Below are 60,417 nucleotides of genomic sequence, written 5' to 3' on the forward strand. Positions count from 1 at the left end.
CCCTAAATGCTAAGAAAGTGGCGTGGATCATGTCGAGGCTACAGTACTGTTCCTTCAAGTCATTATGGAGGGTCCTATAAAGATTTTACAAAAAATTAACCTAAAGTCATACCACCAAAAAATGAATAGACAAACACACACGAAAAAATGTGAAAATCGCTTAATTCCCTTTAAGTGGCCCCTAAATGCTAAGAAAATGGTGTGGATCATGCCAAAGCTATACGTATTGTTCCCCAGGTCATTATTGAGAGTCATACAAAAGTTTTAAAAAAAATTGACCAAAAGTTATACTACTAAAAAATTCATAGGCGTCACACATAAAAAAATTAGAAAATCACTTAATTTTTATTGAGTAGCCCCTAAATGCTAAGAAAGTAAAGTGGATCATGTTGAGGCTACAAGTAATGTTCCCCAGGTCATTACGGATAGTCTTATAAAGATTTTGTAAAAATATTAACCGAAAGTCATACCACAAAAAAATTAATGGGCTGACAGACACGATAAACTTAAAAAATTACTTAATTCTTGTTGAGTGACCCCTAAATGCTAAGAAAGTGGCGTGTGTTGACACCCAATTTTGACCGACCTATAATTACTTTTTGGATTGCTATCTTAATAAATAAACATTTTTTAAAATTTTATTTCTTGATTAAATAAATAAATTTATATTTAATTTTACCCAATAAATCGTATATTTTGGCGTTCATATCTTATAATATTTTTTGCTATTTATTAATATTATTACTATTATTCTTTTTTATTATTATTAAAACAACAAACTTCATACTTTCAAATATTTTTTACATGTCAATTTTAGTATAAAGTAGGTTTCCTATAAATAGAACTTTTAACCTAAATAATACGTTATTTAAAGAAACTTTCAATAGTGATACAATATTTTAAAGATTTTATATATAAGTTACTTATCAATGTTAGCTATGACACGTAATTTTTTCAATTTTTTATGTTGAGTTAGTTAGAACTATCATAAATTATGTAAAGAAATTACTTATTTAACTTTATAATGGGGACCCACCACATTAATTTTAAACAATACATGTTTCGGTCACAATTTATATATATATATATAAAAGGTTATTACTTAACTAAGTTTATTTTATAGTTTTACTTATTCATATTAATATATATATATATATATATATATATATATATATATATATATATTACACATCTATTTTAACATGTTTTATATACATATGCATATAAGAAGTCATTACTTAATTAAGTTTATTATATTTTTATTTAATTATGTTAATATATATTATACATCTATTTCGGTATGTATAATTCTGATCGCCCTTCCCTTAAGCCCTTGAGCGCAAATGTACTAGTTCGAGTCTTGATTATTATTTTTTATTTTTTTATGACGTTTAACTCATTCTTTAAGATAATAATATCTTCGTCGTGTTCAAATCGCAAGCCGCCTCTAGACTTAAGCATGTGTAGTACTTTTTGTTTTGCTTAAAGTATTCCTATAAAGGGGGGAGTTGTCCTGACTTTAAGTAATTTAATGCCATTTGTAAATAGGAGACATAATAATGAAATCAAAGAATTAGTTTGAATGTAAAGCATTGAAAATGTCATCGGATGCCATTTCAAATTTTTAATAAAGGGAAGAAGGATGCAATTGGATATACCCTACTATATGATTTTGAAAAATGCACCACTAATGCATCAATTATGATTAAATTTAACACTCTTTAATCATTTAAACATCTTGATACGTATAATTATATGCATACGTACGTTATATATACATATATACATATATTTACCTGAGTATATATATATAAGTAGTTATCTTTGTTATCGAAATTATGTTTTAGCTTGAATCTCTTAGCTCAAACTCGATGTTCATCCTTGGCATGCTAATTGTGTTAATTAAAACCCCTTTTCTTAGAATTGCTTTTAAAAAAAAATTGATTAAGAGTTGTTATTACTTTGGTTATTTGGCTTAATTTGTACAAGTTGATTGACTAATGGGTAAGTATATTCCGAAATTAAATTTAGTAGAGAATAATATTCTATGATTGATTTTGCTGACAGATCCTTACTTGTTTTATCATGGTAAATCTCAATATATGTTAGTGAATATTAATTTTAGGTTTATTTCTGCTTATGATTTGATTATTTCTTTAATTAAGGTTGAATGATTTTTTTTTATAATTATTGATAGTGGGTCTCTTTGGCATGACCTTTTTGACTTTTGAAACATCTTTTTGAATGAATTTTGGATCAAATTTTGAAAAAAAAAACAGATCTTGTTTGAAAATGTTGCCCTCTCACTAACTTATCTGGCTGAAGTTTTGAATTAATGATCTTGACAGTTGTCTATGTTGATTTTTACTATCTTTTATTATCCACTGATTTATCAATATAAGTACACACATAGACAGACAGAGGGAGGAGATACAAAAGAATAGAGAAACAACTGCGAAGAAAATAATTTTCTACTTTTTATTTTTACATCTAATATTCATTAGAACACAAAAAGATTTTAACAAAAAAAAATAGTCATTGCTCTTAAGTTCTTTTCTTTTTTTTAGTTTTGCTACTCCGTTACTTATTTGGATATGAGATATTACTACTGTCTTTCTTTCGCATATTGATAAAAATCCTATTAATCGGTTAGTATTTATTTTTCTTATTCTATTAATAGTCTTTACTTTAAGTTCTTGCATAATATAGCTTGTTAAATAAAATATGGAAAGCATCCTCTTTGTGTATACTTGTTCATTTTACAGATTCGTTTGCCAGTAAATATCATAATATCGTGTGTGTGATATCGTATATTACTTGTTCATGTCCTTTAAGCGCAGGTTTTTGAATTCTAAAGGTTCAAGATAAGAAGAGTTGCCGGGAGGAGACTTTCGGATGTATTTAGTTTAAGTTTTTGACAAGCTTATGTATTTTATTGTATGTATTATTTTGGTTCTACAATAATCCTCATGTAAAACAAAACTGCTCATGTGATAATAATAAATATTTGGGGACTATTTAAGGGGGATGGGGACTTATGTGCTACTTGCGTTTATTTTATTCTATCATAATTTGTGCATGTGTGCTAGATAAATACGCCTAATAGAATTAAATAATTATTATTAGTCTTACAGTTGTCACTAATTTTAGTTGATTTAAAAGAGATCAATCTTTTGTTTGAATAATGATAATGTAATCTGGACATCACCCATATGTCTACCATCAATTATCTAATTTTAAATTATTTTAACCACTTTAAATAATTATCAAGTAATATGCTAGTTCCCTTTGTTGTTTCATTTAATTTGAACCGCCAACTATTAGGTTAATAAAGTCATAAATAATTTTAGCTTTGTATACGTTTCCGTTTAGAAAAATGCCAATAGGATTTAATTCTATTTTTAACATGTTAAAATTATATGAAAATCATCTCCATTTAATTCAATTATAATTTGAGCATATTATATATAAAAATCATGTCTATTTAATTCAATTATGTTTTTGAGTATATTATGTCATAGAAATCATGCCTATAGGGTCTCATATGTCTTTTAGCATATCAATTCGTATAGAAATCATGCCTATAAGATCTTCATAAATATTTTCAACATGTCACAATTACTTAGAAATAATGTTTTTATATGGTTTATTTAACATTTTTTTTTTGCATACTAAAATTATCTAGAAACCATGTCTATAGGACTTGAGGAACATTTCTATATTTTAGAAGTCATGTCCATAGGTTTTAAAACTAATTTCAGCATATCATTTAGATGTAAAATATTTTAAGAATGTCGTTTTTATGTAGAAATTATGCCCATAGATTAAAATTGACTTTGCCAGTTAAATCAGATCCCCTATAATGTGACGTTATATATTTTTTTTTATGTAGAAACCATGCCTATAAGATCCTAACAAATATTTATGATGTTATTCTATTTTGAAACCATGTCTACAATATTTTAATAAATATTTCAGCATATAATTGTATTAGAAAGCATGCTTACTTCTTTTTTTTCCATAAATTTTCAATATATTATTAGAAATCATGCTTATAGGGTTTTAAATAAATTTTCATAATATTATTTTATAAAGAGATTATACCTGTGACATTTTAATAAATTTTCAACACAATATTTAGAAACCACATCTATAGTATTTTAATAAATGTTCAGCATGCTATTAACTAAAATCATGTTAATAAGATTTTATAAGTATTTTTAGTTAACTAAAATTATCATGCATGCTTTCTTTTATTACAGTCGCCTGAGTAATTAACATTGTCTTCACATGTCTAAATAATGAAATTTGCCGTTCATGTTATTCAAGTTTTTATATTTGCAATACCTACGTTTGATTGTATGCACACACATAATTATCATGACATTCACAACTTATCTGTGCTTTCAAACATGCTAATTAATTAATCTAGAGGCTTACTTGAGATTTTATGTGCTAACTGTTTGTCCTATCTGTTTTGTTTGACGATGTGTCTAATTAGGACGTCTATATTTTCTTTGGTCTAAAACCTACCCTAATAGTATATTCAATGCCTCTTGGATATTAAGTTGGGTCGATAAGCACGCTTTAGGACGTTAGTTCTTATTTCTCTTAGATCGCTCTAGGATTATAATAACAAATAAACATAGGAGGGGTAGGGGTAGTTAGGCCCTTCAGAAATGATGGAAGTCGACCCGAGCAGAAAAATGATAAAAACTTTATATATTTTGTCTTCCGATTAATAAGTCGGTGTTGATCCGAAGAAGATAAGAATGTAGATATTTTTATTTCCTGTCAACTTTTAAATATTTTCGTTTGTATATATTTGGGGTAGTTTAATATTTTTAAAACTTAATGATTTTTAGGCATCACTAATCTTATTAGAAGTTTCACCCAAATTATATTTATGACATATTATATATCCATATATCTACACTTATCTATTATCTTATTTACTTCTTTATTTATTATCTTCTATATCGTGTCTACAAATAAAGTAACCAGTTTTAATACTCGACATTCATATTCGTTACCATAAATTTAGGTAAGCTTATTTATTCATATGATTTTAAACATACATCTGTATTCCAATACATAAAATTTTCATACGTTTCAAGTATATTATTTTTTTACTATATAAATAAATATATTATTATTAAATTTTCTCCATTCATATTATAGACGTATATATGACATACTTTGTATTTTCATCGTTTTCTCAAAATTAATAAAAACTTTCTTGTTAATATTTTCTAAAGCGAACAAATAAATAAACATCCCTAATCATTTTTCTAAAACTAAGTTTAAGGACTATCTTCAGATAGGCTCTAAGGGATGCTTAACAACTTCCCCTCAAGTAACTAAAATCCTTACTTAGAATCTCACCGGTTTCGCAGATCAAAACAAAGTTTACATTTACATTTTTTAAAAATAATTTTCCTAATATTTTTCTTAAAATTAGGTGGCGACTCTAAACATTTTCAGAATCAGAGGCATAGTCATTTTTATGTTGTGAACTATTTCGACCAGTTCGAAAATGGGGTGCGACAGCGTGGATCATATTTACTCCTACAACGTTACATCCTCATGTGATCAATACATTTGTTCTTGTACTCTCAAAAAAGGTCATATTTGTCCTTGTATTCTCAAATAGGTTCATATTCACCCCTACGACATTAAATTTGCATTTCTTCAACATAATTTTCCTCTTTATCCAACTTTGGGATCATATTTACTCTTGTACTCTAGAAAAAATTATATATATTCCTATTGCGCTAATTCCTCATGTCTCACCTTAATTTTTCTATGTGGATCCTTTCGAAAATATTTTTCTCAATTAATTTATTAACTTGTTTAATAAATAGGCCAAGTAAAACATTCAAAATTGAGTTGACTTTTTAAGTAAAATATTCATAGTTGAGTGACTTTTGAGTAAAAAATCAAAGGTGAGTGACTTTGTTACAAAAGAGTCCATAGTTGAGTGGCCATCTGTGATATTATCTCCAATATATTTACTATTAATTGCTGGATTCAGTTGAACCCATAGTCAATAGATTCCATTTGTCACCAAAAAGGGTTGTGGTAAGTACTTCTTCATTTTTAACTAGAGGTCTCGAGTTCTAGTCTCTTAGGGTATGGAGTCGCCTTTATTAGGAAGCGCTTTATCCCCCAACGTGGGACTTTCCGGCGCGAATGCGAATTTAATCGGGCTCCAATATGGATACCGGACACTGGGTGGAAAACCAAAAAAATACATTCCAACTGTCTCTGCTTTTAACGTTCTCTGTATAAAGCAACTTCAACCTTCCTCCACACACATAATAAACATTTCATTCACCTTGTAGCAAGGTCTTTATTAATATGGAAAGAACCATGCCTGAGGCACCAAACAGCTCAATGAAGACCACTGGTGGTAGTATCGCTGTTGCGGAGTTAAACAAGAAGTTTCTTCAGTTTATTGAAGAGGTTACGACCTACGTTGATGAGGTCCAAAAGAGAGTTCTTGCTGGAATCCTCTCTTGAAATGCAAACATTGAATACTTGCAGCTCTATGATCTCAATGGTCACACCGATAGAGAGACATTCAAGAAAGTGATCCCAATCATCACCTATGAAGATATTCAGCCTGATAACAACCGTATAGCAAATGGTGATAAGTCTCCAATCCTCAGCTCCCAACCCATCTCTGAATTCTTGACAAGGTTTGTCTACATTTCCATCTCCACTGTGTACTATTATAAAGTACACAGTTCACATTCTCTGTATCTCACTAAGATGTTCTCGTTCTTGTGTGTGTATCCTTTGTCTAATTTCTGCTGAAGAGCAATCTTTATGTGCAGTTCTGGGACGTCCGGAGGGAAGAGAAAATTGATGCCAACAATTCAAGAAGAGATTGGGAAGAGATTTCAGCTTAGTGGCCTTATCATGTCTGTGATAAGCCAATATGTTCCAGATTTGGAAAAGGGCAAAGGAATGTATTTCTGGTCAGTAAAGTCCGAAGCCAAGACCCCAGGAGGATTACTAGCTCACCCTGTTCTAACAAGTATGCACAAGAGTCCTTATTTCAACAACCACCGTCTCAGCCCCTATGCAAACTACACTAGTCCCACTGCTTTGTGGTCTCTACCAAAGCAAAGAAGTCCTCAGGGTTGGCTAGTACTTCGCATCCAGCTTCATCCGGTTCCTAGAAAAATACTGGTCTCTACTTTGTAACGATATTCGAATGATTAACACCCAAATTACAGATGTGTCAGTGATGAAAATCCTCAAACCTGACCCAGAATTAGCTGATATCATCGAGGCTAAATGCAGTAAAGATTCATGGAAAAGGATCATCGCTCGGTTGTGGCCTAACACCAAGTATGTGCTAACTATTGTAACCGGAAACATGTCACATTATATGCCTACCCTTGATTATTACGGCAATGGCATCCCTCTTGTCTCTACCACATATGCTTCCTCGGAATGCCACTTTGGAATCAACTTGAACCCCTTTTGTAAGCCCAGCGAAATCTCTTGCACCCTTATTCCCACCATGTGCTATTTTGAGTTCGCACCAATTCACAGAGACAATGGAGTCATCAATTCTATCTCCAAGTCCAAATCGCTTAATAAGAAAGAAGAAAACCATTTGGTTGACCTGGTTGATGTCAAGATTGGCCAGGAGTACGAGCCAGTTATTACTACATATTCAGGTACTTTCAAATGCCAAACAAAATTGTCGACTTGTTTCTTTTTTACAATTGTCTGTCCAACAGGTCTGTTAATGCTTAGCTTTGCTTGGACTTGTGTCATTTCAGGACTCTATAGATACAGGGTGGGTGAAGTGCTTCGAGTTACTGGATACAAGAACGTACCTCAATTCTACTTTGTACGTCGGGAAAACGTAATCTTGAGTATTGATTATGACAAGACTGATGAAGTGAACTCCAAAATGCAGTGCACAATCTGATACCATATGATGCAAATGTAACTGAGTACACCAGTTATGCCGATACTGACTGATGAAGTGAACTCCAAAATGCAGTGCACAATCTGATACCATATGATGCAAATGTAACTGAGTACACCAGTTATGCCGATACTGCCACCGTTCCAGGCTACTATGTCCTATTATGGGAGCTCAGTGTGAATGGCTCTACCCAAATTCCTCCTCCAGTCTTTGAAGATTGTTGTCTCACCATTGAAGAATCTCTAAATAGTGTCTACTGTGAGGGGCGTGCCACTGACAAATGCATTGGGCCTCTGGAAATCAGGATAGTGGAAATTGGGACTTTTGACAAGCTCATGGACTGCTGTGTTAGCTAAGGTGCTTCCATAGAGCACTACAAGACGACCCCCGATGCATGAAATTCGCACCCTTTGTTGAGCTATTGAATTAATATGGTTTAATAATTCATCTTTAATAGTCAATCAAATGACAAAAGTTAGTATGGTTTTCACTATGTCATCAGGATCCAATGTAGCATCGACCTTAAATATTCGTTCTGCTTCATCAATCTGAAGCAAATCCAGTTGGGTCTGCAAGAGCTTTGCAGAAAGGCTTTCCCTCGGCTTCTCTTTTCCAGCCGAGCAGCAAGCACTTCGTCCCTAACATCCAGTAACACAAATTTAACTACATTTGCATAAGAACTTGATTCATAATTTGGGTCTACAGATCTAAGGATTTCCCGGTACCGCTTTTGCAGTGCTGAGCAAGCAAGAATCAGTGTTTCATTGTCAATTAAGCTTCTTCTTAACACATTTTGTAGTGTTTCAAGCCATGGAACACGATCTTTGTCAGAAAGAGGGATCCCATTCCGCTAATAATTGAAATATGAAATTAAACCACAGCAATATCTATCAAATTGGAATAATATATGTTTAAATAAGCTTCAAGTTCTTTGAGAAAAGATCTCTTAGGAAGAGTAAGCCATTGAATATCATGTATTACATTAAACTGATCCTGTTCAATTTTTCCTTTCAATTGATCTGAGAGACTGAAAAACCAGATATATTCAAAGTTATGAGATATTCTAATTCTACAATCTGAGGTTCTTTGTTAAGGACAACTTGAATCCTCAAGCAGATAGAAACTGACCAATGACCTCTACATGTTTTGGTTCAACAGATATGCAATGACAGGAAGAAGCAATAAACTGATTCAATAAATAAACTGAAAGCTTACGATTTTCAAGATCCGCTGTCACCCATAAGCACAATGTCTTTTCCTGTGATGCAAGACATTACACGCAAGAGGAAAAATATCTATCACACCATCCATAGCAAATACCCTTCTCCACACAAAAAATTTCATGCATTTTAAGCCTATATAATTTACAAACACCTTCTTGATGGAGGTTGGAAGTTGAAACAAGAAATATGCAACAAATGGTTATCTTAGTTAGAAACAAGAATCATATATAGTAGGAGTGGTTTGGGAAGTCACTTTTCAGTACCACTGATAATAATAATTTGATTTTCGACTTGAGGCAGTTCAAAGCTTTTAGCTTGGCTTAAATTTGCAGTTTCTCAACATGAATGAAAAATGTAATTATGAATATTCCATCTTTATGCATGAGAGTAAACATAAACAAAAACAAAAACAAAAATGATGTAGTAATATTTAATGTTAATATTAATCAGCACGTCCAAATCACAGTATAGAACATTTTGAGTCCTATCTTTTCAAGAAACAAAAGGAGAATAACTATAACAGGTTGAATTTTCAACATATAGAAGATAGTCGCAAAGAGATTTTATAAATTTTTAACTGGTGCATTTTAGCTTAGCTATAACAGGTTGACAAGTTCATGGACTACTGTGTTAGCTTAGGTGCTTCCCTTGACCAATACAATACACCCCGATGCGTGAAATTTGCACCCCTTGTTGAGCTATTGAATTCGAGAGTTATGTCCAGACACTTCAGCCCCACGTGTCCAAACTGGGTTCCTGGCCACAAGCAATGGAACAACATGAATTGAATGGCTAGTTTCGTGTTCCTGACCACAAGAATTATGACAAAGACTTAGCTTCTCTATATTTGATCTTCCCCGTACCTAAGTCCATCAAAGCTTCCATATCATCGTCTCTTTGCTTTTGCTATAGTCACAACACTCTTGAATGAGAAACATCCTTGCTTTGTGTCATCTAATTTATTTAGCTTTGTTGTTCAGATGTATATCTTACTATAAAATGCAATGAAAAATATGTATAACAATAAGAATTCTGTTTATCACGGACTTTTCTTTAAAATAATTCATCTTTAATTGAATCCATCCCTTATGGACTTGTGATCAGATGACAAAAGTTTGTATGGTTTTCAATATGGTGTCAGGATCCATAGTAGCATCAACCTTAAGTATCCCTTCTGCTTCATCAATCTGAAGCAAATCCAGTTGGTCCTGCAAGAGCGTTGCAGGCATGAAATGCTTTCCCTCAGCTGCTCTCTTGACCAGACGATCGGCAAGAACTTCAGCCCCAACATCCAACAACACGAATTTAACAATACTTGCATAAGAACCTGGTTCATAATTTGGGTCTGCAGATCTAAGGATTTCCCTGTACCGCTTTTGCAGAGCTGAGCAAGCAAGAATCAGTGTTTCATTGTCAACTAAGCCTCTTCTCAGCGTATTCCGCAATGCTTCAAGCCATGGAACACGATCTTCCTCGGAAAGAGGTATCCCATTCTTCATCTTCTCTGTTTTGATCATGCAAATCATCAATAAATGCACCCCTTGGGAATATGCTCTCATCGATCAACTATGATATGATTTAATCACTCATGATCATAGTCCTTACCTTTGTTAGACTCTGAGTGATAATCATCGGCATCGAGAAAGCGACCATGAACAGCTCTTCCAAGCATCTGACCAATTGTTCTGAGCCAGCATGCATAAGAATTACTTAAAAGTTTGGGACTTGATCCGAAAGACTGAAAAAACAGATAAATGCCAAGTAACAAGATATTTTGGCCTCTACAATCTGAAGTTCTTTGTTAATGTCTAGCTCAACTCCACAAGCAGTTAGAAACCGATTAATAATCAATACAATTTTTTCATTAACTAAGGGATATGCAATGACAGGAAGCAGAAATAAACCAAATTAGTAAGTAACTTGAAACCTTACGATTTTCCAGCTCCGCTGACTCCCATAAGTACAATAGCTTTTCCTGTGAGGTAAGACATTACATGCAAGAGGAAAAAAATTTCATCATATCATCCATAACAAATGAAAGAAGAAAGAAGAACAAGATGGAAGGTGAATACAAACCTTTGTAGTCAGATGCCATTTTCGGGAAACTTGTGACACAACTGCAAGTGCTTGATGTCAAAAGCATTAGATGATTAACCCTTTCAGATATTACAAGGTTCTGTGCACCTCTCTGATCCTAAAACACAGGAAATATCAGCAGTACATCAAGAATTAAGATCCAGTTAAGCCCTAACTTTCTCAAAATTGCCACGAAAATGATGTACTAATATCAGCAAGTCGAAATCAAAGTTCTCGAGAACATTTTGAATCTGATATTTTTAGGAAACAAAAGTAAAATAAAAGTAGCATGCTTCCAAGTCAATAGGTTGAGATAGTAGAAACAAACTCGGAAAAATGATAAAAAAAACTTCTCCACACTAAGGATTTGATCCATGCATTGTACTCCCACTATATACAAATGTTTATCTTAGTTATAAACACCTTCTCACATGTTTGTTTTGTTTCAATAACTGAGGCGTCCGGACCAACTTGCCCGCACCTCAGACATATCGATTAAATGAATCCTGAGACCTCCTAGTTCTAAACCCACTTTATTGATCACCAGATTCAGTACCCATACTTTGATTTTCAACTTGGTGTCATTCAAAGCTTCTAGCAACAACAACATATCCAGTATAGTCCACAAAGTGGGGTCTGAGAGGGTAAAGTGTATAACTCCAATAGACCCTCGGCTAAAGAAAAAACATTGCAAAGCAGAAGTAACACAGAAGTACAAGAAACAATAAATAATAAGAAAAACAACACATAATAACAAAAAAAACGATTATCGAGCTACAAGGAATCAACAAATAGTAGCAGAAATCGAAGGACAAAGAAACTAAAGTTCAAAGATTCTAGGTTTGTCAAAATTTGCACTGTTTCAACTTCAATGATAAATGAAATTATGAAAGTTCCATCTTTTTATGATCTTATTTTTTTTCTATCAGAAAACTTTTTAAGATTGATAAACCGATAATGATGCATTTTAACTCGTTAAAATCATAAATTAATCATTAAAAAAATTGGATTTAATGGTTTATTTATGCAGGAAATTAAGCAAAAAAGAGCTGAAACAAAATTCATAAAATGGTATAAAGGAACTTACAAACTGAATTTCACCGGAGAAATGAACAGAGATTGGTTAGCCGGAAAAAGGAGAAGGAGAAAAGCAAAATCGTTATTTCGCCGGCGAATATATATGAAATCAATTTGTATTTTTGGGTCCTCGTTTGGTGGGCCAACTACTTAAATCCAATTGAAGCCACCAACGTCCTAAGGGTGTTTACTATTCGATCAATTTCTTTTGTCAAATTTCACAAAAAAAGCTTAATATTTTCTCCGTTTCAATTTAAGTATATTAACTTGATTGAATATAAAGTTTAAGAGAAATATTGGCATACTTTTAAATTTTATGATATTAAATTAAAGATGTCTATAGTTTTATAAAAAAATAATACATAAATATGTTTTTTAACTTGATTTCGATTGTCATATGTGTCTTTCAACTTTGTGTATGCACAAGTAGATACTTAATCTTGTGTAAAGTTGAACAGGTGCACACATGTGTTATACGTGTATTATGTCATGTAGGATGTGTATGTCTACTTGTGCAATTTTATACAAGTTTAAGTGTCTATTTGTGCAATTTTATATAAATTTAAATGTCTATTTATGTACACCCAATGTTGAAAGACATGGATGTGAGATGAAATCAAGTTAAAAAACTATGGTTAGTACTAAAAACACCCTTACACTTGGATAAGTGAATTTAAAAACGCCCCCGACATCATAGAATTTAATGATGTGTATTCACGCGCTATCCAATTGAACTTTTTATCCGATGTGTCATCTACTTCCCTACTTCTCTCCTTACTAAATATAGAAAGACACACTATTTTTGGGACAAATCAAAAAAAAAGTAAACACTTAAATTGGAACGGAATGAGTACATTTTACGAGTATGCATTAGATTTAATAAGTCGTAAAACATCAGGTGTGTTGCAATTGAGGCTAAACATATATAATTAAATGAGATGATATTTTTTATGTGATTAAGTAGGCGCTTGAAAACACATGAATACTTTATCAGGTAATTATCTACTTAACTAATTAAAACATATCATAATTTGAATTTCTAAATAAAATTTACTCGGAAATTTAAGAAAATATTGATGTATTCATTCTTTTATTTTGGTAAATATGATAGATATCCATATATAGTTAGTCAAACACATGAAAAAGAATTGAGTAATAATATTTAACTTCATAGAAGATATCAAAACCAAAAAATACAAAACACTTTCTCTCTCTCTCTCTCTCTGTGTGTTTCTCTCTCATCATTTCCTTCATTCATGGCTTTTCTTCAATATTATCATCAATTTCCACTTCTTTTACTCTTTTTCTTCTTGTTGTTCATCTCTTTATCACATTCTTCACCTATGTCCATTCATGATCTCCTAAAATCCAAAGGCTTACCATATGGTCTTCTCCCAAAAGAAGTAAAATCTTATAATTACTCATCAAATAATGGGCTTCTTGAAGTTTATTTGGATGGGCCTTGTTTGACTAAGTTTGATACAATAGCCTTTTATGAGAGTTATTTGAAAGCTAATCTTACTTATGGTAGCCTTAATGGTGTTCATGGACTTTTACAAGAAGAGTTATTTGTGTGGCTACCAGTTAAAGGAATTATTGTTGATGATATAAATTCTGGGATTATACTTTTTGATATTGGATTGGCTCATAAACAACTTTCACTTTCACTTTTTGAAGATCCACCACATTGTAATCCAAATGGTAAAATTCTTGGCTCCTCCCTTTTAATCTGTTTTTTGTGGCTATTATTAGCTATTTTATCTAGTAAATAGTTTGAGTCCGACCTGTTTGGAACCGAGACGTAGTTATTATTGTTGTTAATCTAGCCATTTCTCCTAAGAAAATAGTTGAGTCTGACATGTTCGAGACTGAGACGTGTTTATCTATTTTACCTTTAAAATAAGGTAGATACTGAATCAAGTTATGATGATAGTTAAAAATCGATACAATCTTATGTTCTATGAATTTAATTGAACCTTCAAATGCCCTCAATTGACTTTCTCCTTTATGAGTCTGAATTTTTTGCGTAATTTCAATCGTGGTTAGGCTAGAATTTTGAACCCAAATTTATATGGTAAATTCACAAATAATCACTTCTATAATTAAAAAATAATCATTATTATGAAATATCAATTTCATATGTGAAACTCCAACATAGTATCGGTGGGCACTATTTATACAATTTTTCAATTATAATGAGTTTACCGTTAAAAAATGTTAAACGCATCAAGTTTAAATCCTGATTCGCGCTATAGTGTAAAATAATTTCTTACATTATTAAACTTGTTCCATTTTAAATATGCTTTTGACAAGTAGATACTGATTTTATCTCATGTGAACTATTGTTCATTCACGTGAAAAATAGTATCACTTATTTCGAGTTTTTTCTTTTAAAAAAGTTTCTAGTTCAATTGGCTAGTCAAATTTGGTATTGTCCTTTTATTCTGACTTTTGGGTGCTACACACTGAACATTACACTGCATGGTTGAATATGCAGGAATTCTGAAAAAGAATACTGGAACAAGACAGAGATTTGAAGCACAAAGAAAGAAAATGTTGTCTTGTGACTAAAATATTTACTTATAATAATAGTTGTTGTGTTTTTAATCCGAGGTTCGGTATCTATTTTGGAGTCTGACTAATTCAGACTTCATATCATGACTAATACTTGAAACTTCTGATTAAGAATAACGGAATGTTTACTTGTGGTAGTGTACTAGCACATATTAGTTTCTTGAAATTGTAGGATAAGAGTCTCTATTTAAATGGAGGGCTGTAGAGATATCTTTTGTTTATTTGTTTGTTTGGATCTATTATAGATAGATTAGATAATTCCAAAGCAAAGGGTCTCATTATAAGATCCTAACTCCCTTAACAATCTTTCCTATGCATAGTACATTTGAGATTTTTCGATCCGATTAATTTGAATTTATATCTAATGAATTGATTGACCAAGGGGGTAAAGTGCTTTCACTAATAAATTTTTTATTCTCAAAATTCAAACTCGAGATATTTGATTAAGAGTAGAAAAATTTCGACCACTCCATCATGCTCCTAAATGCAACCACTAGATTGTTAATGATTATTAACCTAAGGCACTAAAATCCATGGAGGTGAAATTATTGTTATTCCTTATTTTGAATTTGAGATTTTGAATTTGAATTCTGGAAATATTTCAATAAGGATTTTACCTCTACCTCTTTAACTGATTTATTGGACATAAACTCAATTAGTCAAGTCAATAAATTTCAATCAGCAGATGATTAAATTAAAAAAATAATAATAAAAAACTAAGCCATTAGTAATTGTATTGTGTGCAAACACAATTATCAAAACAGTGCAAGAGTGTAATTAGTTGAACAAATTTCATAGGATGCTTTGTACTAAACATTGGAGAGTATTACATGGGATCATTTGGACCTACATTCACATATATGGTTGTTTTTTATTGAAGTAGTTGATGAATACATTCAATATATTGGACCAACTTATTATAGGGCGGACCCTCTCACCTTGTATTGTTTTTATTCTTATCTTTGAACTAAGGCACCACAACAACATCATCAACAATAATTACCTAGTTTGATTTTATAAGTGAGAGTTAAAAAGATAGATAGAGTGTACGTAAATTTTACCTGTATCTTAAATAAAATAGAGAAGTTGTTTTGAATTAGATTCTCATTTCGAGAAAACATTTTCGAAATAGATTTAAGAAATACTAGAGTAAAAATAATATGTTGAAAAAACAAAAGAGAAAAAAAATATTGACATCAAAATAATAGGGATAACCAAGTAAAAGGAACAACAATATAAAAATTGAGGAATACGATAATACTAGCACAATAATAGTGGATTGATAGAGGGAAAGAATAAAGTGTATGCAGATCTTACCACTATCTAGTGAAGATAGAGATGACGTTTTCGAACGACCCTTGGTTCAAGTGTATCAAATCCAAGAAAAAGAAGAAAAAAACAATGGTAAAAGCATAAGAGAGAAAACAGTAGAGTAGCAACAACAGAATAATATGATAATCAAAGTGCAATAAACAAAGTAAACATTTTAAGAATCACATAGTCCAAGGAGCTAATTACTATTTGTCCCTACCCTTTTTAATATTACAGAAATCCTTTCAAAAATAGTACATCCGAATACATCTTGTGGTATTCGGATACATTAATTAATAAATCAGTTGAGCTAAAAAAGGAAAAGAGAGTAGCAATTATTCGGATACATTAATTCAAAAAAATATTTCAACGGATACATCCTGTGGTATCCGAATACATTAATTCAGATACATAAATTAACAAATCAGTTGAGCTAACCAAGGAAAAGAGAGTAGTAATTATGTATCCGGAAAAATGGGTTCAGGGTGTAAAAGGAGGAATTTTTGAAATAATTGAAAATGATAGGGAATATTTGAAGATATGGGAAGACAAGATACGGGAAATGCGACTAAGATGGTTTGAGCATGTGAAAAGGAGAGACACAGATGCCCTAGTGCGGAGGTGTGAGAGGTTGGCCATTGATGGTTTCAGAAGAGGTAGGGGTAGGCCGAAGAAATATTGGGGAGAGGTGATTAGACAGGACATGACGCAATTACAGCTTACTGAGGACATGACCTTAGATAGGAGGGTGTGGTGAACCCACATTAAGGTAGAAGGCTAGTACATAGTCTCGTTACTCTTCCTTATTAGTAGGCGTATTAGCGCACTATAATTTCTTGTGCTCTGATTTCTGTTATTATCTATTATTATCTATTACTTTCTGTACTTTGATTACTCTATTTTATCTGTGTAGCTTTCGCTATTTGTTTTCCCATAACGCTTTGAAATTCTTAGCCTTATCTAACCTCTTTTATACTTTTATTGAGCCGAGGGTCTTTCGGAAACAGCCATACCTTGATAGGAGTAAGGTCTGCGTACACTTTACCCTCCCAGACCCCACGTTGTGGGATTTCACTAGGTGGTTGTTGTTGTCGTATGGGAGAAAATAGCCAAATCCTCCCCTTTCAATCTATTATCGGATTTTCAACTACACACGTATACTTCACGGAGGTCTTATTACCCCTTGAACTATTTAAAATCATAATTATAACCTCCCTAAAAAATCACAACCACATTTATGTTGATCAGTAAAATCCACGCGTTTGACAAATATAATTTTTATTTTTTTTATTCTTTTTCCTTTTTGATTTATTATTTTATTCCGTTTTTCTTTCTTTTTCTTTTATTTTGTTTCTCTTCCTCTTCTTCCTTTCAGATCTAGAACTAACAGTGCTTTTTTTTTCTTTTTTCTCTTCCTCTTCTATCCTTCAATTTAAGAATATACCAACATACCAAGATATTCTTTTTATTTTTCTTTCCTTTCGTTTTCTCTTCTTTTTTTTTAAATTCCTGAACACACTCGTATGCCAATTTTTATTTATTTATTATTATTATTTTTCATTAAATCTAATATTATTATTGAGTTTATGGTTATGCAAAAAGAATAAATGCATAAATGATAAAGATTTATTGTCAATTTGATTCATCTGAAAAATGAATTTCGTCGGTCAAATTTTTTTTGGATGAGGATATTTTGAATTTTTTTTAGAAATCCCCATAATTATTAAGTTGTTTGAATAAATTTTGTTAACTGAAAAAATTTGTTACAATAGTTTCAAAGTGGTGTTTTAATGGCTAATAGTTGATTTTGAAAATGGGTGTAAAATAATTTACTTGATAGTTTCTGATTATGGAAAGTGGAAGTGGAGTGTTTATCTTGAGTTTGTGGTGTGTCGATTGACATCATGATGATGGTGCTTTAAAGATCAAGAGTGGAGATGAAAATTTATGGCTGCCATTGATGCTCTACTAAGTTGTTAAGAAGAAGAAAAAATTATAAATGAGATAGAAACAAATAAGAAAAAAATATATATATATTTATGAAAAGAATAATAAAAACAAAGTTTTAGTCTTTATTTTTGATCTTCACTCCCTCAGAGAGAGTAAAATATACTTACTTTGCCACGTAAGCATTTAAGGAGGTAATAATTTCGATTTTAAATAATTCAGGGGGTATTAGAACCCCAATAAAGTAAAAGTGTGTAATTAAAAATTCGATAATAGGTTGAGGGGTCATTTGGCTATGGTGAATAAAGTAGTGTATATATGTAATTTTTCCATAAACAAATGATTCTAAAATGGCTAAACTTACAAAAGTTACATCCTTCGACTATGACTTAAATAACAATTCTCAAATCCATTACACGAACGTGCCCCTAGAATTAATATTGGTCCAAGATATATATATATATATATATGTATAACTTACATAAATCATATAGTGTAAGGAGCAAATTATATTCTATCCCTACTTTTTTTCAATTTATAAAAATCCCTTTAAATTTATGTCATCTGGATACGTAGGTGTCATTCGGATACATTAATTCCGATACATTAGATAGCTTGGTTGTTATGTTTAAAAAGGAAATTAAAGGTACATTAAATGTTAATTCCACTAATCATGCAAAACAAATTGATATCAATCTCTTCTAAAATTTTAGGAACTTCAAATAATTCAAATTTCAAATGTTCTACTCCTCAATTTATCCCAAATCGTAATAATTTTTCTTGTTTATCTTCTTCTTCATCCATTTTTTTTTTTTTAGTCATCAGTTATCAATTTTTTTATTTTTTTTTATAACTTTTCATCTACAAATTTTTGATAACATGAAAATATACCTTTTCTTTTTCCATATTATTGAATACGATTAAGTTCTTGATTTTCAACTTTTTCAGAGTACAAAAATGACGAAATCGACTGCATTTTTCAATTCTACATTGTTTTCCTCGATACCCATTTTTCAATTCTACAAAAATGGATAAGTTTTGGTTGTGTATCTAAAAATAATATTTTGAATTAACGTAGAAACTTAATTATATCTTACGATAACAGAATTTTATCCTTAAAAAGTTTTGTTGGTGGTGGCTCAGGTAAGGGCTTTAAGTTGAGATTCATGGATGACACTATATTTGCAAATGAAAAATAACCTACGAGAGTTGATATAGAGAAAGAAGAAAGTGCAGAAGAATTTCATTATCTTTTTTTTTTTACTTTCAGCAGATCAGATTGTTGATTATTTTTTTTCGATTTTAAGTTGTTCATTTTTTTGTGATACATATAGGTTCAGATTTTTAGTGTATTTAATTTTTTTTCTTACATTAATATATAATGCCTTCGTTTCAACACTATGATACATTACATTTTTATCATGCACAACGTATCATGTTCAAATATTAGTTTTGATACATAACCTTAATATGTTTAATTTATTGAAACACAAATTGACATGTATCATGTTCATAGTTATGTTTTTGATACATAATTATTAAAAAATTTGTTAACTTTTACTTCCTGATATATACACCTAAACTTATCCAATTCGAAGATTATGTATCTGTATACATTATCAAATATAATTGTTGATATATAAACACTATTTTTTTATAACAATATTAGTTTGTATCATATTCATAGTTATGTATATGACACAACATTGATAGAGCAACTTGTTGATTTTTTTTGTGATTTTTGTTGTTAATCTTTTTCTAATACGTATGAGTATGGTCTATTTTCATATTTAAACTTATGTATTCATGCCTTTAATTATTTACCTAATACATAATTATTAAAAATTGTATAATCTACCATGTATCAGTTGTTGTTATGTATCTACAATCTTTAATTATTGTTTAGATTCATTCAAATTAGAAGGTTAGGTGTCCGTGCACATTACCCAAAAAATGTACTTGATACATAAACCCTAATGTTATATAGCTAAAGCATTGTGTATCAAATTAATTGATATGTACATGATACATAATATATATCAAAATTCAACAATTTCAAACTTTATTACATGTATCATATACATATCAACTCACAACTGTTTTGTGTATCACACACAAAAAATGTTATTGGCAACAATTACATTTATAATGTATCTTTTATAAAATACAATATTTCTCAAACAAAATAATGCACATAAATAGTAATGTATCATGCACTTTTTTTTGGACATGATACGTAAATTCAAATTTATAATAAATGTATCTAATGCATAGTGACTACCAAACAGTAATGTATCTATCTCAAATCTAACATCTTATAGGCAATAATTACTTATTTAATATATCTAGTAGAGATATAATACTTATCAATTTAAACAAGATACATAAATAGTAATGTATCATGATAAAGTTATCCATCTCGAAAACACAATTTAAATTTAATGTATCATAATGTTGAAAAGAAGGCATTACACATTAATTTAAGAAACAAAAATAGCTAGATACATTAAAAATTCGAATCTATATGTATCATAAAAAGATGAACAACAAAAATATAAAAAAAAAAAACAATCTGATTTGTTGAAGGAAAAAAAATTTAACTTTTCTACCTTTTTTTTGGGGGGGGGGGGGGGGGAGGGGAGGGGGCACAGTCACTTTAAAGGACGAAGATACATCCTTGTAAGGCTTCGCCTTCTCAATTTTCTGATTAGTCCTTGATAATGAATCGTGCAATTGTTTCATTTATTTTCAGTCCAATCTTCGTCGTCAAATCAAACACAAACACGATCAATATTAGGTAAGTTTAACTAGTACTCTCAATGCTAAAAGAAGGAGGATCATCCAGATGTATCAAGACTTTGAATATGCAAAATCAAAAAAAAAAGAACACAGATGTATGAATTTTCAGATGGAAAAGAAAAAAAACGACCTATCGAGGAAGTTGAAATCGATTGATTGGAGAGAGAATAAATTCAAAATTCAAAATTGTAATGAATAAAATAACTATTGATTGCTTGAATAAAAATAAGAGATTGGAGGAATGAAAATAGAAAGAGAGAAAATAAGAACTGATGTATCCAGATTTGTGGGGTTTTGGAGATAAAAGAGAAAATTTTGAAATATTTTAAAATGATAGTGAATAATAGAAGATATGATAAATAAGAATGTGTAGATATGTAATTTTTCCTATATATACCCTATATGGGCTCAGAATCATTCTTGGACCAAACATAGGCCCAAATGATAACTAGGGCAACACATTACACCTCTAAAAACCCTAGTATATCATCATCTTCCCATCACTTTCTTCAAAACCCCTCCGGCGAGAGAGTGTAGAGAGAGAAGAGAGGAGAGAGAAATGGGTCGTGTAATCAGAGCACAACGTAAGGGAGCCGGCTCGGTTTTCAAATCCCATACCCATCACCGGAAAGGTCCGGCCCGATTCCGTACCCTTGATTTCGGCGAACGAAATGGTTACCTGAAAGGAGTAATCACAGAGGTGATTCACGATCCGGGGAGAGGTGCACCACTCGCGCGAGTGACATTCCGTCATCCTTTCCGGTACAAGCATCAGAAGGAGCTGTTCGTTGCTGCTGAAGGGATGTATACTGGACAGTTTGTGTATTGTGGGAAAAAAGCAACTCTTATGGTTGGTAATGTGTTGCCGCTCAGATCTATTCCGGAAGGAGCTGTTGTTTGTAATGTTGAGCATAAAGTTGGGGATCGTGGTGTTTTTGCTAGGTGTTCTGGTGATTACGCCATTGTTATCAGTCACAATCCTGATAATGGTACCACTAGGTATGTTATTATTCGTTTTGTTCAATTATGGATGACTGTTCGTGTGATTTTGAGTTAGATGTTTGAAACCCTTATGGATGCTTTTGTTTGAATGATTGAAAAAATGATTTTTTTTAGCTTTACCTGACTAGTTTAGGATAGATGCAGTGCCAAAGCCAGAAATTCCGTTAAGGGTGTTCAATTTTTCTATATACATACTATTGTTTTTCGATGTAGGGTGTTTGACTGGTGTAGTTGGTTGATTGATTGACTTGAAAATGTTTCTATTAATATGATTAATTGATGGTTTGATCGCTGGATAAAGTAGCTGGGTCAAGGTTGATGGTTAAACTTGTGAGGAAATGGTTCATACTTTGCTAGTGTAACTAGGTGAATATATGGTTCTTTTCAGTCGGGTTGCAATGCCGAGTTATATGATCCAATTTTGTGTATATTATTATAAATGTGGATAGATTAGTTTGATGTGAAGTTTGTGTTGTTGGAGTTGGAGAAGGAGGTTAACTGTATCATTTTATCTTGTCCTAGTAATGAAGCTTGGCTATATGATATGAGAGAAGGAAGGGAATTTGTTTTTCAAATCATATCATTATGTTGAACTAATTTGTTATATTTTACTGATGCTTGTAAGTTTATCATTGAGGTGAATTTGTAGCAGTGAAGAAAGACTCAGAAGTGTATTGTGAAACCTGATTTTGGATGTGTATGATGCTTTATCTGGAAAAGAATGAGCTCTGTAATATGTTTAATGGTGATAAAACTTACCTTATATTATGTGTTCACCCCCATTACTAGAGTTTCCAGGATGATAGTTGTTGTGTTCTGTGACAAATTAGTTCGGAAACACTTAGCTTAGTTAGATTCTTGTGATTGCTGCATGACAGTTATTGTTGTCATGCTACATCCTATGTCTTTATACATTATTTCTAACTGATGTTATTTTTACGCATTGTGGTTATACTATGGCCATACTGTTGGTTGCAAGTATGTCAGATGTTATTGAAATCTGTTTGATCAAATTTGAACTCTCAACAGGGTCAAGCTCCCATCAGGAGCCAAAAAGATTGTGCCGAGTGGATGCCGTGCCATGATTGGTCAGGTTGCTGGTGGAGGACGTACTGAGAAACCAATGCTCAAGGCTGGTAATGCTTACCACAAGTACCGTGTGAAGAGGAACTGCTGGCCTAAGGTTCGTGGTGTTGCTATGAATCCTGTGGAGCATCCCCATGGTGGTGGTAACCATCAACACATTGGTCATGCCAGTACAGTCCGTCGTGATGCACCTCCTGGACAGAAGGTTGGTCTTATTGCTGCAAGGAGGACTGGTCGTCTTCGTGGTCAAGCCGCTGCTACTGCTGCCAAGGCTGACAAGGCTTAAGCCATTCTCTTGTTACTTTTCTATCTTGTTATTGTGTCCTGATCAATTTTTGAGTATTCAGTTAAAAACCATTTGGTAGTAAAGTTATAACATGCTAAATTTTGTTGGGATGTTTAGTAAGTTTTGTTTTCATGATCCTTGCTTGGTGCATTTTACTACCTTTTCCCTTGTGTTTAATTCTTGGACGTGACATAACTCTGGGCATGGACTGTGAAGCAAGGGAGAAATTTGAAATGTTGTCACTTAATTCACCCATGTCTATTGAGGATATACTAGACTCTGTCCTTGGACTGTGAAGTTAGGATGATGCCTGATTCCACTCCAGTGTTCAAGACACACCATAGTGCGAATCAGGCTTCTTCAAAGTCCACGGACCATGCGTCAAGTATCTCCTCCTCGGACTAGGGAGGAATTGAGTGTCACTACATTTAAATTTCTCCCTCACTTCATAGTCCAAGGGCCAAGAGTCCCATCTCCTCGTCGGATTTGGGAGATTTGAGTGATAGCGCTTTCCATTTTCTGTTTGTGGCAACGATCCAAGGCCATCATTTCATGCTTGTTAGCTGTGATTCTTCTTATTTCAGCATGTGTTACGACTCTTGATAGTAGCTATTTGGATTTAAAGCAAGTTTAAGAGAAGTTTTGTCGTACATTTGATTAAGGCCTTTTACTGCAAGTCTGCAATGACCTCTTTGAATACAAATGTTGTTTGTTCTTGTTTATGACATAGTGGCTCGAATCTTTTGGAAACACTCTCTACCTCCACGATGTAGAGATATAGTTTGCGTACACTCTATCTTTCTCAAGCTCGATGTAGAGATATAGTTTGCATACACTTTATCCTTCTCAAACTCCCTTTAGGATTACACTAGTATGTTGTAATCTGTGGAGGATGTTGATAGAAATATTGATTTGTCATTGGCAAGGTCTGCTATTTGTTAAACATGGACGTAACTATGGTATCGGAAAGGGGGGTGGGGGGTCACTGAATCCTCTTTGTAGAAAAAATTGCATTATACATGTTAGGTTAAAATTATATTTTATATACATACATTAGATGTTGAATCTTCTTGGAGTTTATAATATTTTGAATTTCCTAAATGAATATACCGACTCTATTACGCCCTTGAAACTCTTCCATCATTGTTTCTTATTTATTCACTCACCCTTGTAATTACTTGGACTAGTTTATGTCAAACAAATCAATTTATTTATTGTCTAATGTGCAAGCAACGAAGGTTTCTAAATCTGAATATTTAAGCATAAACAATATTTTGTAGATGAAAATAATTAGCCATATTTATTTCGGATTTATTGGTGATAATATTGGATATCCACCTACTCTATATAAATTAAATCTTGCTCTTTTATAAAATTAATTATTCAGTTTTCTTGACTTTCTGTTGGCCGGCAAAGTTGATATATAACTTTCTGTTGGCCGGCAAAGTTGATATATAATTGGATTAATGTTATAGTACAAATTATTTTTAATGAACAAAATTAGATCAGATGCCTTGAGTGTGAAATTTAATGATAGTATTCAGGTTAGTTTGTACATATTTCGACTATTTCAGTGGATGCCTACAATCTCCCACTAGAACAAGCACTAGAAATCATCATTTTTCATTTCTATATTTACAAAACGATTCAACATTAAAATTTCTATTTTATCCTTAATTAGATGAATTATAGGCAGATGAAAAAGAATGATATAATCATTAAAAAATATTTGTAATGGACCATAAAACATGTAACTCCTCTAAAAAGTTTGTTGCAAAAATAATGCAAGTTACCCACGACCTTGTAGCCAAATCCCTTTTACACACCGCTCCTTCACAGACGAGCCTTTATACACATAATTAAGTGTTGAATCCTCCAAAAATGCATTGCTCATCTGGTGTCATTTCTTACGAGCAACAAAGATAGAGGGTAAACTATGTATTAAGCCAATAATTTTACACCATAGGTTGATAGTTTTTATTTTATTTTTTTGGCAATGAATAAAATAGAGAGTACATAAATAATATTTGGCTGTAATAGTAGGAAAACTCACCAACCATCCTTGTTTATAATATGCCTCCGCACTGCTCGTAAAACCATTTGAGCCAAACTAAAATAAACGTCTCCCAAATCCAAAGAGAAACGGAGAGAGAGGGAAAAAATACACAACTTTAGTTCTATCTTAGACATTTTATCAAACACCTCTCCACCAATCTCATACGCGTTTTATCAAATCATTTATCGTTCAATCTATCATAGGCATTTTATCAAACACCTATCGTTCAATCTATCATAGGTATTTAATCAAACAACTTTCCGGCAATCTATCATATGCATTTTATCAAACACCTTTAGCACAATCTATCAAACACCTTTTGAGCGCAATCTATCACACACATTTTATCAAACAACTTTTGCGCGCAATCTATCACACACATTTTATCAAACACATTTCGTGCAATCATTATTCTTAAGTTCATATACATATACCTGGTAAATATGAAGTTTTTCGTTCAACTGGTGTCGTGTTGTGGCTGTTCATCAAAACGTGCAGAGGAAGAGGAGATCCTTGTACCTGCATCAGCTGTAACATCGTCCGATAGGAACAACATCATTATGTATAAAGGGAGGCGAAGGAGAAGACGAGGGTCGGCGAGATCAGCCGGTTCATTCCCTGAATGGAAACCGTCTCTTTCATCTATATGCGAAGATACAGATCATGCTCTGCCGCCGAGAATGGCGGCAGCTAATTCCGGCAGAAATTTGAAGAAGAAGGTCGCAGTAGCTGCTTCGCGCCCTATGAATCATCAACTCCCTCATCATCGTAATCGTAAATCCAGGTATAATGCAGATGTGGAAGTTGATTGAAATTATTTTATAAAGCATAGAACGTGAAATATGAATTTGAGTATAGTCAACAAACGTTTTTTTAATATGAATTTGAGTATTCTCAGGATAACCAACTTTTTTTTTGATGATCGAAAAATTCGTGTAGAGCCAATCAATGTGGCCAAAAACAACTTTTGAAAGTCGAAATAATGTGCACATTCTTTTATCCTTCTTCGTTTAAATATCTCATCTAGTTTGCATGCCGCAAAGCTCATAACTGTATGATCAAGAAATTCATTCGGAGCCAATCAATGTAACTAACAATAACTTTTGAAACTCAAAATAATGTGCATATTCCTTTATCCTTCTTCATTTAAACATCTGGCCTAGCTTGCATGTCGCAAAGCTCAAGGCGTGTAATACGAGAAGGAAAGGAGACTCTATACTATTGATGGAGTTTGAACCTTCCACCTATTTTCTGCCTATTCTGCAGAAAATCGAAAACTCATCAAGTTAACTCACACTCTGAGAATTAATTTCTCCCAAAACATCGGACCAATGATCAACTATGATTTTTCTTAACTTAATTAATCAACCCGAAAGAGAATGATGATGGAAATATATTGTGGCTTTCTCTTGTTCATCTTACTCTATTAATCAGATCAGTAAAATTTCCAAAACTTTCAAGTTGTTATGGTTTGATTTTCTAATTTTCATTTTTTTTTTTTTTTTTCATTTTAGGTTCTCCAGGATAGCTTGCCTTGCTGCAATGATTCCAGCCCCTTTCTTGATTTGATATTTGGACTAATCCACCTCCGGCTCTCTTTGTTATTGTAATTTTTTTAAAAAATTAAAACTCTTGTATATTATGATGTAAAGTTCGTTTTTTTAAAAAAAAATTTAAAAAATCATTATATATCTTTATGTGTATTATTAATACAAAGAATGTAATAGTTGAAGAAAAAAAAAACTAAGGTACTCCAAAGCTATATCAAAGTATATATAAACCTTGTTGAGAATATATTTGTTTAATAAGTAGTGAGTGGTGACAATAAAGGATGTGATGTAGCGGATGAGATTGTTCTGCTCATTCTTTAATCATAGATTTTAGATTCGAATTTTGGATAATTTTTTTAGTAGAAAACGCTTTTCTTGAGTTGATGTAACAACTCAAATTACCAACATAGCAGCGATATGTGTTGTATTCATATTGGGCTAGACTTGGTTTATAAATGTGGATACTACATGACTCAAATCTAAATTAATCAGACTTTAACATGGATATTGATTATCAGATGAAAAATAAAAAAAAGGGTAGTGAGTAGTTGATCCATGAGCTACACGTGATGGCAAACCCATGATTTTTTACTAAGGAGGGTCAAGATATAAAAAAGTAATCACACAAAGAAGCCAAGGAAATTTAAGATCAAATATATATACATAAAATAAAATATTAACCTTGTATATACAATGTAACTGTCCTCCAAAAGAAATTTGGGTGAACCCCTTGCTTTCACTTAGCTTTGCTCTTGCACTTATGACTTTTGAAATATAATAACAACAACATATCAAATATAATCATGTACTCAATTTTCACCTCCGAAATGTGACTTTATTTGTGGATTGATGGAAGAATTATACATGCTCGAACATAATTATTTGATATTTATGTTGGTGTAAGTAATAGGTATGCAATGACATTATTGAGATATATGCAATCTGGACCGTGTAACGATATAAGGCGTTAGTTATGGATTTACCCAATAACTTTGATTCAAATTACAAAGTACAAATAATTAATTGCATGCCCCCTTAATCAAACGAATTGTAATAATATCCCAACTTCAATCCGATAAAATTCAATTTTCGAATCTTTTTATATATCTGAACACTATCATTATCTAAAAACAACGTAAGATTACATGTGATAATCAGTTTTTATGCCTCTATTTTAAAAATATAATTCAAAACAATCATTTTCAATGCAAAAAAATACATTTTAGACAAAAATAGCCCTTGTTAAAAATGCATTGTGCTGAAATATTCTGCATTTCAGTTGGAGATATTTTATCTAAATTTGATTTCTATATTAAAAGTAAAAATTTGAGTAAGTTCAACAATGTGCCTGAATTTCGATGATTTGTATGAAAAACTATTCGTTAAAATTTTCAAAAGAAGTCGAGAGTCTAACGTAAACGACCTTTCTCTACCTTTAGGAAGTAGAAGTAGGGGTAAGGTCTAGTACATCATACTCTCTTCAAATTTAATTTGTAAAATTATACTAATACGTTATTATTGTTATAGCTAAAATTTTTAAAAATAATAATAAAATAATTACTAAATAAAAGAAAATATTACTACTAATTTCCCCAAAAGGTAGAAAAAAATATTGGGCCGGGTCAACCCATCCAAGATCCAATAAAAACTGCTGCTTCCAACTCTATCCAAAATTCCCTTTTTCTTCATACCTATTGTGAAAAGCTTTTGAAGAAATGGCGGCAATGGCAGCTCTGCAGAGCTCTTTTACTTCTCTTTCCATCTCCTCCAACTCATTTTTGGGCCAACCCTTTTCTCCTCTTCCGCTCTGCTCACCTCTGGTACTCTGCTTTACTTAACTACTCTTTTAAAAATTCATTCTTTTCTTCAATTAAAATGTTGTCTATTGATAGAATACTAGCAAATATCTCTTTTTAGTTTTGAGATAATGATCAAAAGCACATCAAAATTATCATTTTTTTGCGAGTTTTACAATATTGGTTATTTCATTTTACTATCTGGATTATCACCATCTATTGTACAACCAAGGGTGTGGCTTAGTGGTTAATGAGTCAGTTGAGAATAATGAAGTCTCAAGTTTAAATCGCAATGTAGCTAGTCATTTCTTACCATCTGTTCTAGCCTTGGTGGACAGAGTTAGGTGTATGGTGTAATTAGTCGAGGTGGATCCAAGTTGGTCCACACACCACGGTTATCAAGAAAAATTAATTATCACCATTTGTGTATTAAAACACACGTGTAATTGATAGTTGAGGTGTGTTTTATTACATGAATGAAGATAGTTTAAGTAGGATAAAAGAAGCAAGTAATAGTTAGAGTGTGAATCTCGAGAAAAAAATGATAGCTTAGTTGTGTTTTTGACTATTAACTCCTTTAACTTTTGGTTTCTCATAAGGTTCATAATGTAATCTGTTGTGTACATTTTGGTTTAAGGGTTGCTTAATAGTTAATTCTGATAAGACTTTGGATAGTGCAAAAGGGCGTGGCCTAGTTGTTAATCAAGAGTTATCTGGTATCTGTGCTGACGGTATTTAGCAGATTCCCCGTGTAATTAATTGAAGTGTGTGCAAGATGGCCTGGGGACTTGACACAGTTCTTTTTGGAATCTACTTGGATTCATCGAAAATATTGTTGGGTCCATGTCATATCCTCCAAAAGTGGTGCATTTTTGGAGTGTCCGACACAGATGCAATAACATTTTCAAAGAGTCCGAGCAACATAGACTTGAATTATCGTCTTTATCCTGACTGACCCAACAAAGAAACACACGACATATGAAAGATTTATAACCATATTCTTGCAATTCGGGTGTTTTGGGGTATAAAAGTAGGTGACATACATCTATTTTACACAATATAGGGTAGAATGTGAAGGTTATGTTTCGGTGATTACCTCAAAACAAAAAAAGATTATGTTTTGGTGATATTAGTGAGTACTAAGAGGCTATTATTGATTATAATTGTTTATTAAAATGTGTGAGACTAATTAGGAATTGGAAATTTTACAAAAGGAAAATGATTCCCGGGTAAGCTTAGTTAATGCAGTGAGTGGTAGGGATCCATTATGGGTTCGATCCTAACTAGTAAATGAAATCTCGTTCATAACTGGAGAAGGTAGAGATTAGTGAGACAGATGCATTACTCTTTGAGTGTCAAAGAAGAAAATAGTGGATTTCTCCTTTATCTTATTATCTATGTGTGTCTATTTAAAAGAATATGACTTCTGCCTATATTTGATATAAGTCCTATGGGATTTCAGGGATAGGAAATACTTTGAAGACATTTTCCTTGAGGAAATACTTCCGTAATACACAAAACAGGCATCAACTAGTCTTTGACTAGATCCAAGATTGTTAGTCAGTGAGCTCGCAATATTACTACGTGATAGTAGGTGTGAACTTAGTGTATTTCTGCGTATTTGAAATTGCTCAGTTAATGTAAAGTTCAAGTTGAGGTGGTGCGGCCCCCACACCACATCAAGACAGTGCTTTCTGTATGTAAACTGTCTTTATTTTGAGCTTACTTTCATCGACTTAATTCAAAGGAAGATGTGCCATTTAAAAAATTATCTCTACACAGAACTACTCTTCTAGGACCCTAACTGTGGCCAAATCCTTGGTTATTATAGAGGAAATCAATATTTAAGTTCTGGACAAGTAGTTTGTCGTTAGCAAAAAAAGCTGCATTTGTGGTTTAGCAAGTAAAGACATCTAACTTCCCTATGATTAATCCTCCTTTTTCGTCTTCATATTGATATATTAGGTATGTGTTGACTATCCTACAAGCACCTACTTCTTGTGCTAGTAGATGTAACATTCTTCACCTTTCTGGTTTGCCTCCTGAAATGCGGAAAATTACTGGTAGATGCTTGAACAGATCAGGCTTTATCCTTGTAGTTGGTAACGGGCAGCATCTCTTGAGCCCATATGCAATACTGAGGAGGGCTGATTAGGTTGCATTACTACTTACGTGTATGACTATATTAATAAATCTGAACGTGTAGTTGAAGAGAACAACTTCTATGTGGAAGTCGATAGTCCAGATTGTACAGCATAATAAGTTATTAAATGAAGCTACTAAACATCGTTAGCAATTGAAGCAAAATATAGACTTCTAAATATCTTCGTCAAAATATGGACTTGTTATTAGGTTAATGCCCCTTGCTGCAATTGCTCACTAGCCCTCTTTTGTTATCCTGTTTATGTGACTTCTTTTCTCACGCGTCAAGCTGCAACAAGATTATTTTCTTGTTCAATTATGACAGTTTTCAAGTGATAATTAATTTGCAGGTCAAATCAACACAAACTCCAGGTTCCATTGTAGCCAAGGTTGGTATCTTTCGATCCGTTTCTGTTTTTTTTTTTAGTTCTATCTGGTGATGAATAATTTTATGACCCAAATAGAAGATTTACAGGAGCAAATGTAATCTGCTGATGATCTATGGGCTAAAATGCTTTAACATTACTCTCCGTTATGAAAATCCCATGCCAGTTGCAAGGCAAATATAGTATCTTGTAGTTCAACTTCCATTTTTCCGTGACAAGAAATTTATTCTGTGTAAAAAGGGTCTTCATTTTCATTTCTTCTGCAGCTCAAGCGATGGGAACGGAAAAAGTGTAAGCCAAACAGTCTTCCTGTGCTACACAAAATGCATGTAAAACTCGGAGATACAGTAAAAGTCATATCTGGCCACGACAAAGGTAAGGTTGGAGAGATCACTGAGATTATCAAGCACAACAGCAAAGTCGTCATAAGAGAGATAAACTTGAAAACTAAGCATGTGAAGAGTAGGAGTGAGGATGAACCAGGCCAAATAGTCAAGGTTTTTTCGATTTCTTTCCTTCTCACTGTATCCACATTGCCCGAAAGTTAATCTTTAGTCTCTCTTTTGTTATGTACTATGTTGCTCGGACTCTTCAAAAATGCTGACAGGTGCATGTCAGGTCCTCCAAAAGTACTGCATTTTTGGATAGTCCGAGCAACATAGGTTAATCAGTACTCGTGTGGAAGTAACTGTTTGGGTGTTGTGCTTTCAGATTGAAGCTCCCATTCACAGCTCGAACGTGATGCTTTACTCGAAAGACCAGAAGGTAGCCAGTCGGGTGGGTCATAAGACACTCGACAATGGTAAAAGGGTCCGGTATCTCATTAAAACAGGGGAAATCATCGATAGTGCGGAGAGCTGGAAGAGAGCTGTCAAAGAGAAGGAGAAAACAACAGAAGCAGTGACTGCTTCTTCTTAGAAGGCTAGCTTGTGAATTCTAGTTATTGTATTTTCTTGAACTCTCCATTAATTTGATAACAATTTTGTATTTATACCTATTATTATACAAGCTCCATACCCCTTCTGAAAAACCTGAGCCAAAAGTCTATCTGAAACAACTCCCTATCCTATAAAGGTAGGTGTAAGATTTGTGTATATCCTAACCTTTTCTGACCTCACTTGTGATACTACACTGGGTATGCTATTGTTATTTATACAAGTTTCATACCAAAATTGGTGCATTTAGCTCCAAAGGAAAGCTTGATAGGCAGCGACAAAACTATGATTTTTCACTAAAGAGATTTGAAACATAAAAAAGTAAACACATGAAGAAATTAAAGGAATTAACATTTATTATATGCAAATAACAATATTTTTTACTTTATATGTACTTGTAAATACACGGTAAGACTACGTACAATAGATACTTGTGGTTCAGTCTTTTCCGATTTAGTTTTTTCTTATTAGTGAACTTTGCTCTTTTTTAGTTGGAGGATACTTGGAACCAAAAACATAGACTACATGTCTTTAACGACAAATGACATACAACAAAAACATATTAAGTGTAATTTCATAAATAAAATTTAAAAAAGGAGTCACAAATATTCATTATGTAAACTTGCAAGTCATAAATAAAACTTTGAGAAAGAGTCTAAACATAAACTCAAAAAGATTACAAATATTCATTTCGTTGATAAGTAAATCATAAAATTACATTCCCTCCTTCAATTATACAAATAAATTCAATTAGAACATGCATAAGGTTTTTGTCTTATTGAAACAAATACATATTATAATTAAAAGAAATGACATATTTATATATATATATTTATTTTTTGTTTGTAATGGCAAACGTATTGCAAATACAGTAAATTAGTAAGGATATTTCCGTCACTCAAAAGTCCCTACGAAACCCCGAGCTCTTACTTTACATCTCACCGTTAATTCCAACCTAATCCAACGGCTTAAATTCACGATCCGCGTGATTTACTCCTATTGGTCCAATTCAAAATCCTTCATCTATATATAAACGCTTCAAAATTCCCCATAAATCTCAGCTCAATTTTTTTGCTTTCGAATTTCAAACCAAAAAAAAAAAAAATCTCCATTAATGGCTGGTAGAGGCAAAACCCTAGGTTCAGGAACAGCAAAGAAGGCTACTTCTCGTAGTAGCAAAGCTGGTCTTCAGTTTCCGGTAGGTCGTATTGCTCGGTTTCTGAAAGCCGGCAAGTATGCTGAACGTGTAGGTGCCGGAGCTCCGGTTTATCTAGCTGCTGTTCTGGAATACCTTGCAGCTGAGGTTAATTTCGTCATTTGATACTTTAATTGTTTGAATTTTGTGTAAATTGATTTCTAGGGTTGGAATGGTAGGGTTTGGAATTCCTATTTATTAGTTAGATTTTTTAGCTAATTATTGTGTAAATTGATTGCTAGGGTTTTGAAATTCTTTCGGTTTAGGTGGATTTTTAGCTCTAATGATTTGTAATTTCGTCATTTGTCTATTTAATTGTTTAATTTTTGTGTAAATTGATTTCTAGGGTTTGAAATTTGTTCGGTTTTGGTGCATTGTTATATCTAATAATTTGGGTGGTGAGCTCAAATTAACCTAATTTTTGAGCTTATAAAGCTCACTGTACACATAATAGATGGTTTGAGGAGCTCAAATTAACCTAACTGTCTAATTTTTGGTTAATTTTGATATTAATTTCTCAAATCTTTGAATATCATTACAGAAATTGTTTCATTGGGTATGTTAGTTGTGGTTGTATAAGTCATTATCAAAGAAGAAATTGTTTTGCTCTTCCAATTGTGTTAGTATTCTATAAATTACTGTAGGAATTTGCTTCTACCTTTTCATTGTTATTGTTATCCCTACAAAATATTAGATCTGTTTGTATAGGGACTTGATCTTATTAGTGAATTTGGTACTACTAGTTCATATTGATCAAAGTCCAAGTGTGACCCTATCATTGAAGTATGAGTTCGATAGATAATTTGGTCTGTCAATGATTCTTTTTCTGGGTTTCTGATTTTTGGGGTTTTGTGTTGTTACAGGTTCTTGAATTGGCTGGAAATGCAGCAAGGGACAACAAGAAGACCAGAATTGTACCAAGGCATATTCAGTTGGCAGTGAGGAACGATGAGGAACTGAGCAAACTTCTTGGAGACGTGACTATTGCTAATGGAGGTGTGATGCCCAACATTCACAACCTTTTGCTTCCAAAGAAAACTGGTGGTTCATCAAAGCCATCTGCTGATGAAGATTAAAGAAAAAGACTTAGTCTTGATTTCTTAGTTAGCTTGTGTTGTTCTTTTCTTGGAATAGTATTAAGGATTTGCTAGTGTTTTCTTAGTTGTTTAGTAGGTGGGGGTGTGGGGTTTATGTTTGTTTGTGTATACAAATGATTGAGCAATGAATGGAAGACCAATGTCTATTTTCTTATTTTCTACTCTTGTTGAACTCAATTTTTTTATTTTATATATAGCTAATAGACGAATGAGAACATGTTCAAAAAAGAAATTCAAATTTTTAAGTGAAAGTGTCTAATTGAATCAAGTGAGTATCTTGACAAGTTTAACGATCTTGTTTCATTGGGCATGTTGTTGATGTTATTGTTCGTTGACCCTTGGAACTTTGTTGCATCAAAAGAATAAAGAACAACTCATTATTGTGATTTCATTATCTACCAAATTACAATCTCTAAGGTAAACCTTTTAAGAAAGTATTAACTAGATGGAGATCTTTAAGGTGTTAAATGAATTTGTTGTAACAATATTGAATAAATAATAAAAATATAATATAGAGTTAAAGTATATTCTATCTTTTTCATATCTTACCCTTCATAGAAATGACAATACCATATACATAATAGTAATCAACAGAGCTACTTTGTTCAATTACATTATTAAACAAAGAATCATCAACTACGCTTTAGGAAATAAAAATGAACGGGGATTATTACTCTAACAAAATGAATGACAAAATAATCCTCCCTTTTTGGTCGAAAATTCGGACCTAATTTAAGTCTCTTATTTTTCTTTTTGGTGTATTCTAAAAATAGTCGCTTTTTTATATTTAGTAAGTTTCAATTCTAAAATTATACACAGACAAATTTAACATCACAAGACTTAAAAAGGATTTGACACATCTTTAATTTAAGATCCTAATAATCAATTTTTTTCTATATTTCTTAAATTTTGTATCAAATCAAACTAATATACTTAAATTGAAATGGAGAGAATTATCAAACGAAAATACTATCATGTATAGAGAATTAGTGGGGGATTTTAGGGTGTAAATATAATATATTATTCAATTTTAGAAACCTTTTCTCTTAGAAACCTACCATTTTTATGAACTATGTTTAGGTTACTTTTTTTTAGGGGGGGTTAATTTTACTAACCTAATACTTTTATGAAATGAAAATCTTATACCTATTTCAATTAAGATAATTAGGCTAAACATTATGGCTATAAATGCTTAGTCTGCCTTTGGTTTCTAATATGCAATTTTTTTTTTAGGTTCTAACTACCTCTTTACCCTTGTATTAGTGATCTATTATTGGAAAAAAAAATGACAATATATGTTTCTTCTCCCAATAATTGGTAGTATGTCCATTTTTTCGATTACGTGACTATTGTTCATCGCGTTTAATTCTTAGTCAGATAGAGAGATGTTCCTATGTACAAAGTACTATGCATAATTCAGCATTAGCGGGATTCAGAGATATTGCACGAGATGATAAGGGGAGGCGGGTAGGAGGATTCATCGAGTGACTAGGTGTGGTAGCAACATCGTGCCTCACAAGTTGTCGGCCATAAACGGCGAATAGGGACAGCTCAAGCTAATCAGTGATCTAAAGCCAAAAATAAAGTCTATTCTTCTAGTTTTTTGAGATGCAAAGTTTTTTTTTTAATGAAAATGTTTAACTTTTTCTATAAATAGTATTCTGTTCATTTTAATATTTTGTCTGATTTTGACTTGACACGAAATTTAAAAAGTAAAGTAAATTTTGGAATCGTATGATCTTAAACTAAAGATATATATACCAAAATATCTTTTAATCTTGTGATCTTAAAGATGTTAGGTGAAAAGTTAAATTTAAAAGTTTGACAAAAAAGAAAGAAACATTCTTTAACATTTCGAAACTAACTAAAAAAAATAAAGAAGACAACTAAATTAAAAGGCACGATATAATTTTTTCTTAAAAAAAAACTTGTAATAATTTATTATTACTGAAAAATGAAATACCTAAAATTTGGGGGTCTAAGACGGATGTTTTATATTTAAAGGCATTGAGCCGTCCTTGACGATTGGCTGACCTCGATGAGTCGAGTGATGGCATTGATGATGCTGAGTAAGGGAGACGCCGTCGACAATCACCTCTACGTATAACATTTGTAAATTTTAAAAATATATAATGATATTATATTGAAATATATTTTTGTTAATTCATGTCCTAAGCTTTTTAGTTTGTTTATTTCCATTGTATGTAGTTAGGATTTATGTTTATGTTTGGTTGTGTATACAACTATTGAAGCAATAAATATTGAAGGACCAATATCTATCTTCTTGAAATCAATGTTCATGGAAAAGCAATTTAATCCTAGGGTTATAATTTCGAGATATCTTGGTTTTAAATCAAACTATCAGAAGTGATGTTACTTAGATAAGAGTTTATTATTCATCAAATTTCAAATGAGGAAATACATCAAAAATTCTTACAATAAAATTTACTTTAGTACTTTAGTTATACATGCGTTTAAATATTTTCCTTAACAACTTTCAACTGAATTAAATACCACCTTAAAAGCGAGTGAAGACATTTTTAAAAAAAATTATACACATGACATTTTTTTATAGGTCAACATATAATAAATATTTTAAATATTATTTTCTTGATATATTAACTTTTATTAAAATATATAAATTTTCTTACTGGCCACACTTTTAAAAAATATTTTTCTCTCTTTATTCTTTTTGCTTCTTCTTCATTGAAGCATCACTTTTTCCTCCATCTTCATCTTCAACTCTGTCATACCCATTCGAATCGAAATACCAATTACATGTTTGCCTTGAAATTTCAGCTTTAAAGAATGAGGCATCAGCGAAATTGACAAAGAATGATTTCAATTTTTCAGACTTATCTCTATTTTGTCACTGATTCGCCATTGATGAACATCTTGGTGAGAAATTAAGATACATTAATGGTGATTTATTTTTAGAGGAAGCCTCCATTCTTATTTGCTTTTAAAATTATAGATATATAAAAAATGTAAAGAACATTTTAAAAAAATATATAGAGAGATTCACCGGATGAAATATCCGGCAAAATTTTCAACCATCTGTTCATCAAAAAATTAGTTGCAGATCTCATTTTGTTGGAAAAGAAAGAAAGGAAGAGGATAATGAAAAAAAAGAAAAGAAAATAGCTCGCCAGAAAATTTGAAGAGGAAAAAAAATGGAACAGTGAAAGACAAAAATAATGAAGAAAGAAGTGAGGGGGTGGGTGGACGCGGGGGCGGGGTTGGGGAAAAATAAAAAAGGACCATATTTTATATTTTGATTTTAAAAATATATATTTTAATTAATTAAATAATTAGGATAAATTAATTTTAAGAAGTGTTAAAAAGATAAATAAAATTAATGATGTGATGTTGATATGGTTATGTTGTGGCACTTACATGGCGATAATGTAGCAGTGAGAGTGGTATTATGATCTCAGCGTGATACTTAATTCATTTCAAAATATATTAAATTCTCATGTAGTTAAAATACTAAAATAAGTTTTGCGTATTTCCTCAATTTCAAATCATGTCATTAGCCTTTTGAAATCTCTTATTTTTGAATGATATGTAATGATTTCTCTATCATTTGCTTGCGTTGATATTTTGTTTAAAAAAAAATTACTTTGATATTATGTTATTTGAATCGAGAATCTTTCCTAAACAACCTCTCCCATGTTATTGGATAAAGCACTTGCAATGAAATGAGACAGCAGGGAATTATAATGAATAATACAGCTACTTTGTTCAATCACATTTTTTTTAAAAAAATTATCAACTAAACTGAAGAAAAAATGAATGAGAATTTTCCTAACTACTCTTTTTAAGTACAAGTGGAACTTCAATTAAGAAAAATATGTGAAATAGAGCCATGTAATAGCCATATCGTCGTCTTTCAACAACTCCAACCATCTCCGCTGCCTCAAATTGAGAATGTCATTTCCCTATTTACCATACTTGAGCTCTAAAATGACTCGGATCCCTGCATCGACGATAACGAAAAACAAATTTAACATGCATGTATACACAACATTAGGATTTAACATAAAGTTTCACATACAACATAATATGGTACTAATGACTCAGTAACAATAAAAGATCAAAAGATTTCGATTCTTAGGAATGTGTTGTTCGGGTCAGCTCATAGGCATATCGATTACCGCCTCCCTACTAAAACAGGTACCTGGTAACTCAGCTCACTCAGACTTGAGCATATGGGGGGAAAGATTACCTAGTGTTTAAGATTTGAACTCTAGTTTCCGAGGATTAGTAGACACTTCATCGACTACTAGGCTACACCCTCGGGTGTGTCTAGACTTGTGTGCTAAGATTATGATATTTTCACCAATTCAACTTCCCAACTATCATATCATAATTTGATCAGTGGATTGTTTCAAGTAAATTAGGAAAAACAAAGCCAGGTTCACCTTACCTTAAGAAGTATCATCATCTGAACTAGAATCATCAATTCTCCTATCTGTGATAGCTGGAAAAAGCTTCTGTCGGAGATCGAGGGATGGAGGATTGGTGGACTCTGAAGTTTTACTTGCCAAATTCTCCTTCTTTGGCATGCCGTTTCGCTTTCTCTGAGCATTTTTCACCTCTATGCATACCTTATCTAATATTATCAGAAAATCTCGAACGATAACAAATAATCGTAAACCTTCATCTTTCCCTGCATTTCCGTGGAAATAATCTCCCGTGTTTTTAACTTGGGCCATAATTCTTTTTTCTTCCTCGAATAACCACATGATGTCAAGCTCAGCATCCTGCACAAAACTCTTCAGGGTCTGGTGAAACCGGTTTTCATCATCTACGTTCTTCATTTCTGAATTTAGGAAATCCCGTGATTGTTTTAGTGCACGACCAAGCTTGGATACTGTGCCTGTTAAGCTGTCCGCGTCCAAAATTGCAGCTTTTTTCACATTTTCAAGTTCACTACTCAAACCTGAAACAACCTGTAGACCAGTACTTTGATAATACTCCTCTGACTCTTGAGACTGATCCTCGGGTAAATCATCAGACTTGATGCTCGACACGCTCCCTCGATCCCTGGCACGGGCAGCTCGTATACCTTCTGAACGGACTATCTCTTGAACAACAAAATGCAACAACGTAGTTTTCCCGTCTATTCCTTTTACATCTGATAGTTTCAGAAGTGTGTCAAGTTTAAATGCTTGAGCACCACCACGAAATGTTCCATCATTCATACGATTGCCAGTTTTTAAAACAGCCTCAAGGAGCTTGTGAAACAGCCTGCTCTTCCGGAGTTCTGTGCAAGCAGCCTGAAGCATAAAATAAGATGCACCAAACACCAATGTCAGTATATTTGTAGAAAACAAAGGAATGTTAAGGTTACAAATGTAAAGTGCAAGAGAGATTCTGCAATGATACACTCCCTCCGTTTCAATTTGTTTGTTTTACCTTTTTTTTTAGTCTGTTTCAAAAAGAATGCCTCTTTCGTTTTTTGGCAATTCTTTAATTATAACTTTCCACATGACATGTTTAAGACCACAATATCAAAGGTCGTTCAAGTACATTTTACACATCTTTAGTTTAAAACCACAAGATTCAAAAGTCTTCTTCACTTTCTTAAACGTTGTGCCAAGTCAAAACCAGACAAACAAAATGAAACAAAGGGAATATAAGTGAGGAACATTTACTCATAATCCAACAGTTCATCACAACCAGGAACATTTATCTCACCTCCAAGGTAGCAAATGATTCTTTAGCCATTGATGCCTCCTCCTGAAGACTGCACATAAAGAGCAAGGATTCCAGTCTCTTGAAAGCAAATGGAATATCAACCAAGACTTTCAGGAATCGTTCCGCAGGCCCAAGCCGAGAGAGATCCCCATTGTAGAGCCTCAGCTTCAATTCTTCGTCAGCAGTTGGTGCCATCTTAAGCAAAGTTTGAAGGAGTTCAGGAGGAAGCTCATTTCCTGAGTCGGAATAAAACATTAGTCACTGTTGTCATAGATGCAAATATACAACCAATATTTCCATTTCCAAGAAATTGACCCAACCAATATACAACAACAACAACAACAACGAACCCAGTGTGGTCCCACCATGTGGGGTCTGGGGAGGGTAGAGTGTACGCAGACCTAACCCCCACCTTAAAAGGTAGGGCGGCTGTTTCCGAAAGACCCAACCAATATACAAGTATACTAATGTTTCACCACTTGACTGTGAGGGAAGTAGAAATTCTTCTTACAAGAGAATAATCATTCTGATCATGATTATAGTGACCTGTCCTGAAGTGGTGCTACTTTTTTATTTCTAAAAGAACGTTTATCAGATAATGTACAATCAATGTTTATAAAATCCCGTCAATCAGACAGGTCAATGACCATGCAAAGTAAGCCTCGCAGCAAAGTCTTGACGATAATCTGATGTTGCAGATAGATAATGCTCACAGCAGGAGTAAAGCTGCTCTTAAAGTACATGGGGTTGCAGAGCCAAAGATGTAGAAAGGAAAAAATAGTACACCGAAGAGACGATGGCCTTCTTAATGATAAGATGCACAAATACGTTGAAGGGGCAGAAACAGAAAACTGGGAACAGACCGAAAACTAGAGAAATAAATGAAGTACTGTGTATCATATGTCTTTTTGAAAGAATACATGGGTTGGGTCTTCAAGGGTACATCAGTCGGGCAGTTCCGTAAATGCTTCAGGCAAGAGACAAATCTAACACTACTGCTCAAATTAACAAGGAAAAGAAGAAATATGTATAATAATGTATGAATTGATACTAATTCCTCCATTCTCATATTACCTACATTTATGATTTACCTATCCCGAATTGACGTCACCCCTGGCCTGTAAAATGAAAAACTTTTCCTTTTCCAAGAATTCATAATCATATAAACTCATACTATCTACATTGTCTTTACCATGACTAGAAAACTTTGTAGGAAATCAATTCACTTTTGGGAAAACTATCACTGTTGAGGTCGACCTCAAACCTAGTTAATCACAATAACACCCACATGTGCGAAATGAACACTTTTTTTGGGTGGGGGTGGGGGCGGAGGTGGGAATGGGGGTGGTGGGAACAATAAAGCATGTTCTTCAATAAGGTTATAAAACTATCAATTTTAGTGTTTCTTAATCTTGATATATTAAAGGGAGAAAGAAAGGAACAGGAGATCACCTTCTTTAAGGGCATCGCAAACTTCTTCAGTTGTCACGTTTAAGGCTTTAAGAAGAATAGATAAATTCTGTGCCTTCTTTTGATCAATAATTTGAACATATTGTTTGGAAGCATCTTGGAACGTAGAGTCCTTTGGACCATTCTTGTCTTTATCGGCATGAGCATATCCAAAGAGACTCTCTATCATGTCTTCATCAAATCTGTCAAACAAAATTCACTGTCCATGAAGCACCTTAATCAAAAAATAATAGAGCAACACCACACAAGAAAAAATACACTTACTGGAAAGATCCTGATTTGATTTGATGCCAAACCATTGAATGGTCAGGGTTTGCTAGAACCTTATCCCAGAAGAAAGGCTTTAGCTTCGTTTTAGAAGGATCACTCCCTGATCCCTCAGTTGATGCACTAGAGGATGCATTTGATCCAAGAGGCGATGGTCGAGGTGGCTTCAAGCCTGTGGGAGGAGGACGAGGTGGAGGAACACCAGGGCCTGGAGGTGGTGGCGGACGAGGACCAGCCTTAGCACGAATTGGTATGGGTGGTGGTGGAGGCGGCCCTGGTGCAGGAGGACGTGGACCGCCAGCTGAAGGCTTCGGTGGTGGTGGAGGTGGGGCTGGAGCAGTGAGATTGGCTGTCTTGGCAGGAGGTAGTGGTGGAGGGGCTGGACTAGCAGGATCTTCAAAAGGATTCACCCTACCAGGTGGAGGCTTAAGCGGAGGCTGTCCATGCATCCCCATCCCTCCAGGCGGTATCTGCGCAGAATCCCCTGCTGCAGCCACAGCAATGCCCGTAACAGTTCCCAAAGGGATCTCACTTTTAGAACCATTAAGAGAGTTCGGCTCCATGTAGAAATTTTTACCCATTTTATTATGGGAATCATCACTGACTGAATGAGTACCGGCATTACCATGTATTGAAGCTGAAAGATTGAAGTCCCAGAAACATCAGTACACCAAAAGCCAAAATCAATTTATATATACAAAAGAGAAACAAGGAATAGAGATGTACCAACAGAATAGTCACTTATGCTTAGGCTAAGAAGAGGCCTCTCGTCATTTTTTCCCTTTCTGTATCCAACCCCACAAACCTTGCAATAGCATATAAAAAAGAGCGCAACAACAATAAATGTAACTGCAGCAGTCACAAGAACTGCAACCAAAACAGTTTTAGTGTTGCTTTTTTTCTTATTTGATTGACCATCCGAAGTAGAGTTTTGGCTAGCAGAAGACTGATCGCTAGGAGCAGAGCTTTTGCTTGAATCATTGTAGTCTCGAGGAAAAAATGGCTTCGTAGGAGGACGGGCAGGTGGCGGAGAATTGGGAGTTTCAGAACTGGATGTAGCTGGAGCTGGAGCTGGAGCTGGAGCAGGAGCAGGAGCATCTCCAACCTGAAGCAATTCACGCCGTCTAGGTGCACTGTACCAAGAAAAGAGGAAGTCCATACACCTGGTGTACCATGTAGGTGAATGCTTCTCCTCTCCAGAAATAAGAAACAGCAGATTTTTCTTCACTAAACAAGCCACAAGGGCTTCCTTGGTGAGTAGATTGACATTTTTCTCTTTATTTTCAGTTAATGATCTTCTGTTAGAAAAGATTCCTCTGCCCCCACTTGCTTCTTCTACAAGACCACTAAACTCAAGATCTTTAATAGCTTCATTGGAATGTACCAACTCTAGCCTACAGTTCAACCATAACTCTTCAGCCTGCAGCAGAAAGATTACAATCAGAACTGCTTATGAATAGTTATTGCCAAAGATGTACAAATCAAAATAATACTCCCTCCGTTTCAACTTGTTTGTCCGTTTTGACTAGGCACGAAATTTAAGTAAGTAAAAGACTTTTAAAGCTTGTGGTCTTAAACTAAAGGTACATAGAATGTACCAAAATGTTCTTTAATCATATGCTCTTGAACATGCAATGTGGAAAGTTAGAATAAAGAGCTGTAAAAAAAAAGAGGCATTCTTTTTGAAACGGACAAAATAGGAAAGTAAGACAAGCAACTTGAAATGGAGGAAGCATTAAATCAGAGGGGAGAGCTATTGATGCTTGTCTGAATTAAAGAACATGGAAGTAAGGAAACTTGAGGGATGTTATTTGGAACTGCTCTGGAAAGAGCGACTGAAGTTTGGACCAATATAAAGGGAATTGGAAGTAGGGAAATCGAAAAAAGGAAAATAAAGAGAAGTTCAATGTAATATTGTCAAAAGCGTAAAGCATAAAAAGTTGGGTGTAGATCTATTGGGGCTTTAAGCGCAAAATGCAATTAAATGAGCCTTTAGTGAAAAAAAATAAAAAAAAAGAGTGAAAATTATGCATGTAAGATACAAAATATATATATAAACACAGAGTGCAAATATATGGCCAAAGGATTTGAAACAACTACAATCAAGTGAAATATATAACGTAAAAATCAATTCAATCAAGTTCCTAAAACAATTTTATATTTCAGATTCAGATGCAAAAGTATTAATTAAGTTTTCTAATCATTTTAGTGACTAGTTTCTTTTATTAACATTTTATTCTCTATTCTTGGTCACTATCATTTCATAATAAAGCCTCCATATCAATAAAGATATCGCATAACCAGCTATATTTATTCAATAAAACCACCCTCTCCAAGACGAGCCACTTAGGCCAATAAAGTGCACTCAAGCAATATGAAGTCCCAACCTATGATGCATCTCAAGTAGCCTTTAATAATATTACTTGGTGCCTAAAATGAAGCATTGCCAAAACAAAACGAGGCAAAGCACCCAACCTACACTGCATCTAAATTTCAGGGCTTAAACGTGCCTTGAGCAAGCCTAAGGCATCAATAACACTATAAGGAACAGAGCATTAGTAAATGACCCAAGCACAGCTGTCAAAGGCTAAAAGAACAGAAAAGTACCAAGGTTTGCTAACACTTCGGGAGTAAAGTGCAATAAAGCATGAACATTGACGAACAAAGGTGCTAATGACACACACACACTTATATGTATGTGCATATGTCATGCAAGGAAAAATAATTGTAAAATGTGAATGAAAACAATTACTATTTGAACAAAATAATATAAAGCACCATAGCTAAACGAAATATTGCAAGAATTATAGGAATTGACACATCTAGAACTATAATGAAATGAGAAGTCAGAGTTTAGCAGCAATAAGGGGATAGTACATTTTATATCGGCTCCTATTTTAAAGTCGTATTTGTGGATTCTCTTCTTCAATAATAGTTCATAAGGTAGATAGCGTGGAGACGAATTTTTGAATTTGAGTTACTCTGTGCTAAGAGATTTTCTATGGATTTTTAGTGGGTAAATAGCACAGTTGAATCACCTAGTTGATCTCGGGAATTAATTCAAGCTTCCATCTAAATGAAGTCATGCATAGATTGTTCACGATCCTCCACAAAATGCCACATCAAATGCTTCACAAACTAAGAGGTCATGCTAAAAGCAGGAAAATTACTACATAATACAAAAATTGTGAATATGGACATAGAAACATATGCTCATTACAACGAATTGTGCTGCATATTCCTAAAAGTGGTGGGATCAAGTAATGCTAACTTCTCATCAATCTGGTCCATAGAAGCAATCCATGATGTTCATCTTTATCCACTTCTTTTTTTAGTAGAAATTAAGTACAGCAACATACCCAGTGTAATCCCACAAGTGGAGTCTGGGAAGGAGTATGTATGCAGCCTTACCCCTACCTTGTGAAGGTAGAGAGGTGGTTTCCGATAGACCCTCGGCTCAAGTGAAGCATATCAAAATCAGTAAGAAAAGGTAATATGGTAATAAAGAAACCATATGGAAAATAATGGAGAAAAAAACACTAGCAAACACTTTTAGTAGGATAACTGAAGCAAAGAAAACAACAGGTAACAGTAAAATCTAAGAATACACCAGTAGGAGAGTTACTAACAAAAATACTGATAAGAGAAACTAAACAATGCTCGACTACCTACTAAGTAAACAGAAAAAAAAACTTTAAAAGCAATTGATATTGAAGCAGTGTGTAAAAGTAAGTCAGCTAAAGAAGAAAGGAGTACCAATTCCTGGTTGATCGGCAGAGAACTGATTTGGTTGGCCAATAAATGTTCCTCTGGCCTTTTGCTTTCAGGATTAGATGCCACTATAGTGAAAAGCATAACGATGAAAACAGACAATTGGGCTACTTCTCTCACACCCATATTCTCTTGAATCAGCATCAACAAAGCAGACAATGCTTATCATGAATAACTTAAACCTCCCAACAACACCAGTTAACCAAAAGAGTGTTCAACCCCTTCAGACAATCTCACAAAGATCAAGTCTTTGCTATATTTACCACCAACCCTGTTGCATTCTACTGAAGAACACCTTTCAGATATCGAAATCACGAAATCTCCAACAAGAATCTTCTAATTTTCAAGCAAAAAACTCAAGAATCACTAGTATCAAACACCTATAAAATCCAATAGAGCAAAAGAGCTTACAGCCCTCTCTTCTAAATCCCACAAAAGATAAGTCTTTGCTGCATTTACCACCAACACAATTCAGTTTTTTTCAAAGAACACCTCTCAAAATATCTTAAATCACAAACTTCCCACAACAATCTCACTGACCCACCTCAGATTTACAAGGAAAATACTCAAGAAACAGCATCATCAAACACCTGGAAAAACTAATAGACCAAAAAGAGCTGAAAATCTCACAAATGGTCAAGTCTTTGCTGCAATTATCACCAACCCAATTATAGCCTTCTGAAGAAGACCTGTCAAAATATCTAAATCAGAAACTTCCCAACAACAATCTCACTAACCCGCTTCAGATTTTCAAGCAAAACACTCAAGAAACAGTGACATCAAACACCTGGCAAAACCCAATAGAGCAAAAGTGCTTTCAATCCCCCTCCTAAAAATCCCTCTAAATCACAAACTTCCCAACAAAAATCTCAATGACCCACCTCAAGAAACAGTAACATCAAACACCTGACAAAACCAATAGAGCAAAAGAGCTAAAAATCCCACAAAAAGGTCAAGTCTTTGCTGTATTTACCACCAACCCCATTGCAGTCTTCTCAAAATCTCTAAAATCACAAACTTCCCAACAACAATCTCACTAACCCACCTCAGATTTCTCATGCAAGAACTCAAAACAGTGGAGTATCAAACACAAACACTGCACAAAACCTTAAAATAGACCAAAAATAACTCAGCTTTAACACAAAAACCAACTAACCGAATCAAGAAGTAGTCAATTCAAGAAGGTAGCTTTCCAAAAAAACAAACAAGAATAAACTCCAATGAATTTGTCATCAAACCCCAAATTCTTCCAGTTGGATTTTTTTTATCAGATCAAACAAAATAAACTAAAATTGTACTGCAAATACAAAAAGAATTGTAAAGGGTGGGTTTAGGGAAGGCGCGTGAGTTGACTAGAAAATTTTTCTTTGGTGGAAAATTAAAACTTTTTCTTCCATGAGGAGGCGCCGTGTATCAATGCTGACAATGATTATTATTTTTTTGAGAAAAGATAAATATTGGAAACATCATAAATTCGATTAAATTATTAGTTTCATGTTCAAATTACTGACAGTTTTAAAAATATAATTTAATTAAATTTAAATATATACATAATTTTTCAAAATGAGTGAAAAACACTCCGAACTAATGATAACCATCATACATTTTTTTGAATTTTTTATTAAGAGTCTTATGTTTTTACAAAAATTTGAAATCAATTGATATGTTATGTGACACATTAATGGTGTATATAAGTTTAGTTAGCCAAGTAAAAAATTGTTTTTAAATCTGTCAATAATTCAAAAATAAAACAAATAATTTACATCAAATTCAGATACTTTAGTTATGCAATTTTAGATATTTTTGGTCACTATACCTTCCGCTTCTAGAGGGATAAATTTGACTAGTTTTTAATATTAAATTAAATAAGAATAATTTAATATAAAAATTTAAATATTTAAAAATTATACGAAAAATATTATAAATTATAATTTTTCTCATATTAATATGATAATATATATATATATATTAAAGTTTATATAGTTTGAATAGAAAAAAAAAGAATTGTGATAGTTATTTTGAAACGAAGAGAATAGTATTTTGTTTTTATCATTATTGATTTGGTATAGAAGTTAAATTACATTGTGGGTTGGGGTGGCAATAGTAATTATTTTTCATTAATAGTTAGAGATTTTTTATTTGAGTTTAGAATATAAAATTGCTTTTGTTAAAGACTGCTTAATGTGAAACTTTTCGATGCGAAATCAAAATTAATCATGCTTCAATGTAAATATCGAACACTAAATAAGAAATTAAAATGATAATTATAATTAAATTTATATCTATGAACTCTACAATAACAACATATTCAGTGTAATTTGAAAAAAAATAGAATATACATAGACTTTTCCTCCTATGTTTTTGAATGCAAATTCTGAAAATCGAAAGATATTCTATAGTACCTTCTTTTGTCACTCTATGGCCACATTATATTCTCAAAAGTTTTAAAATTTCTGCATCCTATCTATCCTATGATGAACATATATTTTTTGATTATTTAAAATTAAAGGTATATATATATTGTGTCGACTGCAAGTTTGTCAACTTTAACTTTAAATATTACTACATTTCTAAAAGAAAACTTTAATATTCTTCTTTTTCAAGGGTAATTTTTGGCCTTTTGCATGGAAGCCAGCTTTAGTTTTTTGTATTTTATTTTAGCAGTGATTTATAAAGCTATGCCTTGCAAAAGGTAGATGTAGTCACATGCAAGGTGGACCTACCATTGAGTATAGTCGTAATCGCGAAATCAGAAATTTTAATAAAAATATTAATAATAATAATATATTTAATATTATTTTATAAATATAATTTGAGAAAAATAACGTATATCTAATTTTACTCCTATCTTTAAAAGAAAAAATACAACACAATGGTCACATGTAATTATTATAAAAAAATATTATTATAGAGTATTATTATTATAAAGAGGTCTCACCATATATAAATTTCATTCCATTCAAAACTTTTTACCTATAATATTTTAAAGTACTATTGGTTATTATTGTTTTCACCTTAGGGAAAAAAATTGGAACTAGCCAAAATTATAAAGTGCAATATTAACTTCTTCTTTTTTAATGCATTGTACCTACTTTTTTGAATAGTGACTTTTTATATTCAAATTGAGTGGATTCCAACTGCAATAGGTCACAGCCATAAATCACTGCATACCTATCATTTCTCCATGATCAAGTTCAAATTTATAATTATTCCACTAGTGATGAGACTTTTTTTTAAAAAAAAAATAATATTACAACCCTAAGATTACGCTAAATATATTAATATAGTAAGTTAATTTCACATGTAATTGCAATTTTTTGTATGGCACCAAAAATATGAAGCTAATTATTGTAACAAAAAACTAATGATCGATCAATTATATATTTATATCACATTACATAAAATAAGTTTCATATTTTGCAGCTTGTGCTAGCATGGGGATGTAGCTCAGATGGTAGAGCGCTCGCTTAGCATGCGAGAGGTACGGGGATCGATACCCCGCATCTCCATTACTTTTTGAAAAAAACTTTCTATTTTTAGAATGAGCAAAAATTGTCCAAAAATTATTTAAAGAGGATATTCGCTTTAAGAGTCTTGCAATAGTAAAGTTGTATTTGCGTGATCTATAAGTTACATGTTTGAGCCTTGGCATCAGCCTAGGGATGTATTTTATTTATATATAGTTTTTAAAAATTGATATAATATTATTTGTTGGAACTCATGCTACAAGAAAGTTAAATGGTGCACTTTAGGGCTGCGTATTAGTTGATTTAGTTCGATTTTAAAGTTTATCGATTCGACTTATTGGTTATCGGTTTGTAGACATGCTAAACAATTATAAAATCATTAAGATATTGACTTGTTGGTTATTGATTCAGTTAGCGGTTTAATTGTTAAGATTTGACACAAATTATTGAAAATTAATTAGAAACAAAATGATAAACCAAATAAACCATGTAAATCTTGCTCAAAAACAAACATTGTCAAATTTTAGAATAACTAAGAGTTTGAGACAACAAAAAATAAAATTATAAAACTAAACTCTAAGTCAAACACTTTATATATCAAACAATATAAATATATCTAACCAAAAAAAAGTATAAATATAATTATTTAATTTACTATTGAGTTATCGGTTAATCTGCAAAGAAAAAACCTTAAACCGTTAAGAACCGATAATCCGATAATAAAAAAAATTAAAACTATTATCAAAACCGCTAAATCAATAACGCCCATTATCGATAAACCAATAACTTTTTTTCGATTTCGGTTTGGTTTTGAACAATTCTAGTGCACTTGGTTGGATGTTTAGTTATTTGCCTAGAGAAATAGGAATCAATTCCCACTTAATACACTCATATTATAGAAATCCTAGATTTACTTCTGCCCGTTTTCTAAATTCTACGCAAATGCAGGATGTTTCATGCACCGATCTGTTTCTTGTTATCTTTGACATGTTCTGCAGTAAAAAGGAAATCAATTGAATTTCCATGTGACAATTCCAAGATTTACAAAGAAACATTTGTCTTGCTGTAAGCAAAATGACTACTTCCATATGACTAACAGAATATAAATATATGTTCTGTTTATGCCATTCTGTCCATGACTTCTTGAAGAATGGTTGTTGTTTCTTGATAACATGTCTGTGTTTGAGGCAGGTTCTTTTTCTTCACAGCATCTTCAAGCTGCATAAAAATAGAGCAAAAACAAAGGGGGTCATCAAAAACTTGTTGTTTCTACATACATCATAAGGCTTGTGTCGTTCGGACTCTTCAAAAATATTGACAACAACCGATCATATGTGTGTCGAATCCTATAAAATCTATGCACTTTTCTAAGGATCCAACATGGGTCCAGCAGTAATTTTGGAGGGTCCGAGGAACACAACATCAGACCTATGTTGCTCGGACTCTTCAATGATACTACTGGCACAAGGTGTGTGTCAGATTTTGGAGGATCGGATACGGAAGCAACAACATTTTTTTGAGGGTCCGACCAACATAGTATCATGCCTATGTTGCTGGACTCTTCAAAAGTGCTGCTATCCGTCTATTGAGTCTATGTCGGATCCTCCAAAACCTATGCAATTTTGCAGGATCCAACATAGGTATGTCAACATCTTTTGAGGGTCCGACCAACATAATATCAAACATATATACATATTGCTAGAACTCTTCAAAAATACTATTGTTGGCAGAGTACATTTCGGATCATCTGACACAGACACGACAACACTTTTGGAGGGTCCGATCAACATAACATCAAGCCTATATTGCTCGGACTCTTCAAAAATACTGTTGGCCATTGTGTAGCGTTGAATCCTCCAAAACCTACGTATCATTTAAGGATACAACATTTTTGAAGGATACGAGCAACACAACATCAGGCAAACAAAATCAACACGCGAATCTAATCTACCTTCTCAACGTTATCGAATAATCGATTAGCAAGATCAGTAAGAGGTTGCTTCTCATTCACTTCTGCAGTTGTGATAACTTCATCAAAATCATAGTACATGAAAGTAGACTTAATCCTCAAATACTTCCTCACATAATTCCAAGCATCTGATCCAATCAAATCCCCTAATGCCAATAGATCAAATGCATATCTCTTCAACCTATGAATTCTTCCTTTTGTTCCAATATTTGCAATGTACATTCCTTTCTTGAGAAATGATCTTGTACCTGTTTCCTTGTTTATAATGTCTACAATCAAAGATTACAACTTTTTTTCAACATATATATGTAAAGCAAAGTGAAATTATGAACAAACAACTCAATTCTTGACAACTTGTTATATGCAAAGTAAAGGCTCAACTAGGGGAAGGGGAAATGACGGAGGGGATTATAAGATGGGGAATCGAACCCTCATCAGGGAAATGGAAGTTCAGGTAGTCAACCAGAAAAATCGTGTTCGAAAAATCTAAAGAAGGCTTACTGCTGGATACTGAAGGGACTTGAAGTGGACCAGTGATAAAGAATCCATTATTTTCTTCAGCAACTGAATTTCCAATGCTTGAATTTGCAAATAGAGCAATTGTAGCAAGGCCTAATGCTAATCTTCTTGTAGTTTTTGCTGGTGAATTTTCTTGAATTTCTTGGCTTACTGTTTTTGCCTTTTTCTGATAATTTAACACATTGTGAATTTTGGGAATGAGTGAAAGAGCTTCAAATATAATGTTCAAATTTGTTGTGTTAGCCATAATTTTGGTGTTGAAACTAAGAAGAAAAATGATAAGCCATTTCTTGCACTTTTTAGAAAGTTATATCCATCTGTTGAGTCTTGATGACTATTGGCCACTAGAAGGATATCTAAACTAAGGGCGAGTTTGTAATTCTACCTTTTCTCCTTTTCACCCTTCTCCTCTTTAAATAATATTGTCCATTTCCATGACGGAGTTAGAGATCAAGGTATGAATTCAGCCGAACTCAATAATCTTGGTTCAAACATTGTATTTGGCTTAAGGATTCATTCAATATCAACAACAATGATATATTCAGTATAATCTCACAAGTAGAGTTTAGGAAAGATAGAGTGTACGTAAATCTTATTACCCTTACCTCGTGGAGGTAGATAGGTTGCTTCTGAAAGACCCTCATCTCAAGTGCAACAAATACATTTAATACTTAAAAATAATTAATTTAGAATTAGTAACTTAAAAGATGCTATAATCTCAAATCAATAAGTTTCTAATTTCGATTTTGCCTTGTGTCTACTTTCCTCCCAATATTTTGGGAAAGAGTATACATGAATTGGGAAGAATGAAGTGGGATTTAAGTTATACATAGTTAGATTTCTTATATGGTCACTCAACTATCATTTATTATCTCATAAAATCATATTTCTTCTTGATTTCATTTTAATGACGGAGGTTCAATAAAAAAAAATAACCGAACTTCAAATATAACTTCATACACAGTGTCTAAAGTTTGATTTTGTTAAGCTTAAGTTAAAACACTGTATGTCTAACATAGGTATATATATTTAAAAATTTAAAAGGTAAATACAATTTAAATGACGACGTCAAAATAGGTCGCCCGTGAAATTTCTACCAAAAGGACCAAGTGAAAATTTGTATCCGAATTGCATAAAATGGACTATAAGCCCAATGGGCTTCACTTACAGGCCCAAAATTCTTCTAGAACCCAAAATTTTCACGCATTTTGGGACGGAAGTTCAAACTACACTCTCTCCGGCAAGCTCCTCCGGCGAAGTCCTTCTCCGACGAGATCCTCCGGTCATATACTTCCCGGAGATTCCACAGCTGTAAGTTCTCTCTTCTCTCACTTTCCCTATATATCCTTTCTTTCAATGCTTTGTTTTCATATACAGAAAAGTTAAATTCGATTTCAGACATAAAATTGACCGATTTAAAGAGTTATTTTTACGCATTAGCTGTTTAAATTAGGTAGAAATGATTGAACAGTGTAAAATTATTGAATTAGGATTGAAATATTATCAAATGATTAAGCTTCGTAGCAAAGAAATTGAATTAGGGTGGGAATTTTAATGAATGATTAACCTCTGGAGCAAAAGACTTGAAAGTACATTATAATAATTTCTATGGTCAATTTTCGTAAAATTTGACCTTTAAAGTATCTTTGAACGGGAGTTGGACTCACGATTTGAACCTTATGAGTTCTAGATTTGAGGGCACGGCCTCGAGTGCTTGTAACTAGGATATGGATTTAATTTTTGTACATATTTAGTGATTTTTACCATGTATGGGGTTTAGACAAGCTGTTGAGTTCTGCCAAATCCACGTGTTATATACCGCCTTTGCCTAGGGGTGGAGCTAGGTAGGGCCAAGTGGTTCATCTGAATCCCCTTCGGCGGAAAATTAACATTATTAAAATTATTTTTTATGTATAATAGTGGTTGTTTGAACTCCCTTTAGCATCTTCATATGTTTACTTTTCATATTTTGAATCTCCTTAGTGAAAATCCTGTCTCCGCCTTTGCCCCTGCTTGGAAGAATAAAGGGTATAACTACCAATATGTCGTTTGTCAAGTAAGTAATTATAACCTGTCGTATTTTTTTTTCAAATTAGGTGTGTGCAAGTTGATTGTCCCTTGGTGCAGCACAAAGTTGGTGCTTGTTCCTGCTATAATGTTGTGTGAATGAGTAGCTGAAGAAAGTCAGCTTGTTATTGTGATGTAAACAGACATAATTCTTGGAAAAGATGGATTCTACTTCCAAGAACTCTCCCTTTTGCTTAAAATGGCCTTGGGATGTTCATAACCAAAATCCAAAGAACCCTTTGCCTTGTACCTTTGAAACTCCTTGGCTATTCAAACCATTCAAGAATCTTGGTATTGGAGTGTTTAATTTCGTTCAAAACATATCAAAACCCCAACCTTTATCACCTGAATTAAATTTCCGGTCGAATGGTGGAGTCAACCAAAATAATACCTTGAAGTTGGTGAAGAAGAAATTGGCTCCTGCAGAGCAAGCAGAGGTCGAGCAGAGTGTGTTAGCGTGTGCCTTGGCCAGTGGAAAAGAGGGTACTGTTATTGAATTTTACTCCCCAAAGTGCCGGCTCTGCAATTCCTTGGTTAATTTCGTTAGTGAAGTTGAGAACAGGAATTCTGACTGGCTCAACATTGTTATGGCTGATGCAGAGAATGACCAATGGTTGCCTGAGGTACTCTTAATACTCTATACATTGTATTCTCACATTCAGGGGCGGACCCACATGGACACCAGGGGGTTCATCCGAACCCCCTTCGTTAAAAAATTACACTGTATATATAAAATAAATTTTTTAATTTATGTGTATATATTTAACATTGAACCCCCTGAGCATAAGTCAAAGGACTAGCTCAGTGGCAAAGGGGGTTCAATATTTTGTTTTAGCTTGTCTCAGCTCGCGGGTTCGATTCCTAATAAGCACATTTTTTTTTCTGATTTTAGGTAATAAAATGTTGAACCCCCTTCATAAAATTCCTGGTTCCGCCACTGCTCACATTCCTAGAACTGAGAGGGGCCTCATACTTTTGTTGTTTGGTTGTTGATATAGTTCTTTTCTTCTTTCTGTATTGAAAGGTTATTTTTATATTGATACTTGATAATCATGGAATGGTTGAATTCTCACATTTTCCGGAAGCCTGTTTTAATTTATATTCAGTTGTTGGACCGATGCGTGTAGATTTTGTATACTCCCAAGAACTGAGAGGGGCTTCATACTTTTGTTGTTTGGTTGTTGATATAGTTCTTTCTTGTTTTTCTGTATTGGAAGGTTATTTTTGTATCATTACTATGTTAAGTTACCTTCTTGAATCAATTGACTGGGATAGATTGCATTTTGGGCATAGGATTGGTCTCTGATAAATTGCTTAAACAACTTATCTTTTCAATATGTTATGTAAAACTGCAAAATATTGTCAGCAATATGGTGTGTGTTCACTATCAAGGAAAATATTTTCCAAGGAAACGTTTTCCATGGAAAACATTTTCCTTCATACCAAACACACCCTTATTCAAGTTAATTGTCATCCTTCTGAAGTCTTTTTCCATATTAGCTAAGTTTCTTTATACTTAAAATATGCTAGATCATTTTTGTCTTTGAAGTTCTTTCAATGCAACAACTCTAGCATTCATTCTAGGTGGTTGAGATTGGTTAATTACTTTGTGGCTACTGCCAAGTTGACTAATATAATTGAAAGTTACTCTGTGGTGATATCTGAGTTAAACTATACATTTGAAAGTAGGGAAAGTTGAAACAAAGTAATTAAAAAACAATTCTTTCTGTTGTTTGATTGGTCCGGTCATATTGTGTATTGCCTTTGGAATAATCCTTCTACTTCGTGTTGGAAATGATTTTTCACTCTTTTGGTATTAGCTGATTGATATCTTTCTATTTGTGACAGCTTCTCCATTATGACATAAAGTACGTTCCTTGCTTCGTTCTACTGGACAAATATGGGAGGGCACTTGCAAAGACGGGTGTTCCAAATAGCCGACTGCATGTTGTGGCTGGTATTTCTCATCTCCTCAAAATGAGACGTTCACAACACAAATAATGTGTCTTTGGTTGATATAACAACAGGTGAGATTGTTGGTTTGTCGCATCAATTGCATGTAATGGCTTTTAGTTGTAGGAATAGACAGGATGGAACTAGTTATATAGTAATAGTTATCAAGTGCAAGATCTTTACTTGAACTAGTCTGTAGCTTTGTGCTCCATTTTGGAGATGCTGTTAGATGAATCCCCTAAAAATGGGGACACGTTAGCAAACAAATAATTTAGAGATAGAAATTATGTCATGTGTCAATTCTCCTTCATTGGATGAAAAGAGAAATGCTAATGGATTTATAAGCTAAATGGGCTCTCCCACCTATCAGACTAGTCTTTTCGATTGGGCTCTCCTATTTGGTCTATGACATTGGTATCAGAGCCGGTCCATACAAGCATGAGGCCGCCACTCGGAGTGATGGCCTGGACCTAAGAGGGGTGCTAGTCGTGACCAATGAGGTTGTTGGTTCTCAAGTGGTGGTGATTGTTATGTGTCAATTGTCCCTCATTGATAAAAAAAGAAATGCTAATGGGTTTATAGGCTAAATGAGTTTCTCCCACCTATCAAACTAGTGTTTTGGGTTGGGCTTTCCTGGTTGGTCTATAACAGATCATCTCACAAATTCTAACATAAATAAATCCTCTTAGCTCTTAGAGCATGTGCACAAAAGTTACAGGTAAATATATTATTTGATGCATTAATTTCATTGTAGTTCCCTTAAATACATTATTTGATGCATTAGTTTCATTGTAGTTTCCTATAGCAACAATAACAATAATATTAAGTATATTAGTTTAATGTGATTTTAGCATTTCCAATCTTTCTTGTGCTCAAGAGATGGTGTGATACAGATAAGGGACGTATGGATTCTCGAAAAGAAAGGAGTCATACCGATAAGGGAAGGGACGTACGGATTATCAAGAAGAAAGGAGTCATATTGATGATTCCACGAATCCCGTGAGTGAATTAAATTAAATCTACATTAGTTCTAACTCGAATCGCCTCATCTATCCTTCTGAGAAGGAGTTTGGTTTCAAATCCCGATTTAAAGAGTAAACCATGTTAAGATTTACGCAAATGTCCATTTTAAAGCTACTATTTTGATTTTGTTCCTATTTTTATTTTTATTTTTGTTTATTTCAGTATTTTGTTCATATTTTTAAAAGTAATAAAGTTATGCAAATATAGCCCTTGAGTTGTTGAGTAGGGGCGCAACTCGTATATAGTTTGCGTGTTCAGTCGAATTCAATAGCTTTAATCTAAATTTTTAATTTATCTTAAGAATTTCATAAATATGTATAGATTATTTAGTTTAGAACTCAGTAACTTGAAATAATTGGAATCTTAAATCTATAAGCTTTAAATTTTGCCTCTGCTTCTCTCGCTGTCCTCAAAAAAACTTTGAACCGCGGTCTAGCATTTTCTCATAAGATTTTCAACCTGTTTCGAAAGGCCATTTACTAAATGGTTATTCCAAGAAGGGATAATCGGTTAGAATTTCAAGTTAACATTCCTTGAATGATCACATGGACTAGACCAATTTTCAGCTTTAGACATCGATAAATATATTGAACAATTCATGTAATTAAAAATTATTACAGTTGAGATATAACGACGTAATTATTAAAGGCGCACTCTACTGCTGAGCTAAAAGGCCGTCGTGCTTGTGGCAGAAGAAGCAGGGAAGGAAGCTTCCTAAATTGGGAAGTGAATAAGCAGAGAGCACTTAACATTTTAAATTCAATGGATCCAAACATGCCAAATTGCCAATATAGGTCCCCAAAAACTTGTTTTACTTCTTTGCACTTACAAACTTTTTCTTTCAAGCCAATTATACACAAGGAAAATTCTCAATAATATACTATATTCCATGACTTTAAATTTTAAAACAAGAAGCACATGACAACCTAACTTCAATTATTTAGCCTCAATGCACATTTTGTCATCTTGGACATCTTCCCTTGTTTTATTAGGTTAGGAAGCTTCCACATAAATAACGACATCTATCAAAAAGATAACTCCAAGAGTTTAAGATCGAGACTCAACAACTAAAAAACAAAATCTTGGCCAATTTATGTGATCTGCGATTGAGACATTATAAATTGATATGTAGGTATTGCATTAGATAAAGCTGCTCGAAATTAATTGACAAAAGGTTGATAATTACTCTCTCTTCATTCGCGAGGTCAAAAATTATCTCTTGCGTTATATATAAATAAGAATGAATCGAATCGGCTGATATGATAAGAGTAACGATAGTTTGTGTTATATTTTCTGCTTATATTGTTGAAATAAGGAAATGTAGAAGCTTTGGAAGCTATTTTCGTTCTACTTTACTATAGCAATTTTAGATCTGTGGGTTGCTTTCTTGCAAGTGTCTTCTTGATCTCCTCTTTTTTGGTTTTAACAGGATTAATCTAACAAAAAATCTGACTACTTGTGAAAAGTCCAAATTCTTGATAGGTCAGCCTGTAATTTTGTTATAATTTTTTCATTTCTAACAAATCTCAGGGAGACTGTTGAATAAATTATAACAAAAAAGAAATATCATCACAGTATTAATTAGGACATGTTCAATGAACTATCAACTTATCAAAGCTGACATTAATAGTTACTATTACTTAATTAGGAATGGATGAGTAATTTATTAATCCTTGTTTAGTTAAGTGGCTTACCTCTAACTTGTACAACTAGACTTAGAATATCTTCACTGTCATCACTACTCTATTATTAGAGTTTGAAGTTTTAACCAACTCTCTACATTTATTAATCAAGAAATATAAAGTTCATGTTACAGAGAAGTGAATGTATTTTAGTGGGACCCAATAGCAAATTGATGAAGTGGGGTTCACTAGGCAAGTTGTCCAACTTGCTCCCTTTTTTTGCTATAAATTGCCAAGTTTTAGCAACATAGAAATATAGAGACACGGCTTTCTCAATTCTTCTGCTCCTCTCTCTTTCTCTTATTCTTACCTTATTTAGCTAAGTTAATTTACTTTATAACACGTTATCAACACGAAACTCTAATTTGTTTTCAGAAAATTAACTTCTATATCAGGTATATCCACTCAAGAAATTTAATTTTAGTTGTCTTTGTTATTTTTAAATTAATTTTCATCATGTCAAACTTGTCAAAATTGGAGTTTGTGACACTTGATATTTCTAACAAAAATTATTTGTCATGGATACTTGATGCTGAAATCCACCTTACCGCTAAGGGTCTTGGTGATGCTATAATCAAAAGAAATAAAGCATCAAGTCAGGATAAAGCGAAGGCTATGATTTTCCTTCGTCATCATTTAGATGAAAACCTGAATGTTGAATACTTAACAGTGAAAGATCCACTTAAATTATGAAAAGATTTAAAAGGAAGGTATGACCACCTCATGGCAACGGTATTGCCAAGGGCTCTTATGAGTGGATGCATTTACGATTTCAAGATTTTAAAACTGTAATTGAGTATAATTCTACTGCATTTAGAATAACTTCCCAATTAAAATTATGTGGGGAAACTATAAATGATGTGGACATGTTGGAAAAGACACTAACTACTTTCCATGCCTCTAATGTGATATTACTATAGCAATACTGTGAAAAAGGTTTTCAAAAATACTCTGAATTGATCTCATGCCTTCTGGTGGCTGAGCAACATAATGCTCTTTTAATGAAAAATTATGAAGCCCGTCCCACTGAAAATGCTCCGTTATCGGAAGCAAATGTGGTAGAAGCACACATGGCCAGTCTGAAAGAAGATAAAATAAAAATCAATGCCACAATAATATGCGTGGACGCGACAATGGCAGGAGACGATATAATAATCGTCGTAGTGATGGTCAACATAAAAGGAAGAACAATATGAGTTCTCAAAGTGCCCTTTCAAGAAGTAACTGTCATCGTTGTGGCATGAAAGACCACTGGAAAAATGAATGTCGGACGCCTGAGCATTTTGTAAGGCTTTATCAAAATTCTTTCAAAAGAAAGACAAATAGAGGTGGTGCCTCTTCTTCTAATGCTCGGATAGAGTCACACTTGGCATTTGAAAATACTGTTGAGGCAAGACATTCGCATAATGATGGCTTTGAAGGATGACGATTTTAATGACCTCAATGATATTACTCATTTGGAGGTTGAAGACTTTTTTAGGGATTATAATTGATGTTTAATTTTATTATATGATTTACAATATGTTGTCGTTTTTATATACTTTTGATTATCATATTTTACGTTTATCTATTTAAAAGAAAAGAATAAAAAATGACTTATGTTTTTCTAGCAATATTGTTACTTATAATGTATTTTTATTTTATGAAGATAAATAAATTTTTCAGTTTTCAATTGGATTCAAGATGAGTAATGGAGATATGTGTCTTTTGGATAGTGTCACAATTTATGCGATATTAAAAAAAATATTTCTATCTTTTGATTATGAAAAAGGTCTATGTCAATACAATATCCAGTGGTATAAAATTGATTGAAGACTCTGGAAGAGCGGCCTTATTACTACCTGGAGGAACGATATTTGTAATTGATAATGCATTGTATTGTAGTAAGTCTCAAAGAAACTTGTTAAGTTTCAAGGTTATTCGGCAAAATGACTATCATATTGAGACTGCGAATGAAAGAAATGTTGAATACCTTTATATTACTACAATAAATACGGAGAAGAAAATTGTGCACGAAAAATTACCTGCACTTTCTTC

General features: G+C 33.0%; 9 protein-coding genes, 1 long non-coding RNA gene, 1 other non-coding gene and 1 pseudogene across 11 annotated transcripts; 8 read left to right on the top strand and 4 right to left on the bottom strand.

Annotated features, from left to right (window-relative positions):
* Window positions 1–6,337: 6,337 nt before the first annotated feature.
* Window positions 6,338–9,962, top strand: LOC129877640 (indole-3-acetic acid-amido synthetase GH3.6-like; annotated as a pseudogene).
* A 106-nt stretch (window positions 9,963–10,068) lies between these two features.
* On the bottom strand, window positions 10,069–12,477 carry LOC129877639 (gluconokinase). Its single transcript, XM_055953163.1, has 5 exons — window positions 12,338–12,477; window positions 11,251–11,368; window positions 11,107–11,149; window positions 10,780–10,859; window positions 10,069–10,678 (listed from the first exon to the last, which is right to left on the bottom strand). Exons 2-5 carry the CDS (start codon window positions 11,315–11,317, stop codon window positions 10,275–10,277), a joined length of 594 nt encoding a protein of 197 aa, XP_055809138.1. The 5' UTR covers window positions 11,318–11,368; window positions 12,338–12,477; the 3' UTR covers window positions 10,069–10,274.
* Window positions 12,478–13,540: 1,063 nt separating this feature from the next.
* LOC129876891 (uncharacterized) lies at window positions 13,541–15,111 on the top strand. Its single transcript, XM_055952370.1, has 2 exons — window positions 13,541–14,028; window positions 14,825–15,111. Exons 1-2 carry the CDS (start codon window positions 13,584–13,586, stop codon window positions 14,896–14,898), a joined length of 519 nt encoding a protein of 172 aa, XP_055808345.1. The 5' UTR covers window positions 13,541–13,583; the 3' UTR covers window positions 14,899–15,111.
* Window positions 15,112–21,391: 6,280 nt separating this feature from the next.
* Window positions 21,392–23,469, top strand: LOC129876476 (60S ribosomal protein L8). Its single transcript, XM_055951927.1, has 2 exons — window positions 21,392–21,957; window positions 22,990–23,469. The coding sequence occupies exons 1-2, from the start codon at window positions 21,518–21,520 to the stop codon at window positions 23,330–23,332; spliced, it is 783 nt and encodes a 260-aa protein (XP_055807902.1). The 5' UTR covers window positions 21,392–21,517; the 3' UTR covers window positions 23,333–23,469.
* A 1,509-nt stretch (window positions 23,470–24,978) lies between these two features.
* On the bottom strand, window positions 24,979–25,457 carry LOC129877004 (uncharacterized). Its single transcript, XR_008763451.1, has 2 exons — window positions 25,386–25,457; window positions 24,979–25,238 (listed from the first exon to the last, which is right to left on the bottom strand). It is a non-coding gene; the product is annotated as an uncharacterized LOC129877004 (long non-coding RNA).
* Window positions 25,387–27,033, top strand: LOC129877003 (uncharacterized). The gene is made up of 2 exons (XM_055952479.1): window positions 25,387–26,172; window positions 26,903–27,033. Exons 1-2 carry the CDS (start codon window positions 25,832–25,834, stop codon window positions 26,955–26,957), a joined length of 396 nt encoding a protein of 131 aa, XP_055808454.1. The 5' UTR covers window positions 25,387–25,831; the 3' UTR covers window positions 26,958–27,033.
* Window positions 27,034–28,621: 1,588 nt separating this feature from the next.
* On the top strand, window positions 28,622–32,292 carry LOC129876119 (50S ribosomal protein L24, chloroplastic-like). The gene is made up of 4 exons (XM_055951446.1): window positions 28,622–28,758; window positions 31,227–31,265; window positions 31,529–31,759; window positions 31,974–32,292. Exons 1-4 carry the CDS (start codon window positions 28,654–28,656, stop codon window positions 32,178–32,180), a joined length of 582 nt encoding a protein of 193 aa, XP_055807421.1. The 5' UTR covers window positions 28,622–28,653; the 3' UTR covers window positions 32,181–32,292.
* Window positions 32,293–33,254: 962 nt separating this feature from the next.
* On the top strand, window positions 33,255–34,643 carry LOC129876120 (probable histone H2A.1). The gene is made up of 2 exons (XM_055951447.1): window positions 33,255–33,500; window positions 34,256–34,643. Exons 1-2 carry the CDS (start codon window positions 33,312–33,314, stop codon window positions 34,466–34,468), a joined length of 402 nt encoding a protein of 133 aa, XP_055807422.1. The 5' UTR covers window positions 33,255–33,311; the 3' UTR covers window positions 34,469–34,643.
* Window positions 34,644–38,199: 3,556 nt separating this feature from the next.
* LOC129875954 (formin-like protein 5) lies at window positions 38,200–47,091 on the bottom strand. Its single transcript, XM_055951210.1, has 7 exons — window positions 45,686–47,091; window positions 42,656–43,349; window positions 41,927–42,566; window positions 41,645–41,844; window positions 40,193–40,428; window positions 38,919–39,771; window positions 38,200–38,468 (listed from the first exon to the last, which is right to left on the bottom strand). The coding sequence occupies exons 1-6, from the start codon at window positions 45,842–45,844 to the stop codon at window positions 38,920–38,922; spliced, it is 2,781 nt and encodes a 926-aa protein (XP_055807185.1). The 5' UTR covers window positions 45,845–47,091; the 3' UTR covers window positions 38,200–38,468; window position 38,919.
* A 2,045-nt stretch (window positions 47,092–49,136) lies between these two features.
* TRNAA-AGC (transfer RNA alanine (anticodon AGC)) lies at window positions 49,137–49,209 on the top strand. The gene has a single exon. It is a non-coding gene; the product is annotated as a tRNA-Ala (tRNA).
* A 948-nt stretch (window positions 49,210–50,157) lies between these two features.
* LOC129876383 (photosynthetic NDH subunit of lumenal location 3, chloroplastic) lies at window positions 50,158–51,992 on the bottom strand. The gene is made up of 3 exons (XM_055951811.1): window positions 51,638–51,992; window positions 51,119–51,405; window positions 50,158–50,385 (listed from the first exon to the last, which is right to left on the bottom strand). The coding sequence occupies exons 1-3, from the start codon at window positions 51,900–51,902 to the stop codon at window positions 50,287–50,289; spliced, it is 651 nt and encodes a 216-aa protein (XP_055807786.1). The 5' UTR covers window positions 51,903–51,992; the 3' UTR covers window positions 50,158–50,286.
* Window positions 51,993–52,836: 844 nt separating this feature from the next.
* Window positions 52,837–56,940, top strand: LOC129877757 (uncharacterized). The gene is made up of 4 exons (XM_055953284.1): window positions 52,837–52,966; window positions 53,752–54,345; window positions 55,571–55,749; window positions 56,569–56,940. The coding sequence occupies exons 2-3, from the start codon at window positions 53,884–53,886 to the stop codon at window positions 55,721–55,723; spliced, it is 615 nt and encodes a 204-aa protein (XP_055809259.1). The 5' UTR covers window positions 52,837–52,966; window positions 53,752–53,883; the 3' UTR covers window positions 55,724–55,749; window positions 56,569–56,940.
* Window positions 56,941–60,417: the final 3,477 nt, after the last annotated feature.

The sequence above is a fragment of the Solanum dulcamara genome, chromosome 12, assembly GCF_947179165.1.
Source record: "Solanum dulcamara chromosome 12, daSolDulc1.2, whole genome shotgun sequence".
NCBI classification, from domain to species: Eukaryota; Viridiplantae; Streptophyta; class Magnoliopsida; order Solanales; family Solanaceae; genus Solanum; species Solanum dulcamara.

Bases quoted from the DNA above. Each gene is read 5' to 3' on its own strand.
- LOC129877639 (XM_055953163.1), bottom strand. From the start codon at position 11,317: ATGCTTTTGACATCAAGCACTTGCAGTTGTGTCACAAGTTTCCCGAAA. The intron at 11,150-11,250 runs GTTTGTATTCAC...CTTACCTCACAG, and splicing joins AATGGCATCTGACTACAAAG to GAAAAGCTATTGTACTTATG. The intron at 10,679-10,779 runs GTAAGGACTATG...TGATCAAAACAG, and splicing joins TCACTCAGAGTCTAACAAAG to AGAAGATGAAGAATGGGATA.
- LOC129876891 (XM_055952370.1), top strand. From the start codon at position 13,584: ATGGCTTTTCTTCAATATTATCATCAATTTCCACTTCTTTTACTCTTT. The intron at 14,029-14,824 runs GTAAAATTCTTG...TTGAATATGCAG, and splicing joins ACCACATTGTAATCCAAATG to GAATTCTGAAAAAGAATACT.
- LOC129876476 (XM_055951927.1), top strand. From the start codon at position 21,518: ATGGGTCGTGTAATCAGAGCACAACGTAAGGGAGCCGGCTCGGTTTTC. The intron at 21,958-22,989 runs GTATGTTATTAT...AACTCTCAACAG, and splicing joins CCTGATAATGGTACCACTAG to GGTCAAGCTCCCATCAGGAG.
- LOC129877003 (XM_055952479.1), top strand. From the start codon at position 25,832: ATGAAGTTTTTCGTTCAACTGGTGTCGTGTTGTGGCTGTTCATCAAAA. The intron at 26,173-26,902 runs GTATAATGCAGA...TTTTCATTTTAG, and splicing joins CATCGTAATCGTAAATCCAG to GTTCTCCAGGATAGCTTGCC.
- LOC129876119 (XM_055951446.1), top strand. From the start codon at position 28,654: ATGGCGGCAATGGCAGCTCTGCAGAGCTCTTTTACTTCTCTTTCCATC. The intron at 31,266-31,528 runs GTTGGTATCTTT...TTTCTTCTGCAG, and splicing joins CAGGTTCCATTGTAGCCAAG to CTCAAGCGATGGGAACGGAA. The intron at 31,760-31,973 runs GTTTTTTCGATT...TTGTGCTTTCAG, and splicing joins AACCAGGCCAAATAGTCAAG to ATTGAAGCTCCCATTCACAG.
- LOC129876120 (XM_055951447.1), top strand. From the start codon at position 33,312: ATGGCTGGTAGAGGCAAAACCCTAGGTTCAGGAACAGCAAAGAAGGCT. The intron at 33,501-34,255 runs GTTAATTTCGTC...GTGTTGTTACAG, and splicing joins TGGAATACCTTGCAGCTGAG to GTTCTTGAATTGGCTGGAAA.
- LOC129875954 (XM_055951210.1), bottom strand. From the start codon at position 45,844: ATGCTGATTCAAGAGAATATGGGTGTGAGAGAAGTAGCCCAATTGTCT. The intron at 40,429-41,644 runs GTGATCTCCTGT...ATTCCGACTCAG, and splicing joins TTGCGATGCCCTTAAAGAAG to GAAATGAGCTTCCTCCTGAA. The intron at 39,772-40,192 runs GTGAGATAAATG...TTTATGCTTCAG, and splicing joins AATCATTTGCTACCTTGGAG to GCTGCTTGCACAGAACTCCG.
- LOC129876383 (XM_055951811.1), bottom strand. From the start codon at position 51,902: ATGGCTAACACAACAAATTTGAACATTATATTTGAAGCTCTTTCACTC. The intron at 51,406-51,637 runs GTAAGCCTTCTT...CTTTGATTGTAG, and splicing joins AGTCCCTTCAGTATCCAGCA to ACATTATAAACAAGGAAACA. The intron at 50,386-51,118 runs GTAGATTAGATT...ATTTTTATGCAG, and splicing joins TATTCGATAACGTTGAGAAG to CTTGAAGATGCTGTGAAGAA.
- LOC129877757 (XM_055953284.1), top strand. From the start codon at position 53,884: ATGGATTCTACTTCCAAGAACTCTCCCTTTTGCTTAAAATGGCCTTGG. The intron at 54,346-55,570 runs GTACTCTTAATA...TATTTGTGACAG, and splicing joins ATGACCAATGGTTGCCTGAG to CTTCTCCATTATGACATAAA.